Raw genomic sequence first — 72089 nt, 5'->3', positions numbered from 1 at the left:
CGTAGCCCACGGCTGTTATGAGAAATTTTGAGAGAAGTCGCGCTCATCAGAGCTGCAAGAAAGGTAAGATTATTATTATTATATGCTATAAGCGTGTGTGTGTTTGTATGCACACACGCGTGCATGTTCAATCTCTCTCTCTCTCTCTCTTGTAGGAGAATTTTCTCACTCCTTCGACAAAGCCGGTTCACAGAATCGGCTTTATCGAAGAAGCGAGAAAACCTTTGAAGATTTCTATTAAGCTCGCGTAAAAAGGCCGAGGAATGATCGCGAGCGGGAAATGATGGTGGGCGAGTCAACTTCATTTTCTCAGAGCTACGCGCGGATCCTGTTTATTCCTCGCTCGCGTCTTTGCATTTGTTGAAAATACGGTTATCCTCAGGGCATTCTTACGGCCGATTTGCGAGGTAGTCGGCTGTGTATGGGAGAGCCGAGCGGAGAGCCGAGTGGCGGGAGAGAAAGGGGAGCGATATGGCGAAAGGGCCGGCGACTACGCACGCGAACGAGCTTACCTCGAACGAGAAAGGTTTCCCGGCGAGACGGAGACTCCTCGAGGTTACTGTCCTTGAAAGCTTTCGGATTATGGAACTTCGATGCGACATCACGTCACATCGATGAGAAAAGCCATCCGCTATGAACGCACTTTCTGCCCCCCCCCCCTTTCCCCTTATCCCCTTGTGCCGTGCGCGGTACGTTCGAGGAATATAAGTTACTAATATAACTTATGAGTCGCGACGGTGACACCTGAGGAATGTTTCAATGCTAGTTTGTTCTTTTCAACAAAATATGAGGGAGATTGGAATCTTTTGGCGTATTAAGGGGATGCTAAAATCGATGACGAATTTAATAAGCGTCGATAACGTAGATCCTCAAAATGTTACGTCACGTAACTATCGACGTGATTACGCTACTTTTCTTGTATTTCTTATACAACTTACGTAATCTTTAAGTAGGTCTTACGTAAATGCGAGTGCGATATAAATGTGAATGCGATAAGTGTGCACCATCCTGTTTTACTACATCTAATGGGAAATCTAAGCAAGGGATATAAACATTTCTCTGTAAACTTTTCGTCATTTTTTAGACCTTCGAAATTAATTGAAAACCCGCAAGAATGAAATCCTCCTTTGAAATGTTCCTAATTAGAGCACCGACCCATTCGATATATACAAACTCTATAATTTCCGTGTCAGGTAAATATTTACGCTAACTGACAGCTAGAGATGTTAATTTTGAAACTTTTAACCTTTTTTGTCATATGTAGAGCGATACTTCGATTCAATTTCGCGCGTATTTTTACTGTGCAGAAGCACAAAACTTTGTTGAAAAAAATCAGTATTCTTTCGGTAAAGTTTTCAAGTACGGCGTCTCCTTAAGTGTTTGCAAATAGAGGAAGAAGTGGTAGGAAAAGTGATGAGAAAGAAGTGTGCAGAGAGAATCGACTACTTCTTTAATACTTTATCTGGCACATTCTCTTAATGCACACTTACACACTCACACATTTTCACACACACATCCACACACACACACACACATACACACATACACATTTACATGTGAACAGAAATATCTTGTCAAGCTTTCACGTTGTTTCACGGCAAAAAGGTAAGCCGGGATTTGCATATATCTGCATACTTGCGGCTGAGACGAAATAGCGTCGGTAAGCTTTATAAAACGTTACTTTGCTCTTCCGGCATTAACTCACCGCGAGGAAAATTCTCAAAGATGATTTCCATCGGGATTTGCTTCCTGATCTATCTCCTCGCGGAGAAGCGTGACAGTCAGCGGTCGATGCATTAGCAACCGAAGACCGCCATGTCTCTCGGCGATAGAGGAAGAAAAAGAGAAATCTTTTTGAAACTCTCTGCCAATATCTTTTAGACAGTCCACCTAAAATGTTCCCGGTCGCAGTACGAGACGTAACGACGTTCTCGTGTGATGTATTCGTCTCAAGGAGCGCAAAGGTCAGGGCGAAAATAGTTTAAGAAAAATAGCCAGTAAGATATTCCGCTTCTTGACTCACACGTCATTTATGTACTCACAATTAAAAGTTTCAGAAAGGAAGAAAGAGGAAGAGAGAGAAAGAGTGGCGCAAAAGTTCCGTATCTGAGTTTGCGATCATTTGTTTGGCCTATAGGGAAACTTTCGGCAGCCTGGTAATCGGGAATCACTCGTGGAAATCAGCGATCGCGAGGTTAATTCGTTATTTCTGTAGCGAAACAACATTAAGGGATCACCGGCCGTAAAGATCGGTAATAAACGTAAATGAGTTTCGAGGATATCCAGTGTGTGAAAGTGCCCCGGAAGCACTGCCAGAACGGCCCCGGAGAACTTCGCGTCGGGAAACTCGATTTCACACGGCATATCCCGTGCGGAACATCCCGAAGAAAGAGTTCGCCTCGCCTCGAGTTCTCCCTCGTATCCATAGATTCCTCGATCAATTTCCAGGATCAGATTCCCCCCGACGGAAATCTCGTTCGACGCTGCCCGCCCCTGTCTCTTCGATCTTCCGGCACTCAACTTCAACGAAAAATATCCCTCCGCAACTAAAAGCTCCTAATTAAAATTCTGTCAGAGGCCGCGTCGCGGATCAAAAGGGGAATAAGTCGCGCGAGGGCGTCGAGTCTCGGCGGTAAGTGCGCGAGGAGAAATTTCGAAATATCGCCATCAAATAGCGATTTGCTGAAAACAATTTCCTTAGGAAGCACCCACGCGCCGTGCCTCGCTCCTCATTTATCTCTCGCCGTTTACACGCCCAGTCGACTCGAGGCCGGCGCTCTCTTTTCTCTCGCCCTCCTTATTTTCACGAGAGAACCGCAGTCAGGTAGATTGATAAAATAATTCCACCTCGGAGAAAGCACTTTTTTTTCACCAACCCCATGCGGTATGCTACGGCGAATAGCGGGGTGGACTCGTTAATCGTCGTTGGAAAAAAAGACAACGGGCACGAAATAGTCTCTCGGTTAGGGACGGACGTCTTGGTCGAGGTCGAACAGGAGGTCCAAGATGCTTTTTCGCAGGGACGAACATTTCGACAGCTCGATGTGAGTATTGATTTCCAATTACAAGACGTCGAGTTCCCTCCTGCAGAGGGGAGGGGGGGTCGCGTGCGCCAAGGGCGGCGGGACAGGCGGCACCGAATGCCCGGCGAATCGGAAAGAGCACGAGAAGAAGGTATGCATAATTAATTAACGAGTCTCCGCTCAGCGATGCTAATTCTCGGTCGCGATCTCGCTTCATCGAGCGCTTAATTAGACCTACCGAGAGGCATGCGCTCGCGCGTTCACGCTCGCACGTGTACCATCTGCGTGGAGTTAACGTCGCGCAACGACAGTCATCGATTTTTTCACGACGCCTCGACGCCGCCACGCAAGTCACTCCGTCGTCCTGGGAAATTGGTTGCGTAATTAGGAAGAACTTTATTGGATCGCGAACGTCAGTCCGAGTGATCGTGCGGATTTTACAGCCCAAGCGCCACCGCCGTCGCACTTATTCGTTTTCATTTTGCGCCTCTGGTTTACTCAATTCCGCAAAATCGGCTCCTGCGAAATTCCAATGACAGCGACATTGTAATTATATAACACAATTATCTATTAAGGAGGTTGTAAGGTGCAACGAGTTTGATAAGAATTCGATGAAACTTATATTACGTATACATCGAAATGTTTTACAATACATTGAAATCTAATTGCTCATGCAATTAGAAAAAGACTGACCATTCGAAAACTGAGATATTTGCGACTAAAGTATTTCACACTTTTTATATGTGTTCTTTGAGATTAACGTGCTGTTTTTATCATTTTTATTTTTTAGTGTCTTTTAAAACAAAAATAAAATTTTGACGAAAAACTATAATGATAAAAATTAAACTTAAAATACATAAATATTATATATAATAATTTTAGAATTATTGACTATTTTATTGGGAAAATTTATTGTGAAAGTGATGTAAAATTCACAACTTGTAGCAATCCTCAAAATACATATACATATGCATATATTTAAACACTTATCTCTTTCTATTATTTATGCATCTCNTGCGAATATATATATATATATATATTCGCAATATTATGAATACGAAATATTATATATATATATATATAATATATATATATTTACCTCAATTTAGTTTCAAATTACAATTTATTATTTACGTAGTGAAATTAATGTATAAGGACGTAATTTTGCTTGACAAATAATAAATTTATAAGTGGTCGCCTTGATGCGCCACTGAGCTTTACAATCTCCTTAAGTCCAGCGACAATGTATTTTTTAACACAGGTAATACATAACACTTACCCGACTATGTGGGACGTAGTATCCTTTTTATTTGTTTGCGTAGCGATTTTGATAAAAAGAAAGCTCCGACGTATGAATATTTTTCTGACCTTCTGCGACAGCGGTCAGCCATGAGAGTAAATGTATTCTCGCGTGATACATCGTAAAAGGAAATATTTTGAATTTCGCTCCTGTCCTCCTTCTTTGCCAGAAGCGTAGTTCTAACAGGAAACCGCATAATTGAATATATCAGTCCATACATATGTATACGCAACATCAATACGTGTAACGGTCCATTAGGAACAATTGTAATTGTCGGAAAGCCATTGCTCCTGGTTCAGTTAACAAAGTAACAAGTATGAATTTCCTCAGCCTTTCTAGATGTATTAGATATTATTAAAGGAGATATTAGAATAATAAAGGATTAAGAAAAAGTCGTTTTAGATTTATAATTGAGAATATCGAGCGAGAAAAATTTATATATATGGAAGCGGAACCGAAGAAGAGAGACAGAAGAGACGCGGAGCTTGCTGTTGCGAGGCCACGCGAGCCACGTTTGAAAATAATAACGGAGAAACGTAAGTACGCACGCAAGAACTTTCGCAGAAATTCCGAGGAGGTCGAGAGACGAGCGGTATTTATTAAGAGGGAAAATAAAGCGCAAGCGCCGGCGATAATTTGACGTCGGCAGGAGTTAATAAGTCGATTATGAAACAGTATATTTTTTTATGCAGTTACCGCGCGCGATTTAATTAATATCCCTCGTCGCGTGTTTCCATGGTGAGCTGAGCTGCGATTCAAATTTATAATAAAGGCTGGGTCGCGCGCAAGGGCCGAAGTTCCAACGATGGAAACTAATCGCCGGCCGCGTATGTAACAGATTGCGCGCATTAGAAACTTTTTCCCGCGAAACGGGGAAAACGTTCGCCGCTCGCCGCGCTGTAACTCACGAAGCTTTCCCGTTGAGCCGAGCTGAGTCGAGTTTAACCGAGCGAAGCTCTAAAAAAGTTTATATATTCTTCATGTTGTACATATGTGTGTGTGTATTTGTTTTGTATTCTTCCAAGGTGATTATAAAATCAGTATTACATCAGTCGTGCGCAATCTCCTGCCACGTGCGACAAACGAATTAGGCGTCCTTGAATAATCAAACACACATACACACGAAAGAGTTACGACATAAACGATTTTCCGGTGGATTCTTTCGCCGCTCATAGTACCTCGCGGAAACTCCCCCGTCCTTGTTGGGTGCGCGAGCTACCTTATCGCGCCTCCTCCCCTTCCGCCGCTTCAACGCGTGTACGATGCACCTGTCGCTCGAGCAAAAAGGAAATTCATCGGGCGATTCAAAGGGAACGGTCATCAGATACGGGCGTTCCGCTTTCTGCGACGGTATCGGCGCAATCGATCCACGCCGAACGTATCCACCGCGCGATCTATTGTGTCCTCCTCGCTACCGTCACGATTCGTGCGCGAACGAGAGCGCGAACGCACGCGTTAAGCGACAAACAAAGTTACGCGCGAACCGGATTAAAGGGTGACGGGCCGCTATTAGCGGCACCGACACCTTCGCGCATCGCGATCAATAATCGCGGATGCATAAGATCGACGAGTAACGTCAGAGATTAGCGGCGTGACGCGCGATCGAACGATTTCGCGGCATCGTCATTGTCGTCGTCGGGGTATCCGTGTCCCTTTTCTCGTTCCCGTTCCTTTTATCTGGGCCGATTAATCAATTAGGAACTCGCCTCGGAGAAATGCAATTCCTCTCGCGTGTCACGCCGCCTTCTTCTGCTTCTCTTCGAATAATGCGATTCCTCTCCGCACGACAATGTCTCTCGCGTGGCGATCCTTCGCGTATTGTTGAGTATCGCCGAGTATCGATTCTACTTAAGGCCGAAGAACTGGTAATGATTAACGCGTTTATCTCGTCAAACGATTACGTTCATTCGAATTGATTTCTCCCGGTTGAATATTTGGATATCACACTTTGCGAGACAGCCGGCTTAAGAATCTCTGAAATAATTGGAGTTTGTACGAGAGTGAACAGTCCCGCACAATCGCTTGACCATCGAGGTACGAAGAAAGGAAGACGCGGCCGAGCGGTCGCAGAAGCCGTACGAGTGGCGCCATCTTTCTCTAATTCGGTAAACAATGTCCTATTAAACATTTATCATTTAAAACATATCGGATTAGGTGCAGTTTGGTTTTTATAAGTAGGATCGGTAAGTACGACGGAAGATATCTCGTCGCGATATTTCGTAATAACGAATTCCCGATTTTCTTTTACGCCGCATCGCGTTATAGATTTACATAATTCAAAAATGTTAAGATACGAATCTCTACCACGGTCTTTAACATAAAATTCTTTATGAAGTATGTAAATGCATATTCATCATTATCGCGTGAATTTAATTAATTAGTAATAATCACATTGCGTCATTTTTACATTAAACGTGTTAAAAATTGTCATGTGCGATAATAAAAATCTCATGTTCGCGTTCGCAGTTGTTATTTGTGCGAGACGCAATGACGATGCAGTCAGTAATTTTGTTATATTTGCATAATTGAATTTTTTCGTCGAGTACATACGTAGTAGCGATACAAACGAGGATAAGTAAGAAACAATAATTAACAAAATCAACGCGGTAGAAGATTCCTTGCACGTAAATCAGTGTTTGTAACTTTTTTTTTTTTATATCGACAGATCTTCAAGCTGCGATCTTAATATTTCCGTTTGTATCCTCGCTGGTTGTCTCAGGAAGGCGTAGATTACCAATGGTCGGTAGTCGAGTCAGCAAAATACGACACTCGTGATTCTTAATATAACAAGAAGCACTAGAAGCAGTCGACGATACGTCGACGTGTAAAACTTGACAAATATTGATATTCCAATGCAAGATTAAAGTTCTCTATTTAAACAGTAATTCAATTTCGTTACATAACATGCAAAGTAAACTTACCTCGAGTATCTATATTAGTTAAATAATTATTTAATAATTTTGAAATAATAGTGTTAAGTAATTGTTACGTCCTGGGTTCCTTGGGAACTACGAATTTCTTTTCTTATATAATTGAGAGGCAGACGGACGTCGGGCAAGCATTATCGTGAAAGGGATAAGATTACGATGGCTCGCCGTATGACGCGCCGTTGGTTTCCCAATGTATCTGTCATCTCATCCGCCTTCACGTAAGGCGCATAGGTTCATTGCATCCTGGGTACCGTGGGAACAACAAATGTCTTTTAATTACCAGGAAATAGGCGGATTTGGGTAAGCACTATCATAAAGAGGATGTAATTATACGCAGCCCAAATGCGTCATGTGTCTCTTAACGCATCCGTGATCTTATTCGTTTTCCAATCTTCCATATCCGTTTTCCGCTTTCCACGAAACCTCTCCTCATTGGCGATCGTTATCCGTCATCCCCCAAATCTTCCCTTACTCTCTAGCCACTCACTCTCAGTCAGTGTCAGTCAATCACTCAGTTAATCAGTCAGTCAGTCAGTCAGTTAGTCAGTCAGTCATTTTTCTTCTTCTTCTTCTTCTGCTGAGTATCAACGAACCCATGTTCTACGTACTATTCACTACAGTTGATTCATCTAAATCGTAAGTTTCTATTTCATATTTAATTCATGACTTTTAATCATTCCAATCCCACTTCACTCCTCAAAATACACACATACATTGCGTAATTATTATTTTCCTTGTATTATATAATGACGTTTTTCTCGCCATACCGCTACGTGAAACATTCTTGTTACGTTAAATCCGATTGTACTAAATTAAGTTACACGAATTATCTTTTTACTTTAATCTTCATCTTGTATTTGCATTATTCCAATAATGCTGATTTATAAAAGTTTGTTTAATGTTAACCCATATATCTCATTGTTCAATTTTAGCTAACCCTTTCATCTTTTAAATATTGTATCTTTTACAATGTCTTTTCTCATCAATTTATCACTATTATTAATCCATGTGAGAACCAAATTACCACACAATTTTGTAATGCTGAACCATACCGGAATTATAACTGAAATTATGTGTTGTAATCTTTAGTGATATATACAATTAAATACATCACTGAAGATTACAACATATATCATAATTTCAGTTATAATTCCGGTATGGTCAACATTACAAAACTTTGTGGTAATTTTTACTACAATATTTTCTCCCCGTACGTTTCATCTCACTGAAATTAATTCAATATCCTACAATCGCGAATTAATAATATAAAATAAGAGCATAATACGCTTAGAAATGTAACGCGTCAGTTTTTCAAATCTCGTTGAATAGTTCACTCTATCTTGAATTCGTCGCTGAATTTAATAGCAAAATTCACGCAAACGCCAACTAAGCAACAGGTGTCATTCGGCTGCTTTTAATGAAACTTTTCAAGACTTCATAACCGTTTAACGTCCAATGTACTTTGTCGTGTAACATTAAATGTCGGATATTCTCTTCCCGTAATCGCTGTTCTTTCACGGTGAAGAAATCGCTGAGAGCAAGAAGCATTGCGCACTATCAAAATGTGGAGCACAATAGATTAAAATAACAGATTATTCACTCATGCGTGAAGTTAGTCACAACTTAGCCTGCATTTTCCCATCACCCGATAATATTTCGTTAGCGCTGGCCAGTAGCAGCTCGCGATCGAGACGGACGTTAATCTCGTTGAAAAAAGTTTTAATTATTATACTAAACGAATAATGAAAAATTTCTCGATAACGAACGGAAAAGTTATTCTGTTCACTCTCTCGCGATCCAATTTCGACGTTCAAGAAACGAGAGATGAACAAATTTCTATGCGAGAGAGTATCGGTTAAAATAATTAATAAATTTTCACATATCACTCTTTGATATCATTATCGTGATTACATTATATTTTAGACATTCTTTTTCTTCAGACTTTTTAAGTCATTCAAATTATTTTAAAGAAGACTTATATACGCGTTAATCTTGGCATTCTGTCCGAGATAATTGTGCGACTTCGAGATCGGGAAATTGGCAGATTTCCATTCGAAAATATCAGTTAAGATAATTAATACATTTTCATCGCTTTTTGATATTATCATGACTACGTACAGATTTTAGATGTTCGTTCTTCAGACTTTTTAAATCATTCAGATCATTCTAGAGATTTATACACGCGTTGATTTTCACATCCTGTCTGAAGTGATCGCGCGTGTCGCGAAAAGCGATATATTTTCTATCTCTTTCCTCATGGTGTCCAGTGGACCGCAATGTGAGCGCGATCTTTCTTCTTCGCGTTCGGTACTCACGGTGACATATTTGAGATCTCGCATAATTTATGTCGGGCGTATCACGAAACACGCGATCGGGGCGGATAATCGCCGTAATTACGAGTCATCGAAAAATACGTGGCGGCTCGAATGAGCCGAGCATTACCGGCCGCCCATGCCCGACGCAGCATGAATACGCACAGGCCGCGATCGCGCCTACATTTATGCGCTCGCACTTTCGGTGCAACCGTGCAACCCCGATAAGCAGAGTTGCATTGCGTAATCAATGCGCGGCGTTGCAAGAGGAACGTTGTCTCAATAACGGGGAATCTTACAGGCACGGTCGATACGCGTGATATGCTGCGCGCGTAATGACGTAATGACGTGTAAACGGCATAACGGCGCGCGATAATCCCTCTGATTATTATTTTTACAATTCGTATCGCCATCCCGCGAATGCGCAATTATGAAAAACAAAGTCGGCGGAATGAATGGCCGCCGCTCCCGGCGAGATTATTTCCCCGTAAAATGACGGCTGACAGTTAGCTCGTACAAGTTAAATTTTCTAACTTGTTATCTCTCAGCTACTGACTGTATTTTTATACGCACAATGAACACAGGAATCGATTTTTGTTCAAAAAAAGAAAAACTGTGTGATTCTATTTAAAAAAAGTAAAGTTGACTTTGAATTATTGGTTATACAAAGAAGTCAAAGTCACCAACTTATGTCCCCGTCAAAACTCCACAACTTTCGTTTGAACCATTCTTTTGTCAATCGCTTCATTTTCTGAGACACTTCACTGTCTTCACACACTTGTGAAATAAACTCTCAAATCTGATAGAATATTTTGAAATAGGCGCTGTCTATTTCAAAATATATAATCTAATTATTTTGTACCCGCCGTTTAAAAACGAAGATCAAAATTGAGAGTACGTTATTCCACAGAAATCTCAGATAAGCAAAAGTGAGCGTTACATTACTGCGCAAAAATTAGTTATGATTCTCTGTCTCGTGACTGTAATTTCTTTCGTTTAAGCATCAGCTAACTTGTTTATCTAGCCATTATCTACCCACTAGGAGAAGTGAGAGTTACATTACTGGCTAGACGTCAGACGCAAATTTACTACCTCGTAGCTAGACACCCACGTGGTTCAATTCCTACCGGGAAACAAGTACAATCCGACGTTTCATTCGCGCGGAAAGAGAGATCTCGCGACGCTTCTGACGATTTTTTCAGAAACCCGTCTATGCGCTCCCCGGTTTGATTTCTCGGTTTCGTCCCGACGCCGGCTTCGTTTCCGGCGTCGGTTAGTGCAAATAGACCACGACGCTGTCGAATTTCGTATTTCCATCAAGCCGCCTCTTTTAATGCTCCTCAAATACGACGCTCTCGTGTGTTGCGGGAACACGAGCGCGGAATGTGCTCAATTTTTCGCGGCATTTTATATTCCCGTAATTTCCAGATGCAAAATGAGAAAGAAGAATCCGTGCGCGTTGCACCGTGTCGCCATGTCGCCCGCGTCAAGGCGTAATTACGCCAAATAATTTCCACGATGGCACCGGCACCGAAGTTAAAGCTCGTAATTAAGCGTACGCGAAGCCTCGCGTGCGCGCTCGCTCACTCGCTCATACACGCGGAGGTAGCCGCCAAAAAGGACGCGATTCTCCAAAATTAATACACGCCCCAGATATTAATATACATGGAACTCGTTCGCCCGTGGCCGTACATTTTCCGAGGATGATCGCATTGCTGTTGAATGACGATAATCAGCGCGTCAGCTGCGCGCGACCAATTATTCGCGGGTTTCCTCTTGCTTTGCTCTCTCCCTCCTTCTTCTCTTCTTTTTCCTCTTTTCTTCTTTTTACTTTCGGACCCAATGGGTGACATTATCGCCCATGCCGCGTGGTGTAACGAGCGTTTAATGGGTGGTCCCACCCCGTAGCTTGATTCCCATTTACATGTCCGGCAAAAAGATTTAATTAATCGCGCGGAAAGCTAGGTCGCGCGATCCCTCGGGTGGGAGATTTGGAATTGAAGGAGTTGCGAAGATGTGAGAAGAAACGGCAGATGTACTAACGTGTAAAATAACTCGTGTCTATTGCTCGAAGGAATCGCCTTCGGAGAAGCGACGAGATCAGGTGAACGACACATGTTTGTAAATATATCATTTGTATCCCCCAATAGACGCACATGAATGTACGCTACTAAAAGAATGATCGGATTTTTCCATATTTTTCTATATTTTTACGCATTAATTATGAATCTTTAAGGTTATTCTATTTACATAACCGTTCCATTGTTTAAAAAGACCTAACCAAGAAGCACGGAGGGAAATATAGAGCGCAATATTGCCAAATCTTTAGTACTTTCACAAGTTAACTGTAGTGTATCTCAACCGTTATCATGTACTTTACATATCAATTCTGGATAACTGAGTGATCAACGATCTTGTAATTATTTTGGAATATTTCTACAAGTCTCTTTTATTGTCTCTTCAATTTTCGTTAAATCCGTAAGAACAGTTCGTTCGCTAGAATTAAAAACGTAATATTGGAAGCTGTTTTTGTAACAGTGATATAAATAGTGCTAACTTTAACTTCAATGATCCCAACTTCGATGTGGCCGATCTTTTTCTAATTTTACACACATGTAGATCGTGTCTCGATTAATATCTGTTGAAAATTGAGAAGATACCTAAGAAAATAAATTTACGGTCTGCTTTAATTACTGCTTTAATTACGACCAGGCGCAATCTAAGGAGAAACATTTGAATACAACTGCGTGTAATCGCATGTGCAAAACGAGCGAGGATGGAAATAAATGAATGCCTCGGAGGTAATTTTTATGCCCGAATATAGCGCTCCCAGTTCTCGGAATTTAACCTTAATGAAAGACAATCGCGACCTCAGTGCGAGAACCGTAATAATTCGGCTCGTTCGTGAATAACGAGCCGCTGAGGCCGCGTAAAAAGAAACGAGCTCAATTGCGTACTTCGCGGCGCGTTGATTCGCCCGGTTCCGCGATATACTTCGAGCCCGTTAAATCCATATGTACGTATGTGTACATACGTGTTCATTAAGGATAGCGTAGAACTTCACGTCAGGATAAAAACCGTTGTTCGCGCTTCGTATCTAATAGGAAAATATATCTCTCGGAAATTATCAAGGAACAAATTCTTCTATTTTTTGATGACTGATTCTATACAGAATCTATTAAATGTTCTATTAATACTGCCCCATTTCTTATGCATAGTAACATGGACAATTTACAATCAGGGACATTACGCGCGAATATTCATGCATCATGATTGTTGATAATTTGATAAATTGGCAACGGTGCTCCAAAGCAACAGTCATGATATATAAATATTCCAAACTAACGTGCCTAATTGGAAATTTTCAATGTTACTATGCCGAGGGAATGGGACAGTATTAATGGAGCCTTCTATATTGAATGTGCATATTATATTAATTTGCTTAGAAATCTTCTTATTAGACGTTTACTTTTTATATTTATCTACCATAAACAGGTAAGGATATACAATATGGTTGAAACTTATAGAATTAAAACAAAATAACAAAAATATTTACAGTCACTACCAAATATAAAAATGGTATTTTAACCTTTTCATCGATCCTAGATCTATCAGTGTTCCGAATTTTATCACTTTGCAGAAAATATGACTGGTTGGTTAGTTGCTTCTTCCCGTGCGTGATGGTGCTCGAAGTAGGGATAGAACAGAATCGATTTCGCCATTTTACTTCAAAATAGTCCGCAGCCAATGAGAAAACTTACGTGATCATCCAGACTCTGTGTTCAAGGGACTCCGCTGCAACAGTGTCGAGCGAGCTTGTCCTTTTCGCTTGTCCGCGAAAATCGATCAACCAAGCAGAGTCGGTCCCCCGGTGAATTTTCGCGAATCCTCTTCCCGGGGAGAATTTTTATCAAATAAACTATCTCAGCCGCAAGAGAACGAAATAAGCGGACCGCGATCTAACGGTATCCGCCGGTCACCCGCGGCGCGCGGTCCTTCTTCGAAAGAAACGTCGCTTTCAAGGGGAACCCTCGGAATAAATCCACGGTGGCGCGGCCTTCCGATTTGTTGTCTCCGTGCCTCGAATGATCGTTCTGCGAAGCAAGTCACGCGCGAGTTCCTCGCGTTCTTACGGACTTGCGTAACGTTTAATCGGCCGACGTCGCGAGAAAAAGAGAGTTACGCGCATTTGAGCGCTGCACGTCGAAGCTCGCCGACATGAAGAATGCATCGGCGATCCGTTCGCGATTTTAGGCTCGTACGCCTCGCCCCCCTCGCCCCGCGGGCACTGCGAGCTATTCGCCTGACAAATAGCCCGCGACCGAGAGTTCCGCGTTAATCCCCCATATTTCAAAATTTCCGCCACCGCCAGGGAGTCTCCCGTCTGAAAAGCGCTGATACGGCGGATTATGCGCGGCCCGCACGCCTACGTGTCAGCGTCGTACTTTACGACGGCGATATTTACGCGCGGACGGGCACGTAAGTGAAAAATCATACCGCGATCCCGCTGCTGTTCCCGCCGACGTTCGGATAAACGTCTCGCTAAACGATCAGCGATTCTCCGAAGCAATCAGACAACCAATTACCGTTTTGCTCCTCGTTGTGCTCTTTAACGAAGGAGACGCGTTAAATTCGCACCCTGCAGGTGGGATAATTGATCCGATCTGTCGCGCGAGTTTCAATCAAGTGAATTAATCAATCCGATCTTCGTAATTATTGCGAGACAATCGCGCAATAATTGAGCGGTGATTGCGCGCTAATTTCACACGCCTCTCTCAGCTGAACGTTAAAGGGAGGAGTCGGTGATCAGGTGACGGGACCACCGATTGAGTGACGTACTTATTAATATGTATCGGTTCTCAAGCATCGCGTTGCGTTATCAAATTGCCAGCGAAATAAGTTGTCACCGGTAAGATCGAATTAAACAGGTACTCAACGAGCCATACGTCAGATTCGAATATCTCTGCGCCGCGTGATGAGCGTTCCTCGCGAGCACAGCAGGATCCGTCGTTCGTTCTTCTTATTCGGCAACTTATATTCGAACTTTCAATTTTGCCAAGGGCAAGAGCCCTACGTGGGCTCCATAGGTCATCGCGCGCGACGAGTTTCTCCCGACGGCAGCTCTGCTGACGGTGGTCTTTGTCCAAGCGGATCTCCCCAGGTTCGCTTATTACGTCTATGCGCGGATCGACCGGCGTTTTGTATGCGTTCGTGGTTTTCTATCGCCGGCTCTCCGCCGCGAAATATGAAGGGGGTGCCGTTCGCTCGAGAGCGCGCGGCGCTGTTACCGTCCGTAACTCCGCAAAGGGTGGCTTTCGCAGGATTGGCTTCTTACGCGTGGGGNGGGGGGGGGGGGAGGCAACGACGATTTCCCCGTTCTCTGATCTCGTTGCCCACCGTATACTCTCTCGGTCGTGACGGAGTTTCTTCTTACATCGCCGCGGTTCGGTTTTGTTATTAAGCGGCGGGCTATCAGCCACAGCTGTCTTCCCGCAGAAACAGATCCGTCGGCGAAGCTGTACGCGTACACGCGACCCCTCTCTTCCGAGATCACCCCTTTTCTCCGGAGGTGAACGTCCGCCGTCCGAGGCTCGCGAGATGCAAATCCGCGCGTCGCGCATTCCCTTCGGGTACCGCGCGTTTGTGTAATTTTCAATTTTCACCTCGGATTTCCCCCGTCTGGAAAGAAAGAAAGAAAGAAGAAGAAGAAGAAGAAGAATAAAAAAAGAGAGAAGAAAGGAATTACGGCCCGACGTGCCGGCGCGAAATACTCTCACGTCGCGGCGGCGCGGCGCAGAAGAAAGTTACTCGCCAGGACCCATCCTGTTCGCTATTTCATTCCGTTCACGAGAGCGCGCGGCGGGCTCTTTTGCCGCAAAAAGAGCGCCATACCTTACGGGTTAAAACGGAACAATGTTCCCGCGGGGCTCCCTTCCTAGACCGCCTGTCCATGGATCGCGCTCATGCGCCTTGGGAGCGATTTCGGAGCGTCGGAGGAGCCGCGGGAGTGTGAATGGGACGACGACCACGGTCACGACGACGGCGACGACGACGGCGACGACGACCGGCGACGTACGAGGCGCGAGGGAAAGAGGACCGACAGAACGGATTCAGTCTGGCCGCGCGCGCCTCCGATCACTGTCGACGACCGTTGTTCTCGCGTTCGTTGCTGCGCGACGCACGATCGAGCTCGCCAATTTTTTTTTTTCTTTTCCCGCACATCGCCCCCGGCTTCGCCGGCGTTTTTCCGGAACTGGCCGCCTGCGTACGACGCGTGCGGCTCGCCTTTCGAGGAATTTTCGCGTCGGGCCATTTTTCCCGCTTTCTCCCGTTCCTTTCCTTCCTCTTCGGTCGCGCGTATTGAATTTGGAAGAGGAGCGATTAGACGAAGACACACGCACGAGAGAGAGAGAGGATTCGGCGATCGTAAAATCGCGAAACCACATTAGTCGAAAATAGCCTGACAGAATTTTCTCGCCTCCCGTGTGCGGAATCTCTCAGCGGCCGCTTCGACCACCTGCTCGCGCGCGCGCGCAGTCTTTAAGAATACGAAAGCAAATGAGCCGGAGAGCGTCCTCCGGAGATGAGGTGTGAGTAAAAACGAAGTGAGAACTCATCGCCGACGATTCTACGGGAATTTCCCCGCGCTCCTTGCTGCCCAAGAGTCTGATTGCGAACGGATACGACGGAAAGTGAGGTGAGTGACGTACAAGTCATCGTATGAATGCATAATTACCGTTGTCTACTAACATATTTCTATTAAAAACTGAAATAACATTTTTCATCGGAAATTGAAGAAACTCGGTCTCGGAGCTTCGAACAAATTTCTTTTTTGACCGCGTACACGGAAAAGAATTAGCTTCTACAGCTGAAAGCTAGCTGTCTATACAGGGTGATTCCTAAATAAGTACATTTTAAGGGGATATTCATGTATCATAAAAAGAAAACACTTTAGGACATATGTCCTTTTTTTCGTAAAATAAGCCAAGGAATATCTCTTAAAATTTTGTTTTACTCACTTAAGAATCATTCTGTATAATGCAACTAAAATTTAGTTACTAGACTTAGTTTTTAATTGTGGGAATTAATTATTTTGTTTCTGTGTACAACTTCATCCGTTGTGAATTTTTATACTTATAATCATGTTAAGTGATGTTATCTGTGTAAAATTGAATAGCCTTATACAACCTCTAATTTCCCGTTAAGCCGTTTATCCGTGGACAAAAAGATCCTATCGAACTATCCGGTTCTAAGCGAAGCAGAGACACACGCCCATTCGCATTAGTAGTCCACCTCCGCTGGAATGCCAGGGATACATTTTACAGAGCCGCCTAGAACGTTAAAATAGTCCGAAGGCGCAAAAACTAAAGAGCTCTCGCGAAATGTCATAGTCGCGGCTCGGCGACGCGTGAGAACGTGAAATAGACGAATGTGCCGTGCTACTTGCGCGACGGGCACATTCGGTCCAGCGCGAACGATGTCAGTCAAAAGAAAAAAAAATAAAGAAGGAGAAGGAAAATGGAGGAAGAAAGAGAGGAAAGAAATAGATGAAAAAAAAAGAAGTAATCGAAGATTGCAGGCGACATCGAGCCGAGCCACCAGAATAAACGGTGCAAGATACTCGGGATCCTCGGGAGTTGTGAATGACTCTTGACAGAAGTGTTACCACGTGCCAACGAAAACCCGAGCCAATAAATCCACGATGGGGCTCTCGCGCGCAGATCGTGATAGTAAACTCACGACACTCGCGAAACGGGATGAGAAGAAGAGAGAAAAAGAAAGATCGAGAATTTGTGGGAATTTTGTACACGTGTCAAAACATTGAAATACATAAAGTTGGAATTTTACTAAAAATTTCGAAGAAAAATACGCGTCTCGACAATAACCTTCGCTCTATTTGAACTACCACCCCATCTGAGATTTGAACGAAAATTGGTTATCGTCTTGTTTGATGACAAGTCAGAAGCAAGGAAACTCATGTCCAGAATGACCGACTGAGAGCACATTTGTAAAATATTCCGGAAACTTTCATTTTGCTCCGACAATTAATAAATAAAATTAACATAATATGTAACTTTTCTTTTCAGCCTATCTTTTCTCATTCTGATTTTGTCACGTTAATTTTATGGTTATTTATTGATTGTCAGAACAGAAAGCAAGGAATATTTTACAAATATGCTCGGTCGACCAGAAGTATCATTTTATGGGCTTTTAATTCAATTTAAAAAAGTACCTTTTAATTCAACATATTCCGCAAGAATTTTGGACATACGTTTTCCATGTGCTGACGTCATTAATCAAGATGGATGTGGCGAGGAAACGAGAGTCTTAAATAGATCGCGACCACTGAACCACCGAGCCGTTTCCGACAGTCTCGCGATCTCCGTGGCAGATAGGTGAGGCAGAGTAAATAGACGAACTACACCTCGTGGTTTATCCCCTTTCCCGACCCTGAGAGTATTATATTCAAATTCGGGGTTCATCTGCGAACGTGCCGAATCTATATCGACGGGTTAATATATTCGTGTCGGCAACCGCGAGGGATGCGATGAATTCTCATGAAGAGCACGTCGACGGAAGATTACGGAGGCCCGCCGCCGGCGAGGAATCCAGATTGGGTGAAAACCGCGCGAGCGTTTAACTCGTTTAAAAGGAAGCTAGAGGAGCGGGCGGGCGAGAGAGCGACGCGTAATATGATCCAATTATTGAGAAGGTTGCAACGTGACGAAGTATTCACGGCTCGTCCGACGAATTACTGTACAAGTACGCGAGAATCGGGTACGACCGTTAAACACCTTCCGTATGTTAATCGTCGTAATGCAAATTCCGCGTTCGACACAATGCGGTCGTTCCTCTCGGTGTCGAATTTAATTTCGAGCTCCGGCTCGAGCGTCGAGGGTCTTAGCGCTGAAACTTTGTCGATATTCTTAATTAGCGCGCGCATACACTGAAAGAAGGGTCTGGTAACAAGTGCCAAAGTTTGGTTAATATATACCGACCACATGTTTGATTATTGCCACCAAATAATCTAGCTTTGTATATCGTGTACGCAGTACTGTAACTCCGAATACCGCAAATTTAATGTACGGAACTGAATTATTCGGTTTCAGTAATCGAACATTTGGTCGGTATATATTAACTGAATTTAAGTACTTATTACCAAATCCTTTTGTCAGTACATCGAATAACGGAAATCATTATTATCACATCCAATTACCGTAGTTTTCGCGTCTTTGATTAATTTCGCATGTCGCATCGCGTCGCCGGATTTCACCCCGATGATTTTGCTTCCTGCAATAAAACTCCGCCAGAACGGCGCGATGGAACGCGCCGTGACGGGTGCAATTCCCATTTTCAAGTTTTCCTCCTCACTCTCTGCGAGAGATTTCATAATAATAATAATAATAGCATCTTTATTGGATACGAAGGCTTTCATAACATTAATAAATCGTACATAGAGAAAAGATTTCTTAATAAAATTTCCTTAATTGAAGTAAATTTGTCTTTTAGAATAGTGCAAACAAACGATTCAACAAACAGAATTGTTTGATTTTTCAAACAATAAATATCTTTGTGTCAAATAACATATTTCTTTTGTATTTTCATCCAAATATTACAATGGCTTTCACAAGTAACACATTATTTGAAAGGAGTAATATTATATTAGAAAACTATTAAAGAACTTCTTTTTGTTTCAGTAAAATAATATTTAATATATAACGAAATAAATTTTCTTTTTTTACTGAAAATAAAATATTCTTTTTTCCAATGAAGCGACATTTTCATTCAAACAAAATTTCATTCAAACAAAACAATAATATTTAATATTTTAAAAAATGTTGTTTTATATTAAACAAATCCAAACAAACACGCATATTAAATCAAAGGAAATCTTATTTCTGCCTATAATGAGCGTCACGACTAATTCGTTACGACTAATTTGGACCTAAAAGGCGAGAAAGCAACACGAGCTGGTATTAATGCTCTATCCGGGTGAATAATCACGATAATTATAAAGTTAACCAAAGGGAATGATATTATATGACGTATCGCGGAATAATCGCGCGTTAGGTGCACGTGTGTCGATTCCGAGTTTAAACGTGTATCCCGGCCGGCGCGTCTCGACACGCAGGTATCGCTTTACTCACGCTCGATATCGCGGATGAACGCTAATAAACTGCCGATATACACGCAGCCTCTATTTCACGCTTGGTTACAATGGCATTACCATTTACAGACAATAACTGTCGCATTACCGGTTATGTATATCAAGCCCCGCGTGCGCTACCTTGCATATGCGGTAACCGTTGCGACGTAAATAGATAAGATACACACATACTTCCTACCGCAACAAGTCACTCGCGCGCTTGCACGTGCACTTCCGACCGCAAACGATTCGGTTACGTGTTCGCAACGTGATTGCGAGATCAACGTAAGTTATCCTCTCTCTCTCTCTCTCTACTCTCTACTTGGTGCGATTCAACGCTGGAGAGCTTTGTTCGTGTTACAGCGCCTGTATTAATGTACACGCACGACCACGTGAATCGTCGCGAGACTAATTAAAGAATCGACCGGCGAAGTAGAAATTGGAGGATACCATCAGGATAGCCTGGGGACCGTGGCGGCGCGTTGTTGACGCAACGCGCGTCGAGGCGTGCCTAAAATTCTCTATGTAACACTCCACGTGACACAGATTCGAGATCACCTTTCTCGAAAGCCAATAGTCATGAGCCGCGGTGAGTCACGTTCGCTGCCATCGGGATTTCTCGATCGCTCGTTTCCTACAGCAATTAACTCCGCATGATAACCGCGCGTGAATGTCCTAGAAACCGATTATCCGCTCTTTCGTCGGACCGGCACGTTTTTGTCGTTATGATTCGCTGGAAATGTCGCGAAAGCGACTCCGTCATCAGCTCCCGATAGCTGATTCGTAGTATCTCGTTAGCGATTTTTATTTCGCGAGAAAACGCAATTTCCCGCAAACCGGGATCGCGTTTAGCGTTTGTTCGACTTGGTTTATTTAATATGAATAGCTTAATTTAATATCAAGTATCATTTTGTCTGAAATGTGGAAGTGTTATTGCAACATAAGGTTCGGATAAAAACGTGTTATTCGACGTAAAGATATTTATTGTTTGAAAAAACCGAACAATCCTGTTTGTTGAATCAAACGTCCACTTTTTGCTCCATCCCAGAAGACAAATTCGCTGTCAATTAAAGAAATTTGATCGAATTCAAAGGGATCTTTTTCTCCGTGGAGATAAGCCTGATCGATAGACGGGTAAAAATTTCCTCGCGGTGACGCACTTTCCGCCGATCGGAGAAACGCGCGACGACGCGCGCGGCGTTTCGCGAAATACAATTTCTCCGGTATGCCGCGATACTTTTGCGTTCTCTCCCATAAAACGCGACGCGAACGGAAGGACGACGACGGAGAACGGGAGCGTCAGGTCTGCAGTCCGCTCGATGAGATTTATCAGATTCCATTCGATGCACAACGCGATAGAGCCTAGCTCACGCCGCGAACAGGGTCACGCGCACGCGCTATTTTCTTCTCGTCTGATTTTTCCTCTTTTTCTCTCATTNCCCCCCCCCCCCTCCTCTATCCGGTATTTTCCCGAGGCCCCATAAATTTTCGTCGCGCAAGCGCGCGCATCGCATGCCGATGTATGTGCACTTTAAATGCAAATCGGCATCATGATTCGCAATGTCTATATATAACGCGGCGCATAATTTACATTCCTCCGCGATTTCCCCCGCAATGCGCAAATCCTCCTTCTCTGAATGGATACTGAATTACGATTGCTCGCGTTTTTCTNTTTTTCTCTCGTTTTTCTCCCCCCCCCCCTCCCCCTTCAAATCTCTTCTCTTTCTACGGGGATCTTTTAAAGTATGCGTTTTGCGTCACCGCTGCAGCCGCAGCTGTAATCGTTTTGCCGAAGCGGCATTATCATTCGTCCCGGTAGGTAATTATTCGTATTCGTTAATAATCGCGCGCGCGGTTGCATTATTGCGAGACGCTTCTCGCCATCCGGCGCCCCCGTTTTTCCTCTTGTCACATTCTCGATGCCCGTGGCGCGTTTCCTTTTGAAAAAGCTCTAAATATAGCATAGTCAACACTGTGTGTGCAGCAACGCGTTCCACATATGTAATAGAGCGGGTGCGTGAGTGAGTACGTGGCCGTGTCGTCGTGCTGTACCGTGCTGTGTGCCGAGACTGCCCATGGCGAATTGCAAAGCGCCCGAAGAATACCCGAGGCGTTCGTACCTCGAGGGAAATAGTAATAAAAACGCGCCGCATTACTTTCTCCGGCGACCTTTATATACCGCCGGTGGCCCGATTGCAAATCTCCGAGACGTCTTTTCTGGCGGTTTTCGCCAATTAACGGCAAAATGCGAAGTAAAAAGCGGAGCGGGGAAGGCCGCGGCGATAAAGAGGGATATTCATTCGCGACCGAGATATTCTTAACAAAGCGTCGACGGAGGGCTATCGTATAGTTTTCAATAAACGACGACGTGATACTTCGCGCGAAATGCTCGGGCGGAAGATTGAAATATGCACAAGACCGTATTCTCCCCTGAGGGGACTTGTGTTCCGGCAAATCCAAATTTCTTCGACGCGGAAAGGGTACTTGTCCGAATCGCATTTCATTCCCGGCGCGTACTTTCGACAAGTGTTTCGCCTAGGAAGGAGGTTTATTTACAATTCCACGACGTAACGATAATGAGAAAGTGAATCAGGCCAAATAGAAGTGATTTGAATATCGCGCTTGTTGCGCATGCACCTATCCGGCGAATCGGTCGTTCTTGACGCCCTATTAGAAATTATTTTAACACACGTTTAAAATTTTGCACTCGTAGAAGTATATATATATATATATATATATATATGTTTAAATATTTATATACCATTTTTTATTATATATGCATCTCTATTAGTTCAACTGACGTATAAATAAAGCATTAATAAAAAAAAATAAAAGGCAAATATCTCCGTGTTTGTAATATTGTGTATGTATTCGTCTTAATTTCGCTCAAAATTAACATTTATTGCTTAAATAATTAAATAAAGTTATAGGAAAGTCCTTTTTCAGTAAGATGTCATTCAACAATTACGTCACACCACGAAGTTTATTCTATGTGTCGGCAGGAGGAATAATACCAAATATCACATAATATTAGAAGAAGGCAAATACTTTGTAACGAAGGCAAAGGGAAAGGCAAAAAAGTATTCAAATTTAGCATGACATAATTGTTGAATACCCCCTTTAAATAATAAATATATTAAGGGGTCCATTAATATCGCTAAAAATGGAAATCCGGTTATCCGACTAACTACCTTAATCCAAGTGAAATTATGAGTATCATGTTTTCTACGTCGATAAATGTCCGATCGTGTCGTCATCGTTCTTTGAGAGCTCTGTCGGCGAGCGCACAAAAAACGCAACATTCTCCCCCTCTCCCCCCTCTCCAACTCACGCACACACACGCGTTCACGTGCACACCTAACTTTCATGCCTCACTATTGGCGAAAAAAAATCGCTTTCCATCGTACGAGATATCCCGCTATGTTCTCGATGAGAGATCGTAATCTCCGCGCTTTGTCTTCCATCCTCCGGACACAACCAGACACTTTCGGCCGCTTGACCGCTCGTTTGCGCCCTAATGAGCGGTTCATTAACCGCGTATAGCGCGACCTTAAATTGTGAGCATAGCGTGCGGATCAGCGCGGATCCGCGAAGATTAACTCCGCTCGGTCGACGCCGCCGCTTTGCCGAATCGGCGCGAGACGAATGGGACCGACAATTGTTCGGCGGCGCAATAAATACGCTTTTGCAGTCGCTTAATATTATCTCGTTTACGGCCTCGATCCCGATATGCCTTTCACGATTTCTTTCGCCAGATGATGTAAAAAAAAAGGGGAAAGAGCGAGGGAGAGAGCAAGAGAGGGTGATATATAGAGGTAGATGATCGCGCTTAATTGTCGTTACGGAAAAGATGCATGGCTGGCCATTCGACGCGGTTGTCCCAATGTTCATTGTAAGTTCTAAAGATTCACTTAAGAGCGGCTTACGCTCCGCTTGATAAATACAAGTTCTCGATCGCGTAATAAAGCCGCTTATTGATCGCACTCAGCGGAGAGTAACGTAATTACTTTCGAATGATGAAACGGTAATATTAATAACGAATTAGTTATGTCGCGGAGTAACCTCGATCTTTACTCTGTACCCGATTCTCCTAATTTTTTATTCATAAATAAAAATTTAATCGCACGAATTTTTCGTATCGCGATTGCCTCTACGCGATATGTAACACGGTTTCCACAAGAGCGACTATTCGTTTCTCTCTCAACTTAGAAAGATGCGTAGAAGTGTTGAAATATGTTCATATGTATATGTATGTATTTCGAGTATTATTATAAGTTATGGACTTTGAATCGCTGTATCTTCAAAGAGAAACAGTCAATAATTCTGAAATTTATGTATAATGTCTGCATATTAGTCTTTAATATCATTAATAGTTTTTCGTCGGAATTTTATTTTTAGTTTAGAAGATATTAAAAATAGAAATTGAAAATAGCACGCTAATATTAAATAACACGTGTAAAGTCAACTTTAGTTACAAAATACCTCAGTTGTCGAATGGCCAATTTTTTTTCTAATTGCACGAGTAATGAGTTAGGTAATATTTCAATGTATAATATACATAGCGCAAGTTTTATTGAATTCTTATCAAACTCGTTTCACTTTATGACCTCCTTTAAAGTGGAATAACTTTTGAGACCATCTAACAATTACGTCACACCACGAGGGGGTTGGAGAAATCTATTAGCTTGCGTAACGGTCTGTGATGGCAGGAAGGTAAGTAAAGGCCGTAGAACGTCACATTAAGTGGCATAACCTGTAAATATGGATGTACGTTGTTATCCATTTGGTTTGCATTCGTGACACATTTGGCGAGAATTCATAAGTTTTGACACGATTTTATGTTAATAATCAAAATGTTAAATTTTTAATATTTATTCTTTTAAAACCAACTTTTACTAATCAATATTATAAAATAAAGCAATTAATTCGATATTATATGAATAAAAATTATTTGTATTTTAGACAAAGATAATAACCTGCAGTCTAATAATTATTACCTGCAATATGGTTGTAAACTATTTCCTTATTCTATGTGTCGGCAGAAGGGGAGAAAGGGTAATTCCACGTATCACGTAATATTAGAAGAGGGCAAATACTTTGTGACGAAATTGTGACGAAGGAGTAAAAAATACTCGAATTTAGCGTGACATAATTGTTGAATAACCCCTTCGACCCAGGCTCTGAAGTGTCAAACTGTCAAACTTTTGGTGTCACTTTTCAATGCGATGTAGATCAGTTTGCAATGTTTTCATAATTTTTCATCACATCGAAATATGGATAATATATCATTAAAGTATGTCGACGATCTGCGAAGACGAACACACGTTCACACAATATTCCGCCGTGCTATTTTATTAGACGGGACATCGCGCGTGCACGCATACTTTCATTAATCTCTCAAACATCACGAGAATCCGCCGGCCGTCTTAACGAGCCATTTCCCCGATGTTCGTAGTTTGTCGGGCAGTTGCGCCAGAGGAAGAAAAGTCTGTAAATTTCCCAGCTGCCACGGGGAAAAGCCGCGGTCGTAAATCACGGAACGGCAAGTCCGAAACAACCGATCCGCGTAAAACGCGATCAATTGCACCCACAGGCCGTCTCCTTTCTCCCCTCTCTTTCTCTTTCTCTCTCGCTCTTCCCCTCTGCCGCACGACGTAATGCACAGCCGTCACTCCGAGCAAAAAACGCGGGCTGGATTAGTCAACCGTAATTAGCGTCACGAGTTTTGCGCGCCGACGAGCTCGCTGTCAAAACGTCGGCCCGGGGGAAGCCCGTACGCGATCGCTAACAACTCGTTGCGCGAGATCCGCGCGCTCCTCCGGTTTCGCAACAAAATGTAAATCGGAATAAAAATTCTCTCGCCGCGCGCGCAGTCACCCTCCGGGCAAGTTTCTCTGTTCTGTCGGCTTAACCCTCGAGCGTGCTCGTGACTTTTCGATGCGTAAACACGCGCTCGCTCTCTATTGTGAACGCTCGCGATTCGTCATTCTGCTACGTTCGCGGCTCGCGTTCAACCGAAATATATTCCAACTTCGTTAGATAAATGTTACCGGGCGGTCGTACATGCGGGAGAGCGACGCGCCTAGACTCGTGAATCGATTTCGACGTTCCCCGCCGAGCAGGTGTGCGCGTCCGCCGCTAATATTTCAGACCCGGACAATTCTTTTGCAGCGTTAGGCGTCGGTGAGGCTAACACCTAATGAAAATGTGAGAAAGGAAGCGAAGAGCGAGGCGTCTTGCGTTTTGCCCACAAGAACATTCTTACTTTGAGACAATCCGTATGCCCAACTTGTATATGTTGCGATGAGTTTATATAACGTTGAACCGATCAAACTTGCTTACGCCGAAGAAATTGTTTATATAGTTCTACTAAAAAAAATATAATATATAAAATATTCTCGTTATTCAAGAGTAATTTTCTTGAATCGAGGGTAAAGAATATTTGGATATACTTTTACTCTTAGAGAAAGCAGTTTGTATTATTATTAAATTGACTTTTTCATACAATTTCTTTATCTTATTTTAAAATTCAAGCAACAATGTCGCATAAGAGAATATATCGGCGTTGGAGTCCAGGTAGCTCAGTAGTAAAAGCAGACGCCCGGCAAGCGGAAGGTTCGAGTCCTGGTCCAACAACTCCGGCTTCCAGATATTCTCTCCGATTCTAATAACAGCCAGCTTTTATATTTAAGATCATCTTAAGTTCATCTTCAGATACTGTACGGGGGTTGTTTATTAGCTACGAAGCATCTGAGAATGAACTTACCCTATAACGATCTTAAGTATAAGACCTGATTTATATTATGAAGCGAAAACTTGTATTGCTGGAAGAAGACTAACGTATATTTGATTCAAATATAGAATTACTCAAAATAACAGATTCATCTTTTTAATATAATTTTTGTAAATGTTTCAAGAAGATTTATTATTTTCAAAATAACCATGTTGTGCTCTTTAGTGGACTATCGCAATATTTATAATATCGTTGGGACTCAAAATTACTAAATTCTTGTAAAAAAAAATTATATATTCTTGTTTGTATAAAAAATAACGATCTTATCGGTTAGAGTATATAAGTCTTGAGTTGACACTTGATTTTTTCCGTCTGGGGTTTCTGCGAAATCTCCGGTGACGCTGGATCGATGTACTCACACATACGTACAGCATATTTTAATTGATTCGGATTTAAGTGGATTAATGGGCCCGACGAAGGTTAAATGCGTTAAAATACGGTGCTCGTTAAGTCAACTGTCTTGTTAAGCGTTACGTGTAACGTCACGCGATTTTCGGCCGAAACACAACGTCGACGCGTTTATCTCTCGCATAAAAATGTTATCCGCGCCGCGCGTTCTCTTAAGCCGATAAAAGTGCGCAATTGTCGTAAATAACGCGGCTGAGTAAATCTTTCGGATGCGTCGCTTAAAATCAGGTGGTGCCGGCTTGAACCTGAAAAAGTGGTGCCGCGCCCCGTTAACCGCATTAATTCAACGGTCGCGCTGCTCGTTAATTCGCCGATTGCATTGCAATTGAACGTGCGAGCCCGGCCAGAGCGCTACGTTTTGACGGGACGAGAATTGACTGTCAAAAGTCGGCAGGCTATGAGATTAAGCGACGACAGATCCACAGTTTGTCACCCGAAGACGTGCGGGCAATTGAGGCCGCGGGCGTACACGCTTTTTAAAACGCGCGAAAGTCCGTCGCGCCGTTGCAGCGCTTTTTGCGGGAGAAAGAAGCTGGATAAAGATTTGTCGTCTGCGAAGCGTCGCAACGGAAACGATTCAGAAGTTTGCAAAATATATTTAACTAAGTAATAACTTTAAAATGTAAACATATGCGAAATATGTATGTATCTTAAATTATTAAGAAATTAAAAAATGGATCGAGTATATTTTTTGCGAAATTTGTGAGTGAATCGAATAACACAATTTCTAAGATATTCTATGTACCTACATAAATATTCCTTTTTTTCTTGTTTTAATTAGATTACATTGACGAAACTTTTACAAATGCAGGCTTATTATTTTTTGATATAACATTTTCATACCGTAAGAGAAGGAATATCTAAAAGATAAAAAGTATTTATTTATTTGATGTTTAGTGATAACATATTTATTTATATTAATATACTTTATATTGAAAAAGAACTATTTTTTTCAAATGAAAAATTATATAATTTCTTAAAACTGCACCTTTTCATGAAAACAATTGTTTATTCTGCTCAAATAAGAGAATTTAAATTTAACTAAATATGTTATTATTGCCTACCGAATAAATATTTATTTTTCTCCCAATATATAGTTGTTGCATCGTTTCGAAATATTTTTGCTTAGCCTTTGATTATTCATTCAATTTTGAACGACAAAATCAGAGTTTCTCGCCGGGAAAGCGTACATCGTTATCCATAATCTACGTCGCTCCCGACTCCACCCGATACTACCCCGATCAAATCCGTTAATTAGCCCATGCGCGGATAATGAAGGCCCTTTCTTCTCGCTACAGGGAAATTTACAGCTGCCAACGGACACGGGCGCTCGTAAACAGTGAAAGCGGCGCACCGGGCAATTTAAGAACGGCCCGTCGGGGTTAATTGGTTCGCTGCCTTTGGACAAACGTGTAGCCCGCGTGCATTACGCGGCACGCACTCTCCCCGCGAATTACCTTCCACCTTGCGTGACGTTTGCCCGCGTATCGCTGTGTGTGCACGCTGCTTTGCCGCCTCCCGAGACCGGTGCGCTCCTCCTCACCTCTCATCTCACGGTAATACCGAGAATGGCGAATCGGCGGCGGTCAAAGTGCAATTTCCATCGAAAGCCGAAAGTACGCCCGTCCCGGCATTCCCACGCGAGATCGCGTCGTATGAGAGCCATTATCCACCCACGTCGTGAATCTCGCCTCGGCCAAGGGGTTATCAATCAACCGGCGCGATTAAGGATTGACGACTCCCATCGGCGCCTTTTTCATGCAATGAGCGAATCCTTCAACGTCTCGGCGAACGGCGCGTCCTTGACGCTCACTTTGCGCAACGTTCGGTGGACCACCTAAAACGACCGCATGTTCCGACGACCCCGCGCGGTTTTGACGTATTATTTAAAATAGACCGCTATTAATAATGGCCCGAAGAGCGCGCGCGCGCGCACATGACGCGAGACGTCGTACTTCCGTCTCTGTGCGAGAGCCGATTTCGCGGCAAGCCCCGAGTCGAAGCTTTGACGCCGCTTTGACACTCTCAAGGTTAATTTGCGGCTACTCGGGTGGTCTGTGGATTAGCAAAATCCACTTCGACGATACTACGTTTGTTAACATTTCTTCTTCGACCTTTAATTCTACAAATTTAATTTTAATATCTGCTGCAAAATCTATTCCGACGCTGAAACAACGAAAACGGGAATTTAAGACGGCATTATGGTCGAAGTAGGAATTATATCATTAAAATTGGAAAATAAATTAATAAATCTATGTATGACCCTCTTGTGATATATTATTAATATATAAACAAAGTAAACTACAAGGTAAGTAAAAGTCTAACGCCCACGTGTGAGCGACTACAAGCGAAGAAAAATAATTTGCTGGCACGCTAAATTTTATGCTGTAAAATCTCGCGCAGTAAAATCTGTCCATCGCTACATGCAAAACGATTTCTTAAGACAGTAGTCCAATACTACTACTCGCCATTCGCCTTATTTTGCTAAACCTGAATACAAATTATTTTGCGGTAAGAACAAATTAATGTACGTAGGAAAATACTATTTTGTTCTAATTAACGTTCTAATTGAAGCAAGATAACGTGTCAAGGACAAATCCACTCGATTGGATATTTTCTATCCTGGCAACAAAAGTGTTTCTACTCTGCGAATAATTTGCTAATTTGGGAAACTCCGCGTCAGACTTATTTATTGAACTATTAGAAGTAGACCTATTTTGCTATTTAGCTCCTTTGTTGTAAAATTAAAAGCTTCACGCGGGTCCGCGAAATTTCGACTTGATATACCGCCAGCGCCGACGATCCGAGATGAATACGTAGCGTTTCGTTAGCACCGCCGCGAAAACGCGGTGATATATATCGTTACACACTGTAACGGCTCTTCGTCACCGCGTGAGGTGCGTATTTTTTTTCGGGAGACGTTTACGAGCCTCTCCGTGACCGGCGATAAACTTCCAAGTGCCGCGGAGCTCCGTTACGCTTTTCCTCGCCGTCCCGGAGGAAACGATCTCGCGCGTCCGACGCGAGAGAGTCAGTAAGAGCGGGCGTGTTTATTAGGAGTGGAAACGCGTCGAATTCCCACGGAGATTAATGCGTCTGTCATTCGCGTCTGACGGCGAGAGATTTCAAGACGGCGAATTAATCGGGGGAAGATGGAAGACACTTTGTGGAGAAACGATTGAGCTTGCACGAAGAGCGAGCGGTTCTCCACTTCTGCCGAATCGAACTCTCATAGGCGAGTGACGTTACCGTTGGGGAAAAAGTCCGGGGTATCTCGCGAGAGAACGCACCGGGGAAGTGTCGAGGAAGTGGAAGTTAGGTACACCGTGGGAGATTGATGGGGTTTATTGCCGCCCCGCGGAGCTTACTGGTTTCATCCATTACCCGCGTTACAAGCACTCACCTGCAAACTCCCGCGGATAAACCCGGCGAACGAAAGACAAACGACCGTCGCCGCACTGCCGGCTGTACCTATGCAGTCCTGCATGCGAAGAGCGAGGAGGGCTGTTGTTTCACGAATTCATTATCGGTCAAGAGCGAACGCGACGATGAAATTGTACTTCCCGTGAGAACAAGCGCGCGGCGATCAAGGCGTGACATTTCCGCTTCTGCGGAAACGGACATTGATATGCATTAGAGATAAGGACGGAAAATCTCTCCTCCCGTCGACGCAGTCCTACAATTCTTCCACGATAAATGCTATCCTAATTAATTGTCGAAATAAAATCTAACGTAGCACTTGATAAAGAATAACAGATGAAAATAACTTTCGGAAATTCAGTCTTTTGTTTTTACGCAATTACTGTGATCCAACGATTATAGAGTTATAGTTGCAGAAGGAAACTCTCAAGGGCGACCCGACGGTCGGCCGTTGGAAGAAAGAAAATGAAATTTAATTAGCACAGTGTACAACCGATCGAAGAAATAATTTCACGCCAGATTTTCATAAAAATAATTTCCGCAAATTTCTTCTCTCGTCTGTACGCGTTTGCGATAAAAAATGACCGATTTATAGTTATAGAGAGAAACTTTGAGTGCAAATATATGCGACCGGACGGATCGATCGTCGGACGAAAGCGTCAGCGTGAAATTTAATTAGTACAATGCACGCCTGATAAAAGAAGTAATTTTACGCCAGTTTTTCACTTTCGTAAAAATAAATTACGTAAATTCCTTCCTCCATCTGTGCGCGATGAAAAAATGGTCGTTATAATTACGGAGAGAAACTTGTAGAGTGTTCATATATACGACGGTCGTCGGAGGAAAAAGCGTCGGGACAAAATTTAATTAGCACAGTGCACATCTGACGAAAGAAACGGTCTCACGCCAGTTTTTCACGTACGGCGTGAATAATTTCCGGAAATTCCTTCTCGCGTCTTTGCGCGATCGCGTCTGAAAAATGATGAAATTGCCTGTTTTACGTATCGCGGTGTCTTCGCCGAGACAAGAATTGACGTGAAAGCGAGCGGACGACGGTCGGCCGGCGGAAGAAAGCCGCGATCGATTCCGGGACGCTCTGTATCTAAATCGAGACTTATGCAATATGTATCGACGATACTTTCTATGTGCGTGAAGGCTTCGCAGCTGGGCATGCTACTGGCAAATGTGGAAAGGGCGTGTCTGCTTGTGACGGCGATCCACGTTTTGCTCGATAAGAACGTCGATGCGGAGACCTTCACTCTGGGATACATCACCGGCTCGAAGCGGCGTCCAGGGGATTTAGAGTATCACCGGCCGGGCTCCCGCATCTCCGGGGCTATGACTCTCGCAGTGGAGGAGGCGAGTAATCGCGGCGGCCGCCGTAATACATTACCGCTCGACCGCAATTAGCGTTCGCGGAAGCGGATAATTAAATTTGACAATTGCAATCACGCGGAAGCACGATTACCCGGTTGAGCATCGATTACGCGAAATTGGAGCGGCTTGCGGTTGATACGCGGAAGAACGTGTCCGGTTTATCGCTCTCTCGGAAATTGCGCAAAACACGCTCGCGCGATTAGGAAGGCGCTGTTTAAAGAGCGCCCGGCTTTTAAAGCACGCGGTAATTTCGCGCGATCGCTCGTGCGGAAGCGATCACGCGGAGCGTTGCGTGTTCGCGCTGACCGGCGAACGGAGGGTAAAGAGAAAAGGTCCCGCTGATTTTGCCGACTCGCGGAGGGATCGAACGGGAAATCGAGAGATGAGTCGAAAACAGCGCGCGTTCGGAGAGCAGGATCATCCTTCCGAAGCCGCGTTCTCGCCGCGAGACGTTTACCTCGGAGACCTTAGAGACGCTTCTGCTTGAAACGCAGGTGAACGCCGGCGAGCTCGGCAGGCGCGGCCACAAAATCGACATTTTAATGGCTGAGACTTACGGCGAGGAGGAGAAGAGCATTTTTTTCACGGCGGATCTCTGGAGGAAAAACATCAGTGCTTATATCGGCCCGCAGGAGACGTGCATTCACGAGGGCCGAATGGCGGCCGCATTTAACATCCCAATGATATCCTACGTAAACGATCGTCATTTTAATTCTATCGCGCTTAGAATAAGAGCTCAGACACAGGGGAAAGAATAAGGAGCAAGGAATTAAGTATAGGGAATTGGGAATAACATAATAAGAATAAGCTATAGTTTAGAACGTACGATGAAAGGGTTTAAAACGTACGATGAAATTCATCGCTTTTACTACTTCCTAATGAACCTCTATTGTCATCATCAACGTCTCTTTTATCACTTTCTTTGTAATTGTCGATCGTTTCAGAGTGATTTTCATTTGTATATCGATGGCCGTCAGACATCTTAGAAGTTAATTTTCAGTCAACTACTAAGCTCTGTAAACACACAAGTTATAAGGAACAGAATTTCCTAACCCTAGTCCCTTATTTTTTTTTATCATGGATTGAAGTACGGTTGCCCATGTGTCGAAATTGAATTCTTCGTCCCTAATTCTCTATATTCAATTCATTGTTCCTTATTCCTTTCATCGTGTCTGAGCTCTAAAGAGACTCCGGTCTTTTCCGTGCGATCAACATTTCTCTTGCTTTTCTTTCGCGCGTCCGCATTGTGTAACGTTTCATAAACGGATTGCGAGGACTCCAGGAGAATACGGTGTTCGTAGCATTTTTATTTGCATTTCGAGTTCTCTCGCTATATTGTGTCTCTCATTTGACCCGAATTGAATGTCGATAGAATAGAGAAGGAGAATCGACCGGAGAAAAATGAATGGGAGATAAAAATGGATAAAAGCGAATGAGAATTAAAGGATCGCAAGGACCTTGAGGAGTAAAAGTTAAGTAAAATTTGAGGAGTTGTAAAATGTTGTAAATTAATGAGAGTATAATTTTTTGGTTATGCGTACAGAATAGAATTTAAATAAACATTGTGATGTTAATATTCATCTTAAAATTGAATTTTTTAATATCAAGATAACTTATTAAAAATGTGCTTAATAGACGTATACAATAAAAAAAAAATTCATACTCCTATTAATTGACAACTCCTGAAATTTTACCCAATTTTTACTCCTACCAGCGTTTCGTGATCCTTTAGGAGAAATTTCACTAACGATCAATGTTCTTCCAGTTTTGCACGCATCGCGAAACGTCGAATAAAGAGGAATTCCCAACATTCGCGAGAACACGACCGCCCGATACGCAAATCTCGAAATCCGTCGTTTCTGTGTTATTGGCATATAACTGGACGAAAGTGAGTATTGTATTGTCGCATGCTTTGATAAACGCGCTTATAACGTCGCTAATGGTAAAATCAAACCTCGAGCATAAGCGCTTCGCTATCCCATCGCTACTCTTAAAAGCTCTCCATTCCAATTTTATCGTTTCGATCTTTCGTCCAGGTGACGTTTATGTACATGAATTCGACTATGTATGAGTTCAACAAAATGTCAACGGTCGCGACGACGATCCTAGAGTCCTTCGAGGCGGCTGGCATTAGTTTGAATCATATTCGGTGCTGGGAAGAGCCTTATTACGCGACGCACATGCAAAATCCGTTCCGTGAGCACGTTAAGGACACGTATCTCGACACAAGAAGTAAGTAATGCACGGAAAAAGATAATTGGCTGCCACAGCTAAAAACTGTCTATATAATACAAATGAAATTTAGTTACCAGACTTAGTTTATAGCTAATTCCTCTTTTTCTCTACGGGGATAACTCTTAACCCTGAGAGTGATCTTGATGCTAAAATAATATCATAGGTCTCTCAGGCCTGCGTCACGAAAAAAAATTATAAAAATCATAGATCACGGATAAAAATGGAAAGGTAAAAGGTAAAGTAGAAGCGTAAAGTTCGAGACGCGTCCTCTCATCATCAACGATCCATCTTCGAGGCCGACTTCCTCCGACGTTGATCGTTTTACGCGGGCTTTCGCTTCTTCCCGATTCGAAAGTTTCACGCGTCGCGCGCCGTCCGCGAGTACCTTTCGCCCGATCGGCTTGCACATGTGATCCAAAATAGACTACCCGCATTTCGGTTCCTCGACATTCGACACTGCGACACGATGGCACGAAGCCTGCATGAGGCACAAACCCGCATATTACGGGTGTCCCGACTTGTGAATAGAGCGTGGCTCTCGTTACTCGCCTCATTAGTCACGCGCGCGCACGCCTATTTAGATAAATTAAAACCGGGTTCTAAAAATAAGCACGCTTCTCTTTCCACGCACAGCCGGTTTTAGCAATTCCGTTTCGATGAAGCGGGCGCGATCGCACAATCCGGGAAGAACCTCCAAATACGGCGCGACGTTTCATTAATAAGTACGACGCACGTGTGCGGTGTGTTTCAGTTTACGTAATACTCGGGCATCATTATGAGCACATGGGTCTCTTGATGGCTCTGGACGAGAAAAAACTCTTGGAAAAAGGTATAAACACTGCCTGTACAATAATCAGGTACATATATTAGAGAGTAGCCGTCATTAGGTGTAGTTCAACCACGTTGCGCTATCGCAGATGCAGAGTTCTCTGATATTTTTCACAGTTCGGCATTTTCCTCCGGTTTCCGGATCGAGCCGGAGTAAAATAGTCGCCGCGGGCAAGATGCTGTTTCGTTTATCGATTCGCATTTGTCGCGATCTCCGCCCGATCGTTATTCTTTCACCGCGTAAGAATGTAAACTTTTAAGCGGATACTTTGAAGATCCGTTATTATTCTTCGCGTAGTCTCGTAAGTTTCCGAGCGTCGTCTCTCGCCGTGCCGTTTTTGTCGCTCGGCGAAAGAAAACACTCGGCGATTTGATGCCGCAGGCGAATATTGGGTCGTCGGTGTCGACATCGAGCAATATGATGAGGAGCGACCGGACAAGTATCTTCGTGGACACTGGCAACGGGAGAGTAATCTGCCGATAGAGGCGTATTATAACTATTTCAGCATCGTTGCATCGGCTCCGATCAACATTACGAACTTTACCCGGCTGGTCAACGAATACAGGCAGAAGCCGCCGTTCAATTTTACGAATCCGTTGAAGAAAATGAAAGGAATCGTTCAGGTGACTAATACAAATCACAGTATTACGAAATTACGTTGAAGCCCCTGCGCGAATCCGAAGACACGGGATTACGAAAACCTTACGCCCACACGTATACTAAATCCAAAGAAATCGTTCTCTCTGTTACATTTCTCTGTATTATATCATTACCACATTAACAAATATCAAATATCACACATATATCGTTGCGAGAAACGTAATATTTGTCCAATCTTTCTCCAACAGCGGCTCGATAACCGACTGCCACGAGAACGCCGCAAGAAAGCCGTACCGGAATATTATACGAACTAATCGCCACGCGCCAGTGCAGTTTAAATTAAAGCTTTCGATTGCGTACGGCTTTGCCGTATTACCATATCACGCTTCGGAATGTCCTGTAAATAACAACGCGTTCCATGCAGGCACTCGCGGGTGAATCCTCCGCGAGCAACCTCGGAAATGATCACACTCGTTCACCCTGTCATTATCGTCTTCGCTCGCGACGACTCCGTCGATCCATGTAATTCGGGGCCGATATCTCCCGGTCGAATCCACCCCCGATCTCCGAGCGTAATCGTTACTTTGTGTTATAAGGCAGATCGTGCCGGAGACGGCGTACCTGTACGACGCGGTGCACCTTTACGAGAGATCGCTGCTGCACGCCCTGGACGAAAAGCGGGACCCACGGGACGGGCGGAAGATGGTGTCGACGCTGCACGGGGTTCATTATCAAAGCGCGATGGGGTACGTACACACACACACGTCGAGTACGGGGAGGGCGGAAGAGCGCGCGGAATAAAGGCGCGATCGCCCGGCGCGCGTCGTAACGTTTTACGACATGCAAATCAGATGCCTCACGAGGGAACGTCACCCGGCAATTTCTCGCTGAAAAGGGCCGACCGACACCGAGGGAGCAGGGCGTACGCGTGCCCCTCGGTGTATTTTCGGCGAAGTAATTACCGTTTGCATACCGTAACGAGGTCGTCGAAGTCGGAAGCTAAGCGATTTATCATCCAGGGATCGCCACGCTAAGATTTGCAGCGCGGTGATTAAGGCAGAATTATTGCGCCGGCCGAAACGCGCGCGCCGGCGGGGAAGAAAGGATTCGTTCGGCGATTAAAAACGTTCCGCGCTTTATGACGACGAGACAGAGGGGGAGGGGGGAAAAATTAAAAGAGAGAGAGAGGTTCGAGCGAGCCGACGGTGAGAAACGTTTCAATCGGATCTGAAGCAGCCTCGGACGGTGTTCGCGCGACTTCGTTACACGGGACGCCTCGCGAAACTGGGTCTTCCGGTTTGTTCGTACTTCATTCTGCGCGTTTAAGTTCGATGGAAAATCACCGCGTGTTGGACTCTAGAATAGACTAACGGTGCTTCTTCGAGATGTAGATATTTTTTACGACTTCCTTCTCTCCTCCGTTTTTCGTCCTATCAATTTTCCCCTCTTACGTAACATTTCTGTAAAAATATATATTTGCATTAAAAAGTCTTTGAGAGTTTTCGTTTTTTTTTCTTTTTTATCGCTACACGTCTGCAAAACGTAGGGTTAACAGCATAGGCTTAGAATAAAGAGATTTAAGATTTTAGGATCAATAACGCGCGTCTCTGAGAATTCTCTTTGACGGAACCGATAATTTCTAAGCGTAGGAAGAAATTCGAATCCCCCTTTATGTTTTTCACGAAATGTGCGCGACCCCCTAATGTACCTCCTCGATTTCAGTTGCTCGATAAAGTCGGTTGATATCGTACCTGCGCCAGTTCGATGTCGGGATTCGTAATAGCTGTCAATAACCATAAACTCGAGTACGAATGAAAAAGGAACGATCGGCCGTGAAGTAACTTACGGAGATCAACGAATACGCAGCTATTGCTGCGAGAACACTTGATTTTCGTCGAAGAGAAAGATATCGGTCGGAAAATATTACGTACAATAAGAAGTAATATTATTAATTATGCTCTCTCTTTCTCTCTCTCTCTCTATCTTGCGCAAATATTTTGCAATTAGTAAAATCATATTAGCGTAATGTATTATTAACGCAATTCCCTTAATCAAACGTTACAATCCTCGCGAGTTGGAACTGTCTCGCGATACACAGACGTCTACGTAATCGATCTATATCAAGTTTAAGGGAATTTGCAGATACATGGTATACATGGATGAGAATGGAGATGCCGAAGGCAATTACACTCTGATTGCGTTGAACAACAGATCTACGAAAGGACTTTATCCAATAGGGATCTTCGTCGGGAAAATGCCAGGGACGAATTTGCCGGTAAGCGAGCTACTTTCCTCGCCGTAACGTTGCTTCGTGTCTAAAGAAAAAAATTAATATTAACAAAAATACAGAGCCGTAATCTGTCAGTTTTCTATTAGGGAATAACAGCGTTAGCTCTAATTATAGTTATAAAGTTTCGAATAAAAACAGTTTTTACCGAATGTTTCGGCGAATTTCTTCGATTTCTGTTCTAACAGTAGAGAAAATTCGTTTAGAAAAATTCACGTGTACTTGATTAAAACCTGCCGCATTTACTTTTTTCCGTAAAGAAGACGAGAGAACCAAAAGAATCCGCGGTAAATGGAGAAAAAACGGTTTTACTCCGAAACTTTAAAATTATAACTCTAATTCACGAAGTTGTCGAGTTAGCTTCCGATCTAATTAAACTTCTAATGAATTGTAGGAGCTTAAATTGACCGGGGAAATACAATGGGTTGGGGGCGGGCCGCCGGTCGCGGAACCTTACTGCGGATATCACGGTGAAAAGTGTAACTGTGAGTAACGTCCGATCACTTATCACTCTTACCGATGTCTTCGCGCCCACGCGAGCACGCGATTCGCTTTGGCGCGCCTTCATGAAAGGATTAATATATATTTGCGACAGAGTAAACGCGCGCGCTATCGCGAGAATGTGTTTGGATTCCGTTGTAGTTCATACCGGCGAGATTGTGGGAGGCATCGTTGGCGGATTGGCGTTCATTATCACGGCGGTCGTTCTGATCCTCTATAGAAACTGGAAGTACGAACAAGAATTGGATTCCTTGCTCTGGAAGGTGAACTACAAGGACATCCAGATCAAGGAACAGAAGAAGGACGAAACGGGAGCCAACGAGGCGCCCGCCAAATGCAATTCCAAGGTAACTGCCCCGACGTTGCCGCTCGTATTCTCGTGGAAATTCTCGTGCCCGATATTTCCTCGTGCTTGCTTCCATCATCTCTCTCTTTCTCTCTCTCTCTCTCTCTCTCTCTCTCTCCCTCTCTCTCTCTCTCCGGGCAATTGATCGTACGGTGAACCGAAATCGTTCGCGCTCGCGATACACTTAGCTCGCTTTCAACTCCCGCCTCGTCGATCTTTGTAAAAAATAATTACGTCGTGGAAATTACTGCAATGGGTGCTTTTCATTTAGTGACACAAGCATCATTTTATCTTCGTTTCAATGAGTGACGAAGATAGGCTGATGCTTGTATCGACTTGCGTCGCTAAATGGAAAGCACCTGATACAAACTGTTCGATGTAAAACATACACACAGAGAATTTTTCTCGAAGGCGAAAATTATACGAAATAATCTCAAATTAAATCCAAATTAATTCTGAAAAATGATATTAAATAGATCGATTCGTTTGACATAAAGCCGCCAACAACGCAACCTATAGTGCGAACCAGCCAAGTCTCGCTGAGCTCGAATCCCGACGCGGACTTCCGGTATTCCATGATTTACACGCAGATCGGCGTGTACAAAGGGCGGATATTCGCTGTGAAGAAAGTCAGAAAGAAATCGATCGAGATCACGCGGGAAATGAAGAAGGAACTGAAAATGGTAACGTGCTCGGCAGATCGTCTTAATTCAATTCGCAATTATCGCGCGCATTACGACGGCGTTGCCTACTTTCAGATGCGCGACTTGCGGCATGACAATCTGATCTCTTTCATCGGCGCGTGCACCGACCCACCCAATATATGCATCGTCGTCGAGTACTGCGCTCGTGGCAGTCTTAAGGTCGGTAATTCCTAAGGAATTGATATAAAATATTTATATCAGTACATATTATACATGTCGATCGATATTGATGTCGCGAATTATTATCTTGACTCTATATTCTCAACTCACTTTTATTGATAAAAGTTGTCTTTAATGCGGCTTCTCAGTCAATCAGGTAATTTCTAAGCCACTTATTTCTAAAGCACTTTTATCAATAAAAGTGAGTTAAGAATATGGATTTTAATGTCCGTAATCTCGAATTCTCCACGAAAGGTTCTGCATCAAAGTGTTCTTCTTCTATTGTTTTTTTTTAGGACATACTGGAGAACGAAGACATAAAACTCGATAATATGTTCATGGCGTCCCTGGTCGGTGATATCATTAGAGTGAGTTTCCTTCAATTTTGTCCGGGCATTAAAGCGCCTTCCTCTGTCTTCAAACTTCGTCCGCTCGACGGACAATATTTTTTCGCTGAAAAAAGTTGTATTAAATTTCCTCCGTGCAGCGTCGAACCGCCAGATGAAATGTCCGTAATGTTAGAAGGGCAATTTTCCAAACTTGTCCTCATGTTCCCCCGTCGGCGAACTTTTGCGCTACGAGTGAGAGCGCGCGTTGTCCGGAACTTTCACGGTTCCGCGATGATCGCTGGTATTCAGAGAGGTTACCTCCTCCTCTTTTCCCATTTGACGACTTTAACTTTCAGTTTTAATTTCGATATACGATCCTCTCTCGTGCCTTCTTTTCAATCGACAACTTCGATTGCAAGTTTGATGCTACTACATGCTTCTCCGCTACCCCCTTGGATTCACGCATACGCTCTCTATCGTGTATCGTGGAACAAAATTTTAACGACCACTGATCGTTAGGTTAACTTAATTACGAAATGTGATGCTTCGCCGTTATGCAAATGTCAGACCGACTCCCGAGATCGTCCATTAATCGTATTGCCTCCCGGAACAGCTCTCAGCCTGAGAACTCAATTTGAAGAACTTAATTTAAGTATCTCACGTGTGAGACAAGTTTGAAGTAACCGGTATGTAAATACAGGCCTCGCTGATGCGATAAACAAGCGAATAGCGTCTTGCATTGTAAATTCGCACCCGACCGGCGTCTCGTCTTTATGTCCGACCTCGCGCATCGGGACGTTAATGACCGTCACTTTCGAGGGGTAAATTGAACGCTGTCTTTTAGGGCATGATCTATCTGCACGAGTCGGTCATAAAGTACCACGGATCGCTGAGCACGTCGAACTGCCTGGTGGATTCGCGGTGGGTCGTAAAGCTGGCGGATTTCGGTCTCCACGAATTCAAGCGCGACGCGGAATGTGATCCCTGCGACGTCATAAAAAAATATCACGGTGAGCACGATGAGAGAAGATGGTGATTCTCGCGCGAATCCCGTACACTTCCGTCTCCCGAAAGTCTCGATGGCCTTCGAATATTTTACGCCGGTCGTAATCTTCTAATCTCATTCGCTATTTGAATACGTAGCGCGCTCTCCGCGCGAACTTGCGAAAAAACAAATATATAAGAGAAGTTGTCAGGGACTCTCGCGAAAGTTCCGACCTTTACTCATACTTCCTTCATTGATAATTAACTTGAGCACATTCGATTAAGTATCTGCCGTCGTTGTGCATTACTTTGTCCCATCTTTCAGGCAGTTGTATGATTCTGCGTCGTGACACGTCTTTTGAACAAGATAATCGATAATCCGGCCGAACTTTTGCATATATAAGCGAAATGAGTCGCACGGAACGCAGAGACCGAGGCAAACTCATAGCTATCTACCGTGATAACTCGTAAACGGCCGCTAATTAATTAACACTATTACGTAACTTCCAGGATTGCTGTACAAAGCGCCCGAGTTACTGCGCTCCAGCGGTCTCGGCGAGCCGAGCGCGCGTGATTTTCAAAAGGGAGACGTCTACTCGTTTGCCATAGTATTGTACGAGCTTCAAGGGCGGCATGGGCCCTTCGGCATCACGCAATTGTCAGCGGCCGAGATACTGAAGAAAGTAATTGCGAGGGATCCTGAAAGGCCACCGTTTAGGTAGACGATTAAATTGACTAGATATATAGATAATATAACCGGATAATATATAAACAATATAGCCGTTTTTGATCCAAAGGCCTCGTACGTCGTTTAACAGTTCTTCTGTGAAACAATTGCAGACCGCCTTTGGAGCAACTGGAGAATACGTTCGATTTCGTTCGCGACTGCTTGCTAGAGTGCTGGGAGGAAAATCCGGATTGCCGTCTGGGGGATTTCAAAATTATACGAAACAAATTGAGACCCTTGCGGAAAGGCATGTGAGTTCTCCCTCTTCTCCTTTTTTATAATATCGTTACGAATGTTATTTTGTCAATCGGTGTAAATCGTATACAAGCGTAAACGTACGGCTTTATCGTATAGGAAAGCGAACATTTTTGACAATATGATGTCGTTAATGGAACAATATGCGAATAATCTCGAAGCTCTCGTCGATGAGCGCACGGATCAGTTGACTGAAGAGAAGAAGAAAACAGGTCAGTCGTCTTGATCAATATGTCTTAATGAAGATTTCGTTATTGTCGTGGATAAAACTTCAATTTGATCCTTTATCTCTTTTAGATGCGTTGCTGTATGAAATGTTACCGCGTTACGTGGCCGAACAATTAAAAAAGGGGCACAAAGTGGAGGCTGAAAGCTTTGATTGTGTTACCATCTACTTTAGTGATATCGTCGGTTTCACGTCTATGTCTGCGGAAAGCACACCGTTGCAGGTATAAACATCGTATTTTACGTGAAAATTACTTCGCTTAAAAATTATATTTCACGCTTCGTTTAATTATCTATAAATAATAATACGTCTCGATAAAATTAGAATTAGAGTTGGAGTATTAGAATAGAGTGATATACAGAGAAAAAATTTTCTTTGAATTTAATATTTACTATACATATTTGTTTGACTTGGGTTTGTTTAATATAAACATAACTTCATGTCAAATAACATTTTGTTTGAATGAAAATATTACTGTTTCACCAGAGTAAACCATGTTGTTTGATAGGAGACATAGTTTTATTTAGAGGAAATAATATCTGGTCCTTAATAAAAGAGAAAGATTTATTTAATTATATATTAAATATTGTTCCACTTAAATAAAAAGTTCTTTAATGTTTTTCTAACATAATGTTACTTCTTTCAAATAATTGATTACCTGTGACAACTATTGTAACATTTAAATGAAAATATAAAAGAAATCTTTTACGTAAAAATATTTATTATTTGGGAAACCAAACAATCCTATTTATTGAATCAAAGATTCGTTTGTTAGCTCCATTCCAAATGATAATGACTCAATTAAAGAAATTTTATTAAATCCAAAGAAATCTGTTTCTCTGTGTAAAGTTAAAGTTAAATGGAGTATTAGAATTAAAATTGAGCTCAGTTAGGGACAATTTATTTGCTATAATTTATTTCATTTATCGATTATCGTCGCGGTAGTAACCAAATTTACTTAAATTTCTGTCCAAGGTGGTAGACTTCCTAAACGATCTGTACACTTGTTTCGATTCGACGATACAAGTTTATGATGTGTACAAAGTCGAGACCATCGGAGACGCTTACATGGTGGTGAGTGTCATGAGACTAAAACCATTACGTGCGGATAATTACGAAATGTCAATGAAAAAATCGTCGCTCAGTCGCATTTTATTTTCCCCTAGGTGAGCGGACTGCCGATAAGAAACGGTATTCAACATGCCGGCGAAATAGCGAGCATGTCGTTGTGCCTTTTAGACGCGATTAAGCAGTTCACCATCCGTCACCGGCCGCATGACAAACTTCAACTCCGAATAGGAATACATTCCGGTACGCTTCCGAAACGAAAAGGAGAAACACTCGAATCGGGAAATGATAAAGTAATCGTAGGTGTCCCGTGATATCGCGAATTAATAATGATCTTTCGACAGGTCCGGTATGCGCTGGCGTTGTCGGATTAAAAATGCCGCGTTACTGCCTATTCGGAGATACGGTAAACACAGCTAGTCGCATGGAATCCACAGGGTTAGGTGAGTGTTTTCTTTTTTTTCTTTTGTGGTAATTTTTACCGTGTACAATTTGTATTTTCCCTCGACGTTACCGACACAAATTTCGCATTTCACACCCCGTAGCGCTGAAAATCCACTGCAGCAGCGAGACGAAGGAGCTGCTGGACGAGTTGGGAGGATTCACCCTCGTCGAGCGCGGGGTGGTTTCCATGAAGGGTAAAGGCGAGCGTTTGACGTACTGGTTAATCGGCGAGGACCCGATTCTGCGCAGCGAGCGTAGCAAGGAGCGAACGAGCAAACGCAACAGCAGCAAGAAGAACAGCGTGACCGATCCGTTAGTTCCGCGAAGCTCTCTGAAGAACAAATCCTTGGTCAGGTCGACTTTCATGCGATGTTCCAGCGAGTCCCCGAAGCGGCTGCGATTCGCCAGCTCGGACCAGCTCGATCAGAAGAGCTCGAGGGTGAACAGTCAGCTGGAGTCGATCGTCGACAACAGTCCTTGCAAGACCAAGACCTCCTGCGCGATACGATCGTCCTGCATGGAGAGCTGGAGGTCCTCCAGCAACTCTTGCCCCTGCGTCGAGAAGCTCTGCGATCAGGAGGCGCAGCCAGAGCTGCTGCAGCACAAACTGCCGTCGGACATCAAGAACGCACCGTTGCTGCGCACGAATCTGATATTCGGCAACGAGTCGTGTCTGCCGAGAGCCGGCACCGGCAAGAGCCTGCGCTTCGGCACACCCGGACTGCTTCAGGTCACCTGCAGATCCGCACCGAGCAGTCCCAGGCACAGCACGACGGTGCTGAACGCCCAGAAGAGAGCGGCCCAGTCGAACGAGGAGATCGACGGATGGGACGCGATGACGCCGTTGATTTATTATCCGGGTGGTCGTCTGGATAATTGAGAGAGTAGTCAAGCAAGCCTTCGGTCGGTAAAATTCGAGCGGGACATGTATTCATGCGGGGACGAACACGCGAATGCCTTGCCGTTGCCGTCGTGGTCGAGCGATTTGAGGAAAAACCGAGTCGTGGAAACCGTGGAGATGTATTCGCACGTGTAAGAGGGTATCTCTGTGGAAACAACTTGACAATCGACAGACAACCCTGATGAATGTGAACGATATTGCGGATTCTTGTATCGGTCGAACGTCGTAAACCGAGTGGCATATGGAAGAACGTGAGCGGTAAAACTCAAGCAGTAAGCCGATTGCGATTCAGTCGCACATAATATTCGAGAATCATCGAGAGCCATAAGATTATCACGTTGAAACTGTAATCGGCCGGCTCACTTAAGTCTTGCTGCTCACGTTTTTCTGCGCAGAACGCCAGATTTAAGCGAATAACTGCTTCAATGGTCCTCAGCAACTCTTTACTTGGATCAAGTAAGTATTTACTTGACACAAGTAAAATATTTTCCAAGTGTACCATCCAAGTAAAATATCCACTTGGTTCGAGTAAAATTTACTTAATCCAAGCGAAAATTTGCTAAGGAACATTGGAGTAATTATTTACTTGAATCCAGCACTTTTTTTCTGTGCGTGCGCCATAGCCTTAATCTCGCGCTACGTTGTGTCGTAAGGCGGTTTCCAAACGGCGAGATTTCTTGCTCGCAGTAACACGACGTACCAAAGCGCACTATATGTACAAACAAGATGTTTTACATACACACCATATATCAACGTATCGTTTATAGCCAATTTCCTATCTATCTCTCCCTCCCTCCTCCCTCTCTCACCCTCTCTACCTATCTATCTATCTCCCTCCCTCATGCAGGAACGTCAGCACGTAAAAATAGCATATTCCTTACATTAGCATAGACAAACGTAAAAGGCTCGTGCTTCTTATGCTAAGTAAGCGTCTAGTCAGTGTTACTTTAAGCGTCACGTTCAATTGTCTCTTGCATTTCTATGCGCTGTCGAATGTTATTTTCCAACGTGGAGGGTTAGAGCCTTCTGCAAACGTTGCGTGTGGATTCACACCGTCGAATCTCACCGTCGTGCGAGACGACAAAAGTATTATTAATATTCTTACACATTTTGCAGAAACGTATCTTACCGAATAAGCGCCATGTATAATTTAAGAGGAAGATATATGTACTTACGCGACGCATTTCTTCATTTTTTCTATCCCTCTCCGGAGAAGAAACGTATCTCACTAAAATATTAAAGAATAAGAAAACGTATTTAATATCATCGTCGCGTGCTGCGAAGGAGTTTCCTTGAAATTCGTTAAATGTTTCAATCGGGGAAATTCGTCGATTGAAATTTTAACGGTTTGTTCCGAGGTATCGATCGATAACAAAATGGAAGGGCAACGCGCGCGCGTATAAAACTTGCAGGGGAAAGAATGTACGTGTGGCTACGTCGAAAAGTGCTTTCGGACAAAAAATTTCGTGAGCAAGACAAGCTTTTAGGGGAAGCATCAGGAATGCATAGAAACTAATCCTTCGGAAGAATACAGTTTTCATTGAATCTGTAACTGAGCTCATTATTTTTTATTTATCTTTATCGACCTCTCCATTTTCGAGAAAATCTAATCGATATTGTTATAAGTTTCGTACGACCGGGGGAACGATAACTCCGTCGTTCCTTTTGGAATCCATCGCCGTACGCGCGCCATAATGCGCAATTTAATTTATGTAGCCGTCGTGTGCAAGTGCAACGGCTGCAAACGTGATCCGACACACGCGAGCGGCGCGTGATAGAGAACGGCGACAATAATACACCAAGATCCATTAAATTATTATTATTGAGGAAATTAATTAAATGCGACCGGCACGGGGGCGATTGCGCGTATTACGCGCATATATATTCTCCTTTTATCTCGCGTGCGTTACCGATTGTCGATCGACATTTGAAAAAAAGGAGCAAAGTCGAGAGACGAGACGTCGACGCGTCCAATGAATCGCGCGAAGGACACCAATCGTGGCGCGAAAAGACAAAAAGGAAACAGAAAGAGAAGGAAGACAAACAGCCAGTGACTTCGGATTATTCGCTCGAATAAAATTTCTCTGCGATACTCACACGCGAGCGTTCCGTCGCGCGGGCTGAGACTTTCGCGCCGCGTCGTTTACACCAACGTATGTCGAGCCATCGTCTTTCAGGAGCGGGACTCATTGCTCAGGCCGCGAAATCCTGCTGCTACAACAGCCCGATTTCAGGACGATTTTTTATACGTTAAAGTGTGCAGAAGACAAGTGTAATGGAAACGTCGTTGAATTGACGATGAAGAAACTGATTTTTTAACGCCGTGCATTTCGCGAGATCTGAAACCAAGAACTGTCGACGTGAAGTGAAACAAGTATTAATAAGTTCTCTCTCTCTCTCTCTCTCTCTTCTGTCCGAGCCCGCATGTTTATGCATATTTTCATAATTCATGCTTCATTAACGTTGTATTTGCTTTGACACCGTTTCTCTCTCTCTCTCTCTTATGTTCCAAACGACCTAAACCACCGATTGAAACTGGTTTATTTACGCAAACGTAGCGCAGCATGATACGTCGTATTTTCAGGTGCGCTGAATCGATTATCGTGCAAATTATGTCTACATTCTATGATTTATTTCTGCTATTAATAGAAAATTTCTGGCGGGAATGAAAGAACACGTTGAGGTAAATTTGTAGTTCGACAGGCACGCCCGGAACTAAAAATATTGACGATAGAAAATGCCACGAAGGAATCTTTCTTCGCTTCGATTTGCGCGTTTCGCTACGGCGCGAGAACGCGTGACGACAAAGGTGGCGACGGTCCGTCCCGTCTTCGCCTACGTGCGAATGTACCGTGCAAATACGAAACTCTGACTTCTGAATTTATTGCACGAATTACCGTCCGCAGGTGCTCGCGACGAGCTCGAACGAGCGGCAATCGAAATCGATCTTTCGTACATCGACGCTCGGAATGCACGACGGATTCGACGTGACATATTACCATCTATTATATAACGAGCGATTTACCTGTTGCTGAATAATAGAGCAGGATCTTCGGCCGACAATGTCTTCTGGTTTAAAGGGCAATCGATGTCAATAGAACGATCACGCGACAAAATGATAGCGTTATCTAAATCATGGCAATGCTCATACAGCACAGACCCTCCAAAGGACGTCCCTAAAAATGTCCCTGTTATCCTACAGAATGTATCCACAGGACGTCTATATGATAAAGTGTGCTGTATGAGTGACAACAGACCGGTTTTCCGCCAACCTCACGAGGATCCGTGACGCCTCGGACACCCTGTATAACGAGGCGATTCTTATGTACAGAATGGGGTACCGTCTTATTTACGTTAAAGTGGTTGTCGGCCAACTTAGAGCAGTGGCCATCATTCAATCAAGCCGAACAATTTAAACAGCCCGATTCACGCAGCGAAATCATTTAATATTTGACATCAAGCACGATTATCGTATAACGGTACGTAATAGCCGTTTGTTTGTACAGGTTGCAAGCGGCGCCGTAATTTTCAAATGGCATATCTGTCCCCTGAGAACGACGTCGCCGAGCGTCGTCGTTAGCAATGTTGCAGAACTCTCCGCACACGCTCGCGAGATCGGGAACCTCACACCGAGCCGATGACACGCGCGCGTTAGGCCCCCTACACAATGCGCGACGACTCATCGGTGACAATTCTGGACGGAAATCTAAAATTTCGACAGAGGAACCCTCCGTGTGACAACGGACGACGCATTGCGTTTCAAATGAAACTGCAGACCGCGAGTTTCTTCTTCTTCCGAGAAGTGTTTTTTTTTTTAGATAAGTCTCTCATCGTGTGTACGAGTCTCAGACCTTCCTCGTGCTTTATTTCGCCGCTATTTCAATCGAAAACATTCACGAGAGTGACAAAAGTAATGTCCGAAATTCGAGGAATTTTGGAAAAATGTGCGCATATCATGTTAGATAAAGTTGAAAAATAGGAGGATGTTTGCGTCACTGCACGGAGGAAAATAATTTTGTTGTTGCAGCGAAACCATCGTTGCTGCTGTATATTCGTTGCAACGATAATACAGTTTAGTTGACGTAACCAAATTAGCAAGTTATTTGTAATTCGAGCAGAAACAGTTTTGTTGCCAGGATAGAAAATATTCTGCTCCGTGAGTTTAGGGCTTAGGGCAGATAAGTTAAGCACCGATTCTGAACTGATGATTAACGAACTATCAATATTTTAATGATCATAATTTATGATTATCAAATATCCTTTCTTATTTTGCCACTTGACCGCGGATTCGTCGGTTAATTCGATCCACGCATTCGGATCGTGCGAAATGCGTAATAAACATACGTTGTTTGAAAAATTACGCGATTTATCGCATTCCTTAGACGAAGAAAGAAACGGGTATTCCGCGAGAACGCGATTCGAGATCGTTAAGAGATCATAGGCTTCCACAGGCGTTAATAATAATCGTCGGCGGCGTAGCGTTATTCCGGCTTCACGCTCGAGCGCGTACGGTCTCTAGAACGTGCTTTTATTAGGCTCTCCTTCTGCCAGCCGCGAGTCTATTTATAGACTCGGAATTATCTTCCATCCGTCGTAGAAACAATACGGCGGTAACAAAAAAAAATGTCACGCGGGAATGACGACGTCTGCCGCGGCGCGACGCAGCGTATATATCTCGCGGCAACTCCTCGCGAGGAACGCTCATTAGCAAATCGAGGAGCGTCGATCGTCGTCGCTCTTCTTTCCGAGCGCTGCAGAAGCGAGCGTCCGCGAAGGGCGATCCGATAGAGTGACGCAATTTGAAAATTTCCTTCCGCAGAACGGCGCGCGGCCGACGACGACGACGAGACGCGATTGTATCTCGCGATCGCACCTGCGATGAAAACGAGTTGTTGTTGTTGTCCACGCACATGCGGTTACTTTACATAAGATATGCGCGCTTAAGCCGAACCCAAAATAAACTCGTCGCCGCGATTCGACACGACTTCGATCGCGACGATCCGACACGTCATTTAGTCTGATTTCCATCGGCGCGACTCCATCCGCACGCCGCGCAGCACTGTACACGGAGGTGCGGGAGAAAGCTTCGTAACTTCGGAATTTCTCCATATATTTCGTTATCTCATTACTTTTGCGTCTCTTCTTGAAAGTTCTAAGTTCACATGGAGGGTAATATTAACACATTGCGGACCAGACATTTTATTGCTAACCGTACCCAGTGGCCAGGTATGTTTTTGCGTCAAATATTTTTTAATTAGTAATGATTTGTTAGTAGTTAAAAATCATTGTCACGTGAAATATTTATTTTCAACAACAACTTTAATAATGAATGATTTTTCAATATTTTTCAATAAGTAAAAATTTGTACAAACTAAGAATTTTTCAAAGTATGATATTTAGTAAAACATGTAACTAAGTGAAGTGGAACACCACAAAGCTTGCAAACGTAGCGAGTTTCACTTCTTTTTCCGTTGATTTTGCACACTTTGCAACGTCTTGCCGGAAATTTGCAACGCCCCAATCACTTTCGAAGTCTTCCAAGCTCGGTTGAAAATCCTCTGTTGACCAATTGTTACTATCCAAATTTACCAGTATAACTCTATCAGATAAGCTATTTCTTAAATGATCATTTATCTCGGACTCAGAATCATTTGAAATAAACACCTTCCTTCTTCTGGCCCGTATAACAATCTCACTGTCTGCACTTTCATCGCCATCAGAATTGCAATTATTCTCACTGTCTCTGTCACTATCCATTTTCTTTAAAACCCTTTCCCGTTTTTTTACAGGAATCATAACTTCAGTAATATTTTGAAAGTCATCATCGTCCTCACAAATATTCATATTTTCGTCATCACTTGATATATCCGATAAACTGTCCGCAAATATTTCTGTAATATTGTTAGTCGTTTTGTCGCTATCCATATTTCAGGGTTTCAAATAATTAATTTGCAATACAAATTACCAAAAACTGCCCTTGATTATCACGTAGCAACTGTGCGATATCTCGCCAACGGCCTCTAACGACGAAATAGGAAAGACGAGATATCTCGTCATCCGTCCACAATGTGTTAAGATATCTGTCGTAGAAATTAAATAAGAGTAACCAATTATATTAATTTATGCTTATAATGCCACAATCGCGTGTGTGCCTTACAAAAGAATTGTTTTATAATTTCTTATTTAATAGCAATTATTAAGTAACTTGAATTATAAATAATACATATTAAGGAATATTTACTGGGTTATGTGACTACAGTCAAATAACAATTACAGTTAATATTGTAAAAAGTAGCACGTGACTTTTATAGGACAGTTTAGTGATAGCATCTGCTGTCAAAAAATATAATCGAGAGCTTGGAGGAAAAAGTGGAGCATCCATAGACATAATTATAGACGTAGTGAAATAATAAAAACTTGAAATTTTTAATATTGTTATAAATACTACAATAGAATTTCGAATATTCGAATATCCGAATGATTGAATTTTCACACTTCAAAATTTTATTATTCGGATATGATACGTCGAAGGTGTCGAAGAGCCGAAGCTTCGAATAAAATTTCTAGCCTTGATGAAAACATGATTTTCAAGATTTTTTATTTTTTCCACCTCCACACCATTGTGCGCCGGCCGATGAGAGCGTCCTCGACTTCCCTGCGACACGCCCCACGTCGAATCTCTTCGCCCGGAGGACGCGATGGATTCGACCAGAGTCGCAAAATTACTCTTACAATTATGCGTTCGCATCTCTCTCAATTATAAATATCGTTGCGAAATCATTTTTACACAAGGCAAAAATGCGAATTCTTTTGTCAACTCATTCCCTTCACGAAACGAAAAACTGTCGAATCTTCTCGATTATCCTGACGCGCGATTCTTCTTCGGAATCGACCTACGCGTCTCGCCCCCGCCGCAATTGTCTCTCGCGCGTGTCAATGTCTTTCGCGGGCGAGAAGGATATGGGAAAGATTCGCGGCCGTAACGGCACAGCAGTACAAGAAACAGTACATGTACACCACATCGTACATGACGAGCGCCGAATGTTGACACTCACAGAAAAAAAAGATAAGATAGCAGCTGTTAGCAACCAATCGGCGCTTCTGCAAGTCGCTATGTACGTCACTGTTGCTGTGCTCGCGTACACGAGACTGTAATGAATTGACATTATTTTTTAATATAGTCGCACATAATTCGCTGTCGCTTCGCGGTGACGCGGAAATTTATTTCCGTCGGCGAAATATTGATCGTCGACAAGTCGAAAGTTGTCCGATCGCGCGCCTACCGTCCTTAGTCTCTCTCACGGGAGGGCATTTCCTTTCGGGTACTTGATGCGAGACACAATGACGAAAAAAGAAAAAAACAAGGGAGGAGGAAGAAAGGTGAAAGATTCGAACGTCGGAAAATTTATAGTGAGATAGCGTGCCGAGGAGAGGTACAAATGAGGCCGCGAGCGAAATTAATTGGCGAAGATAGGAGACCGTCTTTTTCGGGATACGCGTCACGCATTCGCGGAGGCAGCCGTGAACAGGTTTCCAGGTGAGGGCGATTTTCGAATCGGAACACGCGGCACGCGATTTTTCACCTCTGCGAGGGAGGAAGAGCAGCGAGATCGAGGACGACCTGCATTTTTAAATCCGCGCTTTTTCGAACAGGCTTTCGAAAGAGGTGAATCCGCCGACTTCGCGAAGCTATCGCGACCGGAGAGACCACTTTCTTCGAAACGTGACGCTTCTCATTATCGCGTCTCATTATTTACCCGCGCTGTTTTACGAGCACGTGCTATCGCGATGTATACGCCGTGCGTCGCGCGGCAGGATACGACGGGCGGAGATGAAAATTTACATAAAATTTTCGTTCCCGCTCGCCTCCGATCGATTATATTTTTAAACAACGGATCGCTCACGCCATGCTGTCGGTCAGCTGGCAATTCGGCGATCGAGAACTGAAGAACACATTATCACAATCATAGACACGAAAGTAAAAATTATTATCAATACTAAAAAGTAATACTAAAATAACAATGATAATAAAATAAAAAAATAATAGAAATATATATTAGAAAATTTTGTGTTAAAAACGGCCTACTGCAATTTTGTGTTACTTTAATATGGGAAATGTGTTAGAAAATACACGTGTAAACGTAAACAGTGTATCTGCAAATCGACAAATAACGGGACAAAGTTTGGTTTTTAAGATATGACCTTCAGAAGATAACAACGATGAAAGAAAATATATCGCAATAAGAAGGCTAGGATACTAATATAACATTTTTTTACCTATTCTTGAAAATAACACCTATCAATTTTGATATTCATGAATATTAAGCAAAGAATCATTTATGAGACATTACGATGACGACAATAATGAAGCAATATTCGAACATATATGCGACTTTATTCCACATATGTCAATTATGCATTAATAAGGAAGACAGACATTTTGAACAATTTTTATAACGATATATATTTAGTTACTTATTTGTGTAAAACACGATTTTTAATGAATAAAATATATGTTTTTAAACTGAGATTGCAAGAATTGTATTTTAGAAACTAAGTGTTCGAGAATAAATATATAATATTTACTAAGATTTTTATTTTTTTATGTAGAACCTATTCTGTGAGTTTGTCGGTGGAGTTCAGATACACCCTGTATAACGTTAAATTAACATATTCACCTTATTAATATATGTTATGTACTTTTTAACACATTCACCGTGCTAAAGTAACACAAAATTTCAGTGAACCGTTTTTAACACAAAGTTGTTTACTGTGTAAGAAAATAAAAGAAAATAATATATATTTCAACAATATCTGGAGAGTTTGTAGTTTACAAAATTCCGGTGGGCACGATTACAAGATGGTAATTGTGCCAGACCGACCAACTTCTCATCGACCTCATGACAATGTCGCGCCATTAGACCCGCAAAATCGTGCTTATGACTGTCAATCGAGCTTACCGTACGTGCCCAAGAAGCATAGCGTCCTCGTGCTCTTGACAGAACTGAGCAAATAGCGTTAAGCCGCTTAACTGCGACACGTAAATAAGATTACATCCAGCAGACTGCGGATTTGCAAATAATTAGACTGTAAATGAGTCTTGCGCCTTGGAGTTGTACCGAATGTATCACACAATTCGCAAGTTCTCTCGCACTCGCAAATACGACGCGCGACGGATCTGATCGAGGGAGAACTCATTTTTTCATTAATAACGGTCTCGTCGTTTTCGGGCACGCAGGAGGTTTCGAGAGAAGCCGCCGAGCCCCGAATCGCGACAATCGGAAATCGCAGTTTCCTAATTTCGCGTGCCCTCTTTTTCGAGATGTCATCGGATATCATTGCGAAATGTTTTAACTGCGAGACGTTCGTGCTCACAATTGTTTGTTCCACATAAACGTAAACAGAGTAAAATTTTGCCAATAGCATCCTAATTTTTTCCTGCAAAGTTATTATCTGCACGGAATTATAAATACTTTTATACAGTGAAAATACGCGCGAGAATAAATTGGAGTATTGCTCAGTATATAACGAAAATGATTAAAAATTTCAAAGTGACATCTCTAATTGTCAGTTGGCGTAAATATTTACCTGCAGCTCGTAAGTATCGAATGTATCAATACTCCGATCAGGAAAATTTCAAAGAACATTTTCACACCTTTTCAGTGAAGTTTAGCTTAAAATAAATACGAAAATTTTGCAAAGCGCTACAAAGGCCACAGTACTATTTTCTTCTCCAGTAATTAGCTAAAAAGCGCCCGCGTCTGTGTTGGTCTAGCAATGAATAAAATAAACGTTGTAGAAGTTTCGAATAATTCGAGAATTATATAGAGAGTTCCCTCCTACAATTCGCGACAGTTAATTTCAATGACAGCTTCTCCGAAAAGAATGGAGCCGGCATTTACTCAACGAAAACGTCGCCGTAATCGAAACGCTTATCGGTAATGTTATATTGGCCGCGCAATTTCTACTCATCGAGTCAATCGTCGTGGCGTTACGAGACGGTGGAGATCACGGCGAGACCGTTTTTCGAACACTTTCTGTTTACACTCGACATCAGATCACACATCGCGTGGACGAACGAAAATGGCCGTCAACAGGGCAGAAAATTCGTGAACTGTACGTAAAAAGAAAGAAGAACGCAGAAAAGTCGCGAGAAATGATAACCGCGGCGCGAGCGATAAGCGCAATTTTAGCTCTCTAAAAATATCCTCGATACGTTCGCGCAGCGCAAGAATGATGAAATACTGCACGCACTTCGTGCCGCCGTTTTTTTTCCTTTTTTTTGCGAGATAAAAAACACAACGCTCGTAATGCGAGTCTCAAGATTGTAGCTCGTTTAGCCGATATATGTAAATCCGCGGCGTAACCGTTGGGAAGCAGATAAATATAAATCGGGTATGCTAATCGCCGAATTTGCTCGGATTACGGGTGCGCGCGGTAAATAATCAGAGCGTGTTAATTTGCGCGGTAAGAAAAGCGACGGCGGCCTCGAACGTCATTTACATTTAATATCGCATCTGAAGGTTGCCGAATTCCGCGAGACATTATCCGTTACACGATCCCTTGGCTGACGTGTTCGAATTCGCGCGACTGCCCACGTGTTGCGCGGAGGCTATATTCGTGCAAATTTAATTGACCTATGAGAAATTGGATTCCACACTCACACACCGTTCCGGAGGTATCCGGAATAAAGTGTGATCTGGTATTTAAAAAGATCCGAGAAAATGTAAAGAATTCCAGAAGGAAAGGAAGGAATTATTCCCTGCGACATCAATCAAGGCTCACCTTTGGCTTAGGCTTGTAAAAAAAGGGCGAATTTTAAAGGAAGGAAAGTTTTGTTAACAAATGTTACGAGAGATTGATTAATTCTAACTGCGCACGCCGTGTTTTACGTGAGCCATCGTAAGGAGATGCGTTAAGAAGAGATGTACACATTTAGTTCCCAAGAATAATGACTAATGACGTCGCGGTTAATTTCTTCCTCATACCGACCATGAAATTTTCCAGAATTACTCGTGAAATCGCATTAACGTTAATTAGTGATCATCTCACGCATCCCAGCGTATCTCAGCGCTCACAGACTAAATCTAAGAACGTCGCATCTTCAATTCTACAGCATACCGTCATAATACATTGAACAAGAAAATTCTCATTTCTAAATTGTCTCATAGGAGCTATAATCGTTCAGTCATTCTCAATTAGTGTAATTTTATTAATAGCTGTAAAACATACACACTAAAGGAGGAAGTAGTATCATTGTTCTTGTAGGTATTACGGCTTCCTTAATATTTCTGCTATGAAGTAACAAATTCTAGCGATTACTTATGGAGTCATTTGCTTAATAGCCCGTCCCCATTATCCAATGGCGATAATATGCCAATGCACAATGATCTGATATTATCATAGCGTATTTTTACTTTCGAGCATTTCGAAAATAAACGAACAAAAGTGAACGCTTTCAATGTATTTTTAGTATTTAAATAACATATACTTCTTCACTCTTCTTAAACTCGGCTGTATATACGTACACTTAAATATTTTATTTGTTATTTAATATATTATTTCGTTATATACACTTCGAGATATGCAAAGTCGTTTTTTTTATATCAAAGTAGTTATATGATAAGTCAATAATTATGATAAGTCAATAATTCAAATTAAGTTTAAAAGTCTATTCGTTTTGGAGAAATTGTCCTTTTGACAGTTTGTATCTACATTTCGGCAAGCAAGTCAGCAACTACATTAAAAATTTACGATATTCCTTGTAAGAACTTATTTTGAATAATTTGTATAAAAACACTTTGCTTTAAACAAAACCAATTTTTTAAACCTATTTTAATAGTAGGCCACATTACCACTTCTGTTGGGTGATTGATTCTCTTCAATCAATTATAGTGCCGTCATATTTTACAAATAACGTTCTAAATAATAATTTTTCCATAACTTTGAGTCTAAAACCGATTGAACGACGCTTTGATGAATGTAATCGTTAAATTTCCAATTTAAGATGTTAATTATTAACAATGTTATGGTACAAAATGTAAACTGGGGACTATAATACTAGCTTCTCCTCTATTAAATAGTTTCATTATCTTTGCAAGGTTTCGTAAATGTAAGTTGTAAAATCGGACCAAACAAAATTAGAATGATGCCACTCAAAACTTGAAATTGATTCAATCGATATGTGACTGACGCGTCCGCAATACAAAAAATATATGGATTCAAGTTTAAATAACATTATAAATATTTCAGTCCTGGAACATTCCTTTCCTGCTCGAAGCGGCTTCGTGGCGTAAACAAATTTGCAACGTTTAAACGCCTCTCATCTCACAGTACAATACCAAATCCTTCGGTCAGATCTTTTTCCGCCGTGAAGCTGCGGAATAAACGCGTCGGTCCCGTCAGTAATATCGTCGCGACTGAGCCGACGGGTCAGCGCTGCGCATCGTTTCAAAGGGATCGCGATCGATCGCGATCGATAGATCGTTCCTCGGCGAGTCGATCGAGGCCGATTCGAGCACCGCCACGGTGGCGCCTCCTGCGGGTCGAGTGCCGGCACTAGGCCTCAGCGGGATCATGTGTTCACTCAGTATGTTGCGGTCTTTGCTTACGCGCGGTCGCTCGTACGAGAGTAGCGAGCGAGTGTAAGAACAGCGAACGACGTGAAGTACGCCGAGAGTACGCGAAGTACGCGAGGAAGGAAGCGACGACGACGGTTACGTCGGCCACCCGCCATCAACGTTTGCACTTTCGGGTTCGCGCGAGCTCTCTCTCCTCTCCTACCCCGCTTTGTGTTTCTCGCCGCGCCGAAACGCAGCAGCCGCTCGCGCCCAAGTGCCTCGCTATTTCGAAAGTCTCTCGCGCACTCGGAAAACGGGGGAGCAGTACGCAAATACACACGTACAATCGCACACAGTACCCCCCTCTCTTTTGCTCCCCCCGCGCGAATAGTGGTGCGTCTACGTCGCGCCAGTACGGGCGTCCTTCCGCGTTCCCCGCGCGCGCGCCCCTACGGATTAACGGCTTAGTGGAGTGATTTCGTTTACCTCGGATCGTTCCGCCGAAGGACCCGGCGCGGGCTCGTTTCTCGCGAACTGTGCGCGGCTTCGGTGGTGTGATCCCCCCGGCCCCACGGCGAGGGAAGTCGGTGCGGAGAGCCTGCTCGCCGGAGTTCCTCGACTTTCCGCCATCAGTCAACGAGAGAATCTCACGCGGGGATGTCGAGGTAGCCCCCCCATCCATCCGCAGGACTGGGATTACCATGCTGGACACGGCCACGAGTCGCAGGTAAGGGAACATGCGCCGGAGGATCCTTTGCTCGCGCGTCCCCTCCCCTCCCTCTTGTCGTCGCTGTTCGCGACTTATTCTCTTTCTTCCCCTCTCTCTTGCCATCCATCTCTATCTCCGTCTCGCACTCTGCTTCTTCGCTTCTCGTATCGCGTCGTTTCTCTCTCTCTCTCTCGGTAGGTCGCGTCGCTCGCACTAGCGCGGGCCGGCGCGCGAAGAACAAGCGCGATATACACACGAAAGAGCGTTCTCCGCACGCGGCCGATTGGACGAACGCCAGTCGGCCGAGGCGGAAATCCCTCCGAGAAATATTCCCGCGAGTGTCGGACAGATTTTCGAACGTCGGACGGACACTCGGAGCTCGTTCCGCTCGGCGCGAGGGAGCGCGAGGGATATTCGGCGGTACATCCGATAAGCGGCGACTGATCACGACGATCGCGTCCCGGCGGCAGGAGCGGTCTTTTTCCCACGAACGAAATACTCGCGCTCGATAGCGGTTTTTCGACCCGCTTCGTAGGCACGGACAGGCGATAAATAAACCGTTCCTACTTCACCATCGGACGAACGCAGCCGGCTCGTTATCTTATCGTGCAGAAGTCATTAAAGTCGTGACTTCAATTTTCCGTGGAGTTGAAACGGGAAAGAGAAATATCGAAGTCTTTCGGAGAAGTGTTCTTGCGCGGGCCAGTTTTCGTACTCACGCGCACGCGCGTTCAGACCGTTGGCGCCCGTGTCCGGAGAGTTGTTCTCTATCCGATGTTAAGCTCACATTCCATATTGTCGTCAACGGGCTGCAGCACACATGTACACACACACACATCCAGCGTTGGAAAAAAATATTAGCACACACTGACGTCTCGCGTTTATTCTGTATTCATCAGTTTTTTCGCAAAGATACGAAGATTGCGATAAATGCCGGGTCAAAGATCCGCAATATTTACATATGCATCGGCAATTTTTTTCTACGAGATTTTAGTGGTACCTTTCACGGGAGAAAAAAAAAGCGATCAATTTATGACTTGATTTTTTTTTATTCACATAAAATATAGTCAATATCCACGTGCTAAATGACTTAGTGCGGTAACTTTTTAGCACGCTGAATTTAATAGAAGATTGATATATTGAAAAATAACGCAAATATGATCAAAATTAAGAGAAATATTGTCAAAAATTAACGCGATATATAACACTTTAATATTATTTGGAAGCAATTGTAAATTAGCGGGTACGATGTGTTTTTTTTTTTTTTTACTATGTAAGAGGTATCTGGCTGCCTGCTTGCAAAAATTAGGTATCGGGAACGCGGTCGACGTTCTCGATCGAATGCTATCTCATTGCTCAATCGAGTTGCTGACTATTTTTACGATTAACGCGCGACCGATATTTTTCGAACGGATTGGCGCGAGCATTTCGGACGGGAATGGAATCACGTAATCATAACATGCAATGCGTGAGCCACCATGCTTCGCGGTACTTGGCACAAAATGACACCCGTCCCGCGTCGCCGCGCGAGGAACACGTTGCTTTCCTCGCGTTATTTCGAGGCGCAGCGTCGCCACAGTCTTTGTTGTTCGCCGCGACCGCGGGCGCTCGGTTCGCGGGAAATCGATTTTTCTTAGAACCTCGCACGTGGTTCGCACGGCGGCACATACGGTTACACAGCCGATCTCTCTGAGTCAGCCTCATTTCTTCGCGAGGGGAGAGACGGCGGAGAAACGCGACGGAACTTCATTAACATCCGGTACTTCTAATGTTGCATCGCGCGCGCGCGCGCGGGATTGTCACCGGCGAAACGACCGCGCATAAATTCCATCGTGTACCTCGATAAATTCCGTTGTGTGCTCGTGTGTGTACACGCGGACGCCGAAAAAGAGGAAAAAAAAGGGTCCAGCGAGCGGTGGTGCCGAGCGTCTCGTTCGAAAACAAACTCATTAATACGCGCCGCGCGATAAACCTCGCGTATTGTGCCCGGCCGTTATTTACACCCGACTGTGATTATGAACGCGCGTCTTGTTCGTCTCCCCCGTTTTCGCTCGTCGTCTTCGTCATTCACGTGGGATCACTAGGGACGACTTTATGCTTCGTTAGGACGGCGACTCGGGGCGAGGGGCCTGAGAAACACACACATACGATACGTCCCGTGTTAATGACTCAATTTTCGCCAAAATCCGCCAACAGCGGCACGCATTGTGAACGCTCCGACATTTCGTTCTCACGGATTAAGTCTGGAAATTCAAATTCCGCATTAGCACCCGCCGCGCAACAAAGAAATACACGAGAACCCTCGCATGCGACTGGCGGTCTATCCCGTGTGGTTCTAAGGGTATACCTGAAAACATAACGAGAATTACAAAAGTGAATTCTCGTTTGATTAGGTAACTTTTACCATGATGAAAATGCGGTATATCTCATGATGCAGTGGTTCGACGAGTAATCTCGTGTCGAATGTTATCGTGGGGACATCGTATTCTCACTTTGCGCGCGTATTTATTTATATGAGCTGAAAAATACGACAAATGTAGCGCTGCTATCTATGTAATGTCGCTTAAGTCACCTTTTGTCACTTTTTCTTAACAAGTTATTAGAAAATTCACTATCGCCCCCAAAATGGCTCGTTGTAATCACTTTTTTCCTAAATTATCATTAAATTTCTAAAATATAGGCTTCCTATATATGTTTTTGCTGCCGTCTCTCCTAAAAAAACTGCTCTAAACGCGTATTTTTATCGCTCAAATCCTCGGTCTTTTCTTATTATGAACTTTCAAACCGTATTATGAAAGGAATTTTCGCTATTAAGTTATTCAAAAATAAACCTGGGGAGGTAAGAATAAGTGTTACTTTTTTTTTTTGCTTAAATGACCTTAATTACTCCCAGAATTTGTCAAATAATATCACTTTTGGTTATTATTTCGATGTTCAAGAGGTTACATTTTCACCTGTTTCGCCAAGAAGCAGTCACTACTTCACTTTCTTTGTTCCGATAACGGAATGGCAGTGCTGAGCAGGTGAGAAAAGTCGACGAAAATACAAAATACACAATCGACCCTGTGTACCAGTGTATGTTCTCTACGGCTTGGACGGGACGAAAACTCCGGGAGAACAGCGGGAACACGCGGCGTCGAGGAAATCAATTTCGCGCTCGCGACGTGGATCAAAGGTTGTCACGATAAACGTTCTCCGCCAACCGCGCCGGTTAGACAATAGTTTTCTGTTGCATACTATTTCAGGATTGTTCGGCGGGAGGGGAAGGAGCGACGGCGAGGCGGGTGATCAGACCGCGCGTGTTTAACCAGCACCAGGTCGGTCTTAAAACGGTGGGGGCGATCGGCGATTTTCAACGCGATGAAACGTTTATCATTCGCACGCCTCACATTCGTGCCGAAACGTATACTTTCGGGAAAAATTATAATACTCTCCTATCACGGAAGCTAGACTTATAATTATTTTTTTAATTCAAAAATAATAATTTATCAATTAAGACAGAGATGGGGCGTTTTGAATTATTATTGCAGAGATAACAAGAATAGTAATTTTCGAAATTTAAAATCACAATGGGGAAATATTAAAATTCCAGCTGGGAAAGCAAGGGATTAAGATTGAAGGATATATATCTATATATTCGTGTGATAAAAGATACATAATGTTTATTGCAATATGCATATTGAAATAAACTTTTCACGATAGCGCAAACATATGTGGCTGGATGTTAATGTTACTTCAAATTAGAAAACTTAATCTAAACTAAAAACACATTTTGGAGTGATTTAGATAACAAAGAAAAATTCCGATTTATGTCTTCTTTATTTAGGAGCAAATATATTTTCACGTGATCAATAAAATACGAACGACAATAGTTCACTTATCGTTTTTCGGGAACGGTGCAACACGTCAGTTTAAATCATTATGCCGAGTGCAATTACAAATATATATATATAAACCAAAATACAAAGAACACATTCAAAGTTGAATATCATTTTCTCCTGTAATACTATGAAAATAAAAGCAAAAAGAAGGAAAGTGCACTCGATACCGACATATTCAGACTCTTAAATGTTATTTCTATAGCGAATTTAAATTAAACATTACAAAAAACTTTAAACTATAATTTTTTTCTATGTCGGGACTATATTGTGCGCTGTGGTGGCTTCGCCAGCAGAGCGGGCGAATATATAACGGCTGTATCAAATAGCGACAATAAAGACGCTCGTACTTCGCTAGATTCAGGAAGAGGCAGGCACGCGTCCGCCCGAACGACGAGCGTTTCGCAATTCCGCTTAACTGCCCGCGATAACGGCGTCCAAAAGTTTCCGTACGGCGCACGAAAACGCGTTATTTCCGGGTTCAGGAGCGTACGATCAATCGCAAAGAGATTGCAACTCTTTTCTCCGATGAATTTCGCAACATGTCTCGCGCATCCCTTGAGAAAATATCTCTTGAGAATCACTGAAAAAACAAATTCTTCTATTGGACATAGAATGCGTTTTGAAACTTTTTACGACGGGCACGTTAATGTCGACTAATTGGTGTCACGTTTCTCCGCGTGTTCGTCGTCTGTGCGCGCGCTACGTTCGGATCGTGATGCAAGAAACGTCCGCAATTTATGCCGAGGATTTATCACAAGTACTCTATCTGCGCGATATCGAACTACGCCCGCTGGTGCAGACAATGCGATCGGCCGTTGCCCGAGCTGAATCGAAAATGCACAGCCGGTCATCAATCTTTCCGAACGTGATGCATGACCGAGAAAAACGGGCTTTCTAATTAATCAATCAAGTTAAGTGATTCCCGTGGTTAACGGCCATAATTAGCCGCATGTGCGTGGCCCGAGCGCTGAAATTACCCGATTAACCTATGTTATTCCCATCGCGACCGGCGGATTACGGAATCCGCCGCGCTCATTCACCGTCGATGCTTGTCTGCGCAAATTAAATTCTACGATTACGCTTCTCGCGGTTAACACAAATTGCGAACCGTGATATAATGATAAATCGCACGTGCCTCGCGTGCTATCGCGAACGTAATCTTGCCTAACGGTGGTTCTCGATATCTATTAATAGTTATTAATTAGAAAAGCAAGACAAGTCGGCGGGATGTCTTAGAAAACTGAAGGAAAATGGAAATGATATTATATTGAAAAATGAATTCGGTTTCGATTTACTGGGCAATGGACAACAAAACGCGTCTTGATCGAAGAAAACTTTACCCTTATTTTTTTTTTTTTTTTAATGTCAAATTCTGCACAAGATCGCGCGATTCAAATGCGTGCTGACAAATTTGACGAGCCGTTCAGTTTTCCATTGACTATGAGTACAGACTTGCGCAATACATGCACTAATAAGTAACATCAGCATACAAAAATAACAAAGCGACACAAGGTTATCGAAAAATATGTCGGTAATATTTAGCAGTAATTACAATTATTAAGATAATGTGGGAACATCCGCATTTTGACCCGTTCAATTGTCTTCTCGCCTCAACCGGTAGATGTGAAATTACACATATGTTATAAAATAACTGAATTGAATTAACACAAGACTGACATACTATTCTATACTATTCTAACATATTACGTGTAATTTATTTACCTCTTTTAGTACCGTACTACAAATATAAGTTACCTGACACATGTCATCAAACAACTCATAAAATTACATCAGATTTATCAGTTTTCGTAAACTTGCTCGAACTCACACGTGTGTAGCCCCTGCTATTGTTCGTCACGGACAAGTACGTTGACTCACCTCTCTCTCTCTCTCTCTCATACATGCAAGTCCAAATCGATAGTTGCATACTTACTTCCATAAAGCATTTTCTCGTCTTATCCCGCGACTTTGTCTTGTCGTTTCTCAAATTCTCCTATGCCTCCTCTATTGAAGTTGACAATCTTTCAGTACAAATAACAACGCAACAATAGTGTTCGAATTATCAGTTGAAGGATTTCTCATCAAGTTCTTGAGAACGTGATTGATGATGGCATGTCATCGTCGAGTTCGAATCGGTGTCGAATATCCGGCGCGAATAATACTACTCGCGGACTCTCAATTTGTGAGCGTCGTGCGTTATCAGAGCGATATCAGAGCGAATGCGCTTTTGGGATTCGCGCTCGCACGGAAATTCGGATCGGCGAGTCGCGTGGGTCGCCGAAGGTACGGGATTCTCGCAGAGGTGTTTTTTCGATTATGCATGCGCACGCGTCGGAATGCTTGGACCGCGCGCCGAGAGAGAGAGAGAGAGAGACGCGGGCGCCGGCTTTGAAAACGAAATTTATTCTCCGAACGTAGCGCGCGTATGCGGAATGAAGAAATATTTCTCCGTTCGCGCGTTTGCGCGCGACGAAGCACGTTAAAGTGTATCAGAAGCAGCAGCGAAAGCGACGCTGCGCCACCGAGAGGAGGGAAAAAGGAATGCCGGTAAAAACGATATTTCGTCAAAATCGAAAGATATCGCGTGTGCGTTTTGCGCGATTATGCAAGACTCCGCCGTTGTCATCGTCGTCGTTTAATATTCGCGCATTCGTTCGCGCTCGACATTTCCGCGATATCACGACCTCGCGCATACACTTCGTATACGCGGTGCTACGTGGCGCGCGTGCCAAAACAACGCTTTTCTAAGGTGGGGTCTCTGCGCATTTGCATCTCTCGCTGCTTTTCCGACGTGCGCGCTACGCTGGACGAACGCTTGCCTCCACGTGTCCCTCACGCGATCTACGAAAATGCGAGGTCGCGCTGGGAAGTCGGAATACGTAATAACGAAATGTGGTCCTCTTTATCTCTGATTTCGACGAACGTACAACTTGTACCGTTCGAACAATAAGTATCACCGCTTCTACGTTCGAGATGGCCTTCGATTTACTTCTGATTCAAGCCGATCGATATTCCTCCCTTTTCTTCTTCCCTTTTCCTGTGACTTTGGAAAGCGACGTGGAGAGAGAAAGAAACGCGAACGTTGCATCTTGCCCGATGATCTCGTAGTGGCTCAAAGTGACCGCCGCTAGGTTGTATCCCGTAAGGGCGGTTAAGTAATGACTGACGAGTTAATACGTCACATAAGCAAGCATTAAGTAACGAGTGCCACTCACACGTGCTTGACGACGATGCACTTACCGTACGGCGCGTGATTACGAATACGGTTGTCTCGGCTGATCATGATGTTCCTTTCATTCAGACCACGATTAAAGAGCTACTGATGTGTTTAACTCTCTTTCTCGCTCTCTTTCTCTGTGGCAAGACCAACCGATATATATAGCGCACCTCCGTGTTTTCTGCCAAGAATGCACAACGTATACCCACGTTCGATATTATTACCGGAGTTGCCGCAGACTTGGAAAAAAGTCGTGGGAATTTAAGGCAGAAAAACCTAGAGAAATCAGGGAAAGATATAAAAGAGTTTTCCGGAGTTTTTAAACTTTGTTCACGACACTTTAAATACTTTTATTCCGAGAAGAGTAACTCTTATCATTTTTTTAAATATTATACCTGACGTTTATAGTCAAATGCGTTCATAAAACTCGCGTACTTTACAAATAATTTCTTACGTGTTCGGGTCGCGGTACATAGAAAAACTTAAGCAGTAGGACATAAGCAGTAAGAAGAGTGACCAATCGTTGATTATTCGACAACGATGAGGAGAACAATCGAATGTGATTGATCAATTTTATTCGGCGTTTTCATTCAATCGTCCTGTTCCGTCATAACTGCATTCTTCTTTTCAATATTTATTAATTTTTTGCTGGCCTGAATATTATTACAAACTTGGTGACACACCCGCGACTTTTCCAGTCTGTCTTCCAACTTCTTACGCAATATTCAGCGTGTTTGAATTCGGTATAAATTCCTGATACTTACTGACTTAGATAATTAACAGTTTAGATAATTGATTGTAATAAATATCCTCCTTATTGCGGGCGAGAAAATATTCTTGATTCTATTTTTGTCGAATTACGTGATAGCGTCGATAGTACGGTGGTAGAATTTGAAGCGTTGAATCTCGATGACGTGGAGAGATGCGAAGTGATGCGTGCGTGTGAATAAAACAGCGTAAGTTTTACGACGTTTTTCGCGCCTTTCCGTACACGGTGCACGCCTGAGAACGTCGAATCCAACACATATCCCGTGGCAATAAATATTCTCTTCCTTGATTTACGTTATAATTACATAATTGCGCGCTGCCTCATCCAGCCATGAGATTGATGAAATACGAGAGAATATAAAACGCCGTGAGGTACGTTTTTTTTCTTTTTTTTCTAACGACTGCCTTTTCCATCATAGGCGCGCGTTTTCACCGGTCGTTTACGACCGCCGTAATCGACACGTTGCATGTGACACATCGGCCACGAGGCGTTTACACTTCGGCAGATTCGAAAGGCATTTTCGTGCGCGACTTTTACACGCATCTCGTTGGCGCTCAAACCGGGATTCCGCCGCTGACATTTCTCCGGGTGTCGCGCGAAAAGGAAAAAAACCCTGAACGGGATCGTGACTAATCCGGATCGTTCGGCAAGTTGTCGTCCCGATCGTGTCGCGCGTTTCGTTCTCTTCGCGACAATCCATTTGAAGCGCGCACGGGCGTCGAGCGGATGCTCCGTTTCTTTGTTCGAACAAAAAGGGACGGCCTTGAGTGGCGATCGACAAGAAAACGGGCAGAAATAAAGCGCACGAAGACGGAAGAGAGAGGCGCGACCCGGGCGGTCTGAAGCCGTGCGATTAAAAACACACGCGGTTTTCGTAGAGAGTAAAGAGCCGAATGGAATCCGTTCTTCCTCAAGTTGGAGCACCAAAAAAAAAAAATTCGTCTTCGGGCTTTTATTCGACGTCGCTCGCGGCGCGCGGCTCACCGACGGAAGCGAAAGAGAACCGAGGGAGGATCGCCGGCGATCGCCTTGCTAGCCTGGAAATCCAGTTATTCCATCCGGCAGCGGCAGCAGGGACCTCGAGACAATGCGCAGAGAGCGACCCGTGCAATGCCGCCTCGGGAGAGCTGGTTGGGTGAGCGCGACGAAAATAACTCCGGCAGGAGAATATTACGGCACTTTGCAATGAGAGGAGAGACCGATGGGAAGAAGGAGCGAGAGGAGAAGGGGCCTCCGCGAGTAGAAGGGAACGCGCGCGAAGAGACTCTCGCGATGGAACGGCAAAGATCTCCCGCGCGCTCGCTAGTCCGCTCGCGTGTGTATGCGCGCGTGTGCGTGGGAAACGCAATTATTACATTTATTTTTATTTTTTTCTCTATCACCATCTATTTATATTACTTATTGTTACTTATTTATTAATTATTATTATATACACGTGACAAGAATATTTTTTACGTGAAGAAATGAAACCGTATTTTAGTTGACGGTAAGAAAAAAAAAAGAGAGGGGAGAAAAATTCATTGCGAGTCTCCGGGATGCGCGAGCGCACTTGTGTAATTTTCGTGAACCCATTACCGTTAACGTTATCATTAACGTTACGTAGAGAAACGGGGAGAGAAAATGGATACGGAGGTACCTTGGTAATTTAAGAACAGAGGGGAAAGGAGAAAAAGAGAGACGTAAGAGGAAGAAAAAGATAATCGTATGTAACGACTGACTATATGGCGAAGTACTCTCGACGAGCGATCGCGGCGGCGGTCGTCTTCTTTCGGTCCGTGATGCGATTCGCCGGTCGGCCAATGACTGGGCTCTCCTCCGCTCTCTGGCGAGATGCGGTGTGCGTGCACCGGGGCCGGCCTCTCTTCTCCGCGCGGTGCGTTCTCGCGCGACACGCACGTACAGTGCGCTTCATTGACGGCCGCGGAGAACTGGTCCACCGTTCGTTCGGCATGAGACTCCGTTAGAACCAGTTTTCCGCGGTGGACGAGACTCGGAGGCCCGCGCGCGAACCGCTCGGGGGCATCGTCGCGAATTTTTATCGTCAGGAAGCGTCGCGACGGGGATGAAACGTTTACAAGACTCTCCTTCGATCGATCGATCTATTCATCCATCCATCGGCGGATGTATTTGGATGTACGGAAAATAAGAGCCCTATCTCCGCGTTCTCGCCATGTTATCAAAATTCATGCGTGAGGTCAATTAATCTTTGCAAGGTAAAATAAGGGTTAGGGGTAGTATTAATCGACACGTTCGAAACTTCGGATATAATTTCTAACCCTAGTAAGAGTCATTCATGGTCCCCGCAAGAGTCGTTCATTCATTATATTTTATTATAGTAGAAAAAAAAAAATATATATATATATCGTTCCATATGATTTTCGTGCCCTTTTCTTGTTTTAATGAAACAGGATACATGTTCATATATTTGGGTCACTCATGATCCCCCACCTTCCGGTTCACATCCTGCTGCTCCACCCTTCCTTGCGAAGGTTAAAATAGTGCTTGCGAGTATATCATGAAACATCGCAGATTTCAGAAGTCGATAGGGAGCCGAAAACAGGCAAGACGTAGAATCCTGAGGTCGGTCCAAAATCCGTAACGTTAGAAGAGGCCTTAGAGGTCGGTCGAAAATATGCCCATGTCGAGATGCAAATGAGCCGCACAATCCCGACGGCATCTGGCTCTCATTTGCACGTTGTACTTTGCGCCTCGATCCCTAGGGTTCCTCGCGTCACACACACATACACACACCGGCCGGAGAATTGAACGACTGAAAATATTGAGATTTCACTCACTGGCGATTTTTATTCATACCCCCCTCTCCTTCTCTCTCTCTCTCTCTCTCTCTCTCTCTCTCTCGCGAATGGAGGTCGGATCTCGTAAAAGTTTATACACGATCGAAGATATATATATACGAGGAGATCGCGCCGTTCGATAAGGTGTCGCGGGATATCGGGAAATCGGAAGAGAAAGCGCTGGAAAGGAATGTCCTTTAGCATTCCGCGCAATAGAATCTCAGATTCGCGCCGCGCGGAGATTTGAATTCGCGATAGCAGCGCATGGTAAGCAATCTCTGACCAACTTTCGAGGGTCCGTGTGTAATGCAAAAACGCGCTTTTTCCTCTACTGACCGCGTAGCCGTCGATCGAGTTAGCCACGGATATCCGCGGGGAGGAGAGGTGAGGACGAGAAGGTCAAAAATACATTTTTGTCAGGGTGGTTGGTTTTTTCCCAATCGAGCGCTCTTTTCAGAACCACAGATCTCGATATCGCAACCGACATCTAGCGGCTCCGGCAATTCCGCATTGCAATCGTGCGTCCGTACGCGCGCGCACACTAGAGAGAGAAAGAGAGAGAGAGAGAGAGAGAGAGAGAGAGCATCTCGACGTGGACACTCGCGCACACTGGACTGCCTTTCACGCACGAGTTGATTCGCACTACCACGGCGAAGAGCCGCCGCTGCCAGCGTGTCTGCCAGTGCAACGAGCGGAATCTGAGCACTTACGAAATCGGCCGAACGACTCCAACAACTCCGGCGGCCGGCATCGCTAGACGACGTAAGCGTGCTTAACTCGCGCGTACGCTGACGCGCCCGCTCGCTCGCGCGCGCCACGAGGCCAGTCCCATAAAAAGCGTAAACGTCGATTACGCAATGACGTAATATAATAATGGATATTGTCCCTGATGATAGAGATTCCGACGGATATAGAGTTTCTTATTACTTCAGCGAGACGGCCGGGTATACACAATTGACGTTCGCGGGGATTGCCGTAGCAATGCGCGAGCGAGCGAGAGAGAGAGAGAGAGGGAGAGAGAGCGACGACTACGCGGTGCGTGTCGTTCCTTCGTGTGGCGTCTTTTCGAGTCATCACGTGTCGACGCCGTCGCGTTGCGACGACAAGGGAATAATGCGCCAACGCTCTTATTCTTGATGCATGAGGCGTTCGGTCGTTCTCAGAGGTGTGAGCTGTGATCTATATTCGGTCGCTGGAAGCAGCTCGATTTCGCTGAAGTATCCGCGGTTACGTCTAATACAAAGGTGGATGTGCGCACTGAGCGAACTAGCAACGAACGAACGGCGAATATGTAATATGAACTGGAAAATACATCAGTATTACCATCCAATCACTTAAGTCTTAAGCTTTTGTCACCGTATCTTGACGAGTCGTTAAAAAATTCACTATCGTCCGAAATNTTTTTTTTTTTTTTTTTTTTTTCTAAGCCGTTAAATTCGTGAAATATAAGCGTTCCGTGTATATTTTTGCCGTCTCGTCTGCTTTTGGCGCTCGCGCTCACTGGTTGCCGATTTGTTGTTTCAACGCCCGTACTTGTATCATTCATGCCTTTGATCTTTTCTTGTTATAAACTTTCAAACCGTACTATGAAAAGAACTCGTTATATTATGTTATCCGACTTTCAAACTGTACTATGAAAAGAACTCGTTATGTTAAGTCATCCAAAGATAAACTTGGGAAGGTAAGAATAAATGTTACCTTTCTGCTTAAATGGCCTTACTCTCGGAATTTGACAAAAATGTCAATTTTGGCCACTATTTTAATGTCCGAGATTTCACCCTTTCTTCCGAGAAGCAGTCATTTCACATTTTCCAAATTGCAACAACGAAAATTCATATTCGCTGTTCGTTCCGCGTTTGTTCACTCAGTGTATACCTAGCTTAATAACACGATAGATAAAGGACATTTCAGGAAAAGTCGCGGACTCGTAATCGGATAATCATTTAATTATTCTGTCTTAGCTGTTAGTAGAATCTTTATGTTGTGAAGATTCTTATAATTTATATTAACTTTACAATCGCACGGATGACAGGTGTCATCCGTGCACACCAAAACGCATTTTCGGAAAAATACCAACAAGCATCCATCTTGTGCCTACGTGTATTTGTCAGTTAGAGATTTCTCTCATCCGTTTTAAATAAGATTTTTATAATTGTTATTTCCGTGTAAATAAATATTATCACCTTCTAAAACGATTTTTTGCTGGAAATGTCAATTTAAAATGGAGGACACCTGTCATCCACGCGAACACTCGTGTTGCATTTAGGTAGACAACCACTGCAGAGTTAGATTCTTTGATTTATTTCTACAATTGTTTCCGTTTAAATGAAAATCTGACAATGTTTGGATTCGTTGAGATATTGCCACATCACGCGCGTTGAATGAAACTTATTTCCATCGGAAGCGAAGCCTGATGTAATCAGTGCGTTTTTTTTACATCCACGTGGATAGTTGATTCTCGTCTATTTGTTCTCATGCAAAAAATAAGCGTTAAAAATATACGGATATTTTATCATTTATAATTACGTTTCCGGGTAACGTTTACTCCCACTGATGTCAGCGCGCACACGCGCATACTGCAAGTAGGACTTCGCGCTTTAACGTTACGTCATTACACTGCTATAAAATGTATAATAGATAATTGTACAATATTTGGAGCAGGGACACGTCTTATTCATCGCGCTCGCGATAAAACGAGATCTTGCGAGGATGGTCTACTTTGTAGATGAAATGTTCGCACAATTCTGTCGCAAAGTCAAGTGGTAATAAGTTTCGAGCGCAAGAACCTTCGATAGTTATGCACGTTCAGTCGCTTGCGATTATGGGTACGCATTCGTGCGTTAATTATACACCAGCTACCGATGAAAAACCGAATGAAATGAAACTTCTGACAAACAGCGACATTGATAAGCGCAGAATGAACGCTCGATACGTCGAGTCTCCGGGCTGCTTGCGTACGTACGATGCTGTGCGAGCGCGCTTTATGAATATATCCGCGGCTGGATCCGCGTACAAGTTCGCCAGGCCGCGCAAAATGTAAAGAATCGTCCACCACCCGATCCGCAGGAGAGAATTACGTTGCATCTGGATTGTACAAAGATATACTTACTCAGCTTAATGGTAGCCTGTCGACATAGACACGCCTCCGTCAAAGTTGCGTCGGTACCCACAAAGAAACTCTTTCAAGATAACCCGCGCGCCCGTCGTTCCCACCGTTCGTCGAACGATGTAACGAGCCGGCCGTACGGGAAAGCGGCGATAAATACGGAAAGCTACATCGACGCGTTATCGTCCGAGCGGATAAGAAGAACGAGGAAAAGCAAGAGAAAAACACATCCCACGTTTCGGGGCGAACACACTCGCAAACGCGCCGACGCGCCTCTCCACCTTTCGTGAATGCACTTTGTTGCATCTCCCCCTCGGCGTTAAAATAAGCAGCGGTGTAAGAAGCACCGCGCAAAAAAGGGGGGGGGGGAGATAGATAGAGAGAGAGAGAGAGAGCGACTACGGTGGCGGCGGAGGAAAAAAGGACGAGGAGGAAGAAGAAGAAGAAGACGGAGAAGAAGAGTGGCTAACCGGCTGGCCGCAACAAACCCGAAGTAAACCAAACCTACCGGTCCTACCGCTCGCTACCACTACCACCTACCGAACTATTACCTGTAACCAGTCTATATCTGGACTCCGCTCGGTGTCTCTCTCTCTCTCTCTCTCTCTCTTTTTCTCTCTCTTCTCGTTCTTTCTCTCCCGCTGCCGTCCGATGCACCGTGTGTGCCAGAATGGTGGAATCCCCCGCGTTCTCTGCACCTTCGACTGACGTGGCGTCTCCCACGCGACGCAAGAAGCTATTCTCCCC

General features: G+C 43.7%; 2 protein-coding genes and 1 long non-coding RNA gene across 4 annotated transcripts in view; 2 read left to right on the top strand and 1 right to left on the bottom strand.

The window, feature by feature from the left end:
• Positions 1 to 15713: 15713 nt before the first annotated feature.
• Positions 15714 to 44819, top strand: LOC106746588 (guanylate cyclase 32E). Of its 2 annotated transcripts, XM_014623330.1 has the most exons (23): positions 15714 to 16262; positions 31489 to 31692; positions 32205 to 32402; positions 33476 to 33598; positions 33747 to 33942; positions 34697 to 34774; positions 35156 to 35397; positions 35975 to 36120; positions 37517 to 37649; positions 38056 to 38146; positions 38304 to 38509; positions 38985 to 39191; positions 39267 to 39371; positions 39668 to 39739; positions 40545 to 40710; positions 41195 to 41402; positions 41525 to 41662; positions 41766 to 41878; positions 41964 to 42115; positions 42868 to 42966; positions 43059 to 43203; positions 43305 to 43403; positions 43506 to 44819. In XM_014623330.1, the coding sequence occupies exons 2-23, from the start codon at positions 31504 to 31506 to the stop codon at positions 44282 to 44284; spliced, it is 3885 nt and encodes a 1294-aa protein (XP_014478816.1). In that variant the 5' UTR covers positions 15714 to 16262; positions 31489 to 31503; the 3' UTR covers positions 44285 to 44819. The 2 variants fall into 2 exon arrangements, with proteins under 2 accessions (XP_014478816.1, XP_014478817.1); XM_014623331.1 differs by lacking the exon at positions 15714 to 16262 and having other exon boundaries at positions 31504 to 31692; positions 39006 to 39191; positions 43506 to 44284.
• Positions 44820 to 56900: 12081 nt separating this feature from the next.
• The window catches only part of LOC106746572 (guanylate cyclase 32E-like), a 97254-nt gene continuing 82065 nt past the window's right edge, over positions 56901 to 72089 (top strand). Inside the window, exon 1 of the mRNA XM_014623304.1 lies at positions 56901 to 57592. The gene's annotated coding sequence lies outside the window, so the exon portion shown is untranslated. The remainder of the gene's footprint in view (positions 57593 to 72089) is intronic.
• Positions 61285 to 71605, bottom strand: LOC106746573. The gene is made up of 3 exons (XR_001374607.1): positions 71346 to 71605; positions 64696 to 64948; positions 61285 to 62035 (listed from the first exon to the last, which is right to left on the bottom strand). It is a non-coding gene; the product is annotated as an uncharacterized LOC106746573 (long non-coding RNA).

This window comes from Dinoponera quadriceps, unplaced genomic scaffold (genome assembly GCF_001313825.1).
Source record: "Dinoponera quadriceps isolate SergipeBrazil2010 unplaced genomic scaffold, ASM131382v1 scaffold1573, whole genome shotgun sequence".
Lineage (NCBI taxonomy): Eukaryota > Metazoa > Arthropoda > Insecta > Hymenoptera > Formicidae > Dinoponera > Dinoponera quadriceps.
The sequence above is the reverse complement of the archived record's forward strand: the minus strand, read 5'-3'. Positions and strand labels throughout refer to the sequence as shown.

Bases quoted from the DNA above. Each gene is read 5' to 3' on its own strand.
- LOC106746588 (XM_014623330.1), top strand. From the start codon at position 31,504: ATGCTACTGGCAAATGTGGAAAGGGCGTGTCTGCTTGTGACGGCGATC. The intron at 33,943-34,696 runs GTAAGTAATGCA...GGTGTGTTTCAG, and splicing joins CACGTATCTCGACACAAGAA to TTTACGTAATACTCGGGCAT. The intron at 39,740-40,544 runs GTGAGTTTCCTT...GCTGTCTTTTAG, and splicing joins TGGTCGGTGATATCATTAGA to GGCATGATCTATCTGCACGA.